Source organism: Papaver somniferum, chromosome 3 (assembly GCF_003573695.1).
Source record: "Papaver somniferum cultivar HN1 chromosome 3, ASM357369v1, whole genome shotgun sequence".
Classification (NCBI taxonomy): domain Eukaryota; kingdom Viridiplantae; phylum Streptophyta; class Magnoliopsida; order Ranunculales; family Papaveraceae; genus Papaver; species Papaver somniferum.
The window spans coordinates 9,638,482-9,710,570 of NC_039360.1; the positions used below are offsets into that span (position 1 = coordinate 9,638,482).

The 72,089-nt window shown below is 36.3% G+C and overlaps 2 protein-coding genes and 1 pseudogene across 2 annotated transcripts; 1 reads left to right on the forward strand and 2 right to left on the reverse strand.

Moving 5' to 3' along the window:
- Positions 1–4,233: 4,233 nt before the first annotated feature.
- LOC113360914 (pentatricopeptide repeat-containing protein At1g12775, mitochondrial-like) lies at positions 4,234–5,673 on the reverse strand. The gene is made up of 2 exons (XM_026604338.1): positions 4,423–5,673; positions 4,234–4,330 (listed from the first exon to the last, which is right to left on the reverse strand). Exons 1-2 carry the CDS (start codon positions 5,635–5,637, stop codon positions 4,313–4,315), a joined length of 1,233 nt encoding a protein of 410 aa, XP_026460123.1. The 5' UTR covers positions 5,638–5,673; the 3' UTR covers positions 4,234–4,312.
- An 18,852-nt stretch (positions 5,674–24,525) lies between these two features.
- On the reverse strand, positions 24,526–25,920 carry LOC113358995 (hexokinase-2-like). The gene is made up of 5 exons (XM_026602695.1): positions 25,866–25,920; positions 25,444–25,514; positions 25,047–25,211; positions 24,792–24,890; positions 24,526–24,723 (listed from the first exon to the last, which is right to left on the reverse strand). Exons 1-5 carry the CDS (start codon positions 25,918–25,920, stop codon positions 24,526–24,528), a joined length of 588 nt encoding a protein of 195 aa, XP_026458480.1.
- Positions 25,921–71,736: 45,816 nt separating this feature from the next.
- Positions 71,737–72,089, forward strand: part of LOC113355283 — an 8,296-nt pseudogene continuing 7,943 nt past the window's right edge.

The following is a 72,089-nucleotide window of genomic DNA, read 5'->3' on the forward strand; positions in this document are numbered from 1 at the left end:
CTATAGCTTTTAGTGGAGAATAATGGGCCAAAGTTACAGTCCTGGCCTTGTGTTAATGTCGATGGATCTCCTATTGATTTGAGACTTCAGTTAACTCCATTTGCTCTGCAGTTGCTGGGTTGCTTCTAAATGATACGTTCCATCTGCCATTTAGGATTACTTCCTTCACCTTACATTTTTTACCCCCTGCAAATTTCTAGGCACCTGGCAATGCAGGCTTCAGAGTTGTATGAACTCTCCATTTGTCCAGCCAGAACCTAGTTGAGTTGCCATCAACAACGGTGACATTAAGACGAGGACATTACTACAATTTCCAGTAATAAAAATACAGATCCAATCATCTAACCAAACAAATGCGAGTCCCTGACTCTCCTAAGTGATTATGAAATCCCAAACGGGCATTAGCAGCAAACTTTGTATAATTCGATCAAGAGATTCAAGACTGCTACTATTTGCTATCTTAGTTACCACTCTGAGCTATCAACAACAAGAATTCTGAATCCTAATTTTTTATGTGAAGAACTAGTCAAATTCTGATTGGGTTTAAGTGAACTCTGTTAACTGAAATGCAGGAGGTCCTGTGAAATATGTGAAGAGCAGACTAGACTCCAAAGACAAAGACAACTTCGAATGTAACTACACAGTGAGGCATTTGGTGACAATTGACAAGGTTAATCATATCAGCAACTAGGTTAAGTTTGACATTGTTCCTGGCATTTGGTGACAAGGTTTGTATCTGTAAATCGAAAAGCTCTTATCACCTGAGGCTGGTGCAGTGTTGAAGGAAGATGAGCTCAAGGTAAGAATCGAACGTTCACAAGGATTGTACAAACTAGTGCAAGATTACCTCGTCAAAAACCCTCATGTCTATGCTTAAATGGTGCATATGTATTCTTGTTTGGCTTCTCTATTAGGCTATGCTTAAAGTGTGTATGTACTAAGTGGAAATATACTTGCTTTTCGTTTGTCAGTTCCTAAATGTGCAGTACTGTTCTAGTTCGTATTCACTTCTCGCACGATAAAGACCGATCATTGATTATCACTGAAGAATCAAATTAACTGTGAAACTAGAAGGTGTAAAACGGCCATTAGAAAGTAAAAAAGAAAACTTCAAAGAGGAAAATGAGTTTCTCCAGTGTACCTCAAAATATTTGCACTATTCTTCTTTGATTTCAAGATTTACCTCGTTCAGGTGTCTATAGGGTGGTGGAAGCATTGTTTGGCCTACGAAAAGCAGCCACCATCACTGCTATCAGTGTCAGACAAGAGAGCTCTCAAATCTTGTGGTTTATTGGACTGAAACCTAAAACCTGGATATGTCCAACTGAATCTAATGTACGTGCTCCAGTCAATGTCGGAGATTCCAATTGTGCTCCAGTTTCTGGAGATTGATCCCTGTGCGACAATTGGCAGTTGTCCTTCTCGAGCACCTCAAGACAAGTTCCCCAACTTCAATAGCTTCTAGGCTTCTAGCAAAATAGATCAAGCCTTCTGACTCCCGAAGAAGCTGATTAACCGACAACTTGTCTTTCCGAGATACCCATCTTTGTAGCAACCATAGCATATAGCACCCATTGCCCAGTGACCCAGTTAACTTTAAAAGAGGTATTTGTAAGAAGACCTAGTTCATCCAACATGACTTAGCTTTTTCCTCAATTTCGAATAACCTGCAACACAATTAAGTAAAAATGAGTGTCATTCCACAGTAACACAGTTCAGCATCCACAACAAAAAATATGCCATTTCCACTAAAAGATGGCTATTTCTACTGGACATAACGAAAGCGTAAGAAAGAATCAAAAGATCCAAGATAGCCAGGAAATGGCTTCTGTTGACTTAAGATAATAGATGTCCTACATCATTATTTTACAGATAATAAGATCTGCCACACAAGAGCATAGCAGAAAACTTCATCACAGGAAAATTATATGCACCATGCTAAAAACTTTTTTGAGTGTTCTACCTTATACCGATATCATCAGTTAACTTTCAAACAAAATAAAGCTTTTATGATAATAACCCATAATAATAGAATCTAACTGGTACAATCTGTCATTAACACAGTATCCTTTATGTAAGATGTCATAATACTACAGTTGTGCAGACATGTTCAAAGATGTTAAAGACACGCAAATCCAGTTTATATAGTGATTCGAGAACCAATTAGTTAAGCTAGGCAAATTGAACAATGGAATTGAATTTATTGAAATATATTGGACTACCCCAAATCTTGGATGCAGAGAGCACGCTGCACGGATCAGATCATCTAACCTGTCAAAATTTGGGTGATAAAGGGCAAATCCATCTCACACTGGTGTGATTTTTACACATGCAGACAGCGGACTACCTCAACAAAGTGCAGCACTAATGAAGAACACAATCCCATCTAGTTGCAGGATGATCTTGACGACCCAAAATAGAAAATTACCTATGCACAACAATCCGACAAAATTCGTCCAAGTAATGGTTTAGAAGGCTTGACCTATGGAACTAAAGATATGTTAAAGTATAGATGATAACCACTTTCAGATATGTTCACCTGGGCAGTGATTCTATGGCAGTCACGAGCTAATGAAGAGTAAAGAACCTAAACCTGCTTGCAATATGATACATCAAGATAAAAGATGTCACACAAGAAAATATCTAAGCCTCCGGCAAATTCCATCTCCCCCCAAACCCGATCATGCAAATATATGGCAGCTGCATTAACTGTAGTGCTTGAGAAGAACAGGTGTCAGTGTAGTACACAAACGTTGCCCTTCCCAACACAGCTTGTGACTGCTGTCGCCCTAATGGCGTAATGCATTGATAGCCTCTTGATACTTCTCAAGCAATTTAGCTCACTGCAACAATTACATAGTTTTAACAAAAAAAAAAGTAAAAAAAAAAGTAAAAAAAAAATCATATAAGAACCTTAAATACATGGGGATCCACAATACCTTTCACTCCATCAGGCAAAAGTGAAGCTGCCAGTGTGTTTCCTGAAACACCAACTGGGTTTTTGAAACGATCAATTTATTATTATCCCTGATTATCTCATTCTCAATCCTACACAACAGTCCGCACACCATAAAATTACTATATGCCAAACAATTCTTATTAGAATTTCTAGGTAAGAACCCACACTAGCAACCATTGCCATATACTAAGTGTACAGTACAGATTACAGAATCTTGCTGCCATTTTAAATTACTTAAACATAAGGATCTATTATCAACATGATTCAGATGCATTAATGGGCTTTTGATAGCAGTATTACTAATGATGAGAACATCACAGGCCCATCAACTGTCTCTAAACACGATAAGTATATAGCCTCTGACAATGGATGCCTACAGAACATAACAAAGAAACCTCAACCAGGCCATTGGTCATATCATGTCGAGAAATGTAAATTTCTTGCAGAACAACGGAACCAGGGAAAATCTAATAATACCCGGTTGTATAAATATCAAAATCACAAAATAGGTATGCTGAATTGAAACATGACAGACTAGTACCTTCTCAACCTCGTTTCTTGCAGCTACTTCCTTCCCAAGCTTCTACTTAACATCATTTTAGACTTCACCTTGGGATGTGTCTGTAGACCAATTTTAAGCAGAAAGAGGAATCAAATTAAATGCTGAAACTGCATCCAATAACTAATATGAGAAGTAAGAACTATTCTTACCTCCATTGCCCTGATTACACTCTCAAGCTCTCTGCCTATTTGGACCATTCCTCGAAACTCTCTTTATGGAGTTCATTATGCTTTGTGTCTACAGAAATTAAAAGGTAAAAGGAAAACAAATTCAGAATATTAGTAATAACACCTGTCAAATGCCTAATTCTGATAATGGTCAAAAAACGCAACCATAATAACAGGATTCAAAGAAATCATAAAGCTTTAGTGACCATAATATCTGTGATATGAACGAGCTATCTAGGCACTGTTTTACTAGGAGTTCACCTTCAAAAGGCAACACTTATCCTATCAAGAAAACCTGTAGATTAGTGAACCAGACCTATCACTATACATGGGTTTATTAATAAATGAAATTTCAAGGATCCAAAGATACTAGACAGTTCACATTACCTCAATCATTAACTGTTTCGGAGAATAAACTACTGTTATCAAGCTGATCCACCGAAAGAAGTTAACTCAAAAACTAGAGGATTGTTCGAAACAAGTTTTCTTTCACGCATTTCACAATAAAATTCCATTGCTTTATCGACCTCTTTTTCGCGAAAAAATCCTAAAATTATGGTGTTATATGTGATAGCATTAGGTAAGCAGCCATTCTCTTCCATTTCCACAAAAATTTTCTCAGCCTCAAAGGACATTCCATTCCTGCATAGACCATCGATCATTATGCTATATGTTCTAACGTTCGGCACTAGTCTTTTACTATGGAGTTCGTTAAGTAGTTTCCTTGCGCTTACCAGTTTCCCAGCCTTGCACAACCCATCAATGAGTATATTGTACATAAGAATTTCAGCTTCGAAGCCATTATCCTCCAGCGAACGAAATAGTTGAATTGCTTTGCCCACTTGTTGGTTCTTGAAAAGCCCATCCAGTAGTGCACCATATGTAACTTTGTTGGGTTCGAAACCCTTTTGTTGCATAGTGTAAAAGAGTTGCAAAGCTTGATCCAATTTGCAATTCTTGCAATACCCATTAATCATCGAAGTATAAGTAACTACATTAGGTTCCTTGCCTAACTTAATCATACATTGAAAGACCCGACAAGCATCTCTCATTCTCCCTTCTTTACAAAAAGAATCTAACAAGACATTGAATGTTACTACGTCGGGTGACATCCCTTGTTCCACCAATCGATCAAAGTATTGTATTGCTTCCATCCGTCGACCACACTGACATAACCCATGAATTAGAAAATTATAAGTAACAATATTAGCAACAATTCCTCGGCTAGACATCTCCTCAAACATCCCAATTACTTCTTCTAATTTACCAACATTGTGGAACCCATGAATCAAAGTATTATAAGTGATCGGATTAGGACTAACATTCCATTTCACCATATTCCGCTGCAACTCAAGAGCACGCCACACTTCCCCAATCCTACAAAGCCCGCATATAAGAGTATTATATACAACAACATTCGGGCAAACCCCTTCCTCAGTCATTTTCTCAAACACTTTAAAAGCATCACCTATCAGTCCTTGCTCACATAAACCTTTAATCAATGTGGCATAAGTAATCACATTAGATTCATACCCCCTTTTAGTAATTTCACCAAACAAACAAAACCCGTAATCAACTTGACTCAATTTACAACAACAATTGATTAGAATGTTGAATGTATAGATATTTGGTTCTATGCCAACTATATTCATCATTTTATATACAAGTATAACAGCTGAATAACAACCAATGTTTGAATTTGAGATTAATAGCTGATTAAAACTATATGTTGATGGTAATGGGTTCATTGAGATCATTTTGTTGAAGTATTTTATTGTATCATCAAGATTTTCAATCTCCATAGACTTGTAATGGGTTGCTGCTGCTGTTGTTGTGGATATTGCTGCTGCTGCTGAACCAGAATAACAATAATTTCTGAGAAATGTTGATGATTTTATAAGTGGGGGATGGTGATACTTGGAGAATATTCTGTTGATGATAAATAACATCAGAAATACAGTAAACCGAAAATCATAAACCCTGAGCAAAACCCTAGACGAGAAGAAACACTTTGGTTAGTTTCTGGGGTATCTGGACAGAGACTTTTGTTTGAAAAGCTTGAACGAAAGTCAAAGATGGTCAATATTTTAAGCCAAGGTAAAATGTGACATTTTTTTATTTTGGAAATATTGCAAAATGGTCATAATATTAGGACCGGATTCACAAAACCATCTTACTGTTACATACTATTAACAAAATGGTCACACTTCCATTAAAAAGAGAGTTAAGTGATGATTCACAGTTAAATATGTTAACCAAATTACATATGTGTCCTTCCCACTAGCCCCTCAATACACAATTTTAAATTTTGCCTTCATTGTAATTGTTTTGACGGGGTGCTATTTGTAGGTGGTGGTGCCGCCACTTACACACCATTACACCGTATTTAGGATCGTTACACCGCATTCACTCAAAGGGTTCACCGCTTCCCCTCCGAGGTTTAGTGAAGATTCTTAAACTTCCGCTACCACCGCTTCATCACCACCCCTTCAACTAATTAGTTAAATGGGAAGGGTATATTGAAGGAGGGTATTTTAGGAAAAGATAACATCGTTTTATTAAAAAGTGTTAAATCGGATGGAAATATGATTGTTTTGTGAACGAATTATAAAAGTGTGACCAATTTGTGACTTAATTAGAAAAAGTATGATCATTCTGTAAATGACCCAGTTCTATATTTTAAATAAGTTAGAATTGCCCGTAGAACATTTCCTCACCAGAGTTAAAGTATGACCATTCTGTAAATGTTAACCAAGTATTTCCGAAATATCTCGTAGAAAAATTATATTATTAGTATTACACATTTACTAATAAATATTCTCTAGAGTATATACTTTAATTGATGGTAATAAAAACATACAAAATTGAAAATCATAATTAAATGCTTTTCGATATTTCGGTTTGGGATCACCTTGAGTATCAAGGAATGTATTTGAACAATTAATGATAAGAGTTATGTACATGTTCAAATGATGTCGACATCTAGAAGTTTCTCTCAGCAAACTCTAATTTCAAGTTCGCACAAAACATAAAGAGATATGTGAAGATTGAAAACTCGATTTTGCTCCTTGGTATCGGTTGTACCAAACTCACAATATAAGTTGTGACCAGTTATACCATGCTTCCCAAACTAGGTTGTGACCGTTTACACCATGCTTCCCAAAGTAGGTTGTGATCGGTTACACCATGCTTCCCGAAGGTAGCTTGTGATCGGTTACACCTTACTTCCCGACAAAGCTTGTGATCGGTTACACCTTGCTTCCCGAGTTATCTTGTGATCGGTTACACCTTGCTTCCAAAGGTATCTTGTGACTGATTACAACTAACTTCCCAATGTAGCCTGTGACCGGTTACACCTTGCTCCACAAAGTAGGTTGTGACCGATTACAACTTGATACATCCTATAGGCCATGACCTGTTATACCACAATTCTCAACATAAGTTAAGATAGGTTCTACCTTGTCATCTTGTATTGGTCATTCAAAAAATATTCAATAAAGAACGTGACCGATCATGCTTTCCTTTCGATTACGAAACAAGTTTGTATATATACTTTCTTTAAACGAATGTTATAAAACATTGTTTCCTAAGATGAAATCAACACCTATAGCTTACACATAATCAAGTAAATAAACACAAAGATTATGTTGATGTCGTACTTACAAAATTCCAAAAGATAAGTGTTTATACTTCGTAATAATAGATTTCTTGACACTTTGATCATAATGATATGACCAAGTCTAATCACTAGAGTATTATATATATATATATATACATCTTCGCATGTTATGTTTCCATATAATACAACTTGAAAGATACGTTAGGAATGGAAACAAGTCAAATCAGTATTCCTATCCTCAAGTGGAAGGATGATGTCTTCGTTGTAGTCGTTACTTATCCACATTTTTCAGGTTTTCAAAGTAATACTTGTACGTCTCAATATTCCTATACTTTCTAGTCTAACCTAAACGAAGTTGACTCTAGTATTTAATCAAGCGACTCTAGATGATTTTTGATACTGAAATATGACAAACAAACTTGACATACCAACGCTTGGTGGATTCAACCGAGCTATGCTATAACAAAAACTATCAATGACTTGTTGGATAATAGGAAATTCAAAAGTGGTCGGTCCAGTGTTGGTAGATATTTCATGGGCAAATATGGTTATATAGTTCCGTATTGATTTGTTAGAGAACGGCACTAATCACTTATCCAGTATTCTAATACTAGTTATGTAGTTCCATTGTGATGGACCCACCAATAAGGCTTAACTTTTATGCCGTGTTGGTAGATATTTCATGGGCAAATATGGTTATATAGTTCCGTATTGATTTGTTAGAGAACGGCACTAATCACTGATCCAGTATTCTAATACTAGTTATATAGTTCCATTGTGATGGACCCACCAATAAGGCTTAACTTTTATGCCTTATGAGCGATGGACCCAAAAATCTAAATGACTTCCGTCACCATAAAGCCACACCATAATGCTTCCTTAATTGGAGTTAAAAAAAAGATAAAAAATAAATAAATATAATTAAGGTTGAAAAAGCGGGGGTCTAACAACCTCACCCAATATTTCCCTTAGCAATCTGTATGGACTAACTCCAATATACTTTCAGGAGAATCAACTAGACAGTCAGACTCAATCTTAATAAAAAAGTATATCAAAGAGTTATATCTCAATCTCTCAATCCAATCCGAAATCAAACAAATAATAATTTGCGAGCCTGATTGAATATAAGAGAGAGAACTTGAACGGTACCAAAGACCAATGTTCGGATCAATCAATTTCAATCAATAACCAAAGTTTGGATTTACCAAGATCGATTTAACGCACAACCTGTGATATTTCAATTATATAACAAAATATAATGCGGAAAAGAAATAACACAGACACCAGAAGTTTTGTTAACGAGGAAACCGCAAATGCAGAAAAACACCGGGACCTAGTCTAGATTTGAACACCACACTGTATTAAGCCGCTACAGACACTAGCCTACTACAAAGCTGTAGTTGAACCCTAATCAATCTCACACTGATTCAAGGTACAGTCGTGCTCCTTACGTCTCTGATCCCAGCAGGATACTGCGCACTTGATTCCCTTAGCTGATCTCACCCACAACTAAGAGTTTCTGCGACCCAAAGTCGAAGACTTGATAAAAAAAATCTGCATCACATAGAAAAGTATATTGAATAGATAAATTTGTCTCCCACAGATATACCTACGAGTTTTTGTTCCGTATTTTGATAAATCAAGGTGAACATGAACCAATTGATAACCCAGACTTATATTCCCGAACAACAGCCTAGAATTATTAATCACCTCATAATAATATTAATCGATTAACGAAACAAGATATTGTGGAATCACAAACGATGAGACGAAGGTGTTTGCGACTACTTTTCTATCTTGCCTATCAGAGATATAAATCTCAATCCAATCTTACGACTGTACTGAAACACGATAGAAACATCAAGATCAGATCACACAACTACATACAAAATAGTTGGGTCTGGCTTCACAATCCCAATGAAGTCTTTAAGTCGTTAACCTACAGGGTTTCGTGAAAAACCTAAGGTTAAAGGAGAATCGACTCTAGCTTATACAACTAGTATCACACAGGAGGTGTGGAGATTAGGTTTCTCAGTTACTATAGTTCTCCTTTATATAGATTTCAAATCAGGGCTTGCTATCTAAGTTACCTTGGTAACAAAGCATTCAATATTCGCCGTTAGATGAAAACCTGATTAGATTCAAGCTAATATCTTTCAACCATTGGATCGAACTTATCTTGTTATACACAAATAAAATGTAACTTCATTTAGGTTTAAGTAACCGTACGTAAACGTGTACACTTAGTCGTTTCAACAATAGTTAACCAATGGTTATCCGTATGAGCACTTTCATATCAACCTTATTCATCTTTACCATAACTAGTTCAAATGAACTAGTTAGAGAGTTGTTCAATTTCTTAGATCTCATAGAAGTATACAATACATAATCGAAGAAAAATCGGTTTTGATTCACTCGAATCGATTCATTAACATTATAGCCACGGTTTGCAAAGATTGCATTCCTTATTGTATAAATGTTTTAGTTCATGAACAACCCGATTTCAGAAAGTAACCTACCTAAGTACGCAAACGGGTACGCGTACTTAAGTAACCGGATTGAGTTTTTTTTCACTTTCAAACTCCAACAGAAATTCACGGACGTGAAACTTCCGCCAGTATGCGTACGAGTACGCATACTTACCCGGATTTCCAACAACCGCCAGTACGTGTATGAGTACGCATACTTTGGGTTCCCGGTTTTGGACTTTTACACAAATGTGAGAAACACTATGTTTATATCCAAATATGGTTACTTGTTCTAAACTCTCATTTCAATCATTGAAACTTTCTTAGAGGATGTTAAAATAGATGTTATTCACAAACTATTTTCATCAAAGGGATTTTCAAGTTATTGAAATAATCAACATGACTGTCGTCACAAGTAAAGATGAACTTGGCTAAAGCGAAAGCTTGCCAACACATATATCGAGAAATAGATAGGCGAGATAAACTCGGCTCGAAATAGCAAATGTATATAATTGAAGTATATATAGCAATACGACTTTTGTCTCAAATAGGAGATAGAATAGATAGACTTTTGAGTGATAGATAAGTTCAAGTCTCCACATACCTTTTGCTGATGAAGTTCCACAAGTTCGCTTGAGTATTTCTTTGTCTTCAATCGATGAACGCCGTGGAGTCTAAGGCTCAACTACATTTACTATCCTAATCCGAGACTTAGCTATAAGTAGACTAGAAATCAAAACTTATAGTTTTGGCAACTAAACTTGACAAACAAGTTTGAGATAGCAACGCTTGCGAGTTCGACGGAGCAATGCTCTAACAAAGGTTGATGCTTGACTTAGCCATTAAAATATTAATATTGGATGATTATATGTACACCAGTGATTAGTAACAAATCAATGAATTAGTCAACAACGAAGGAACATGTACTGTTTTTTGGGTTTCAACAAATCAATATTAGTATTAATTGGAGTTAAGAAAAAAGATAAAGAAATTAAATATAATTAAGGTTGATGTTTGACTTAGACCTTAAAATATTAATATTGGATGATTATATGTAAACCAGTGATTAATCGCGTTCTCTAAAAACCAATGAATTAGTCAACAATGAAGGAACATGTACTGTTTTTTGGGTTTCCACTATTCTAATCCGAGGATTCAGAAAATTGGGAATACTTCATATAACTTCTTTATAAAAAACACAAATCGCTGATAAAACTCCATGTTGGTGTGAAAATACAATGCAAACTACTCTATGTTGAATGCAAGTTTGCCTTTTCCACCACAAAGATCTTCTTCTCTATTAAACACTATGTTAACATATACAAAATACAATGTAATTAGAATTGTATAGTAATTATATACATATATATATATGTTCTTAGAGCATGTAATAAAGTGGCAAATTGCCTAGTTAAATCTATCTATGAATCTTTAATACTCGAGAATGGTGACTAGAACCACAAGCTAATCTCCTTGTAACCGTGACCAATGATGTATTTCTCTCTATCTATCCCTGAGTCTATCCATGCTTCAAAAAAAAATAAAAATAATACTCCATCCATTTTATAAAAGTTGAACTCATTTTAAAATTTTGTTCCACCAAAATTGATATCTCCCCTTTTTTAATGAGAGTAACATAATCCTAAATTTCACTCTTCGTAGCCGCCAGATCTTTCTGATTTGAAATTCAGCCATCAGATCTGAATCAGTTCCGAAAATTGTTCCCGTGTGAACTATTCACGGCAACCACCGGATATCATCCGTATCTATATCTCATCTGTTAATTTGAAAAGGGCTTCTGTTAGATATTCTAAAGGTATTCAATTGAGCATCATCGTTGTTGAAGATCCGTAACTATAACAATGAGAAAATAAGAGCTCTCAATCATTGTTATACAATGTCATAGTATTATTACACAACATCAAAGTTCAATTGTATCACAACTTTGACAACAATACTATGGTGATATGTATCACTCCCCCTTAGTCAATACTTCATCTCACATGAAAACCACTCCCCCTTACATGATGATCCGAAAACCATATGTATTTGTAGTGTGAACTACACATTAATTCTCCCCCTTTTTGTCAATAAAATTGGCAAAGGTACGAAAATTAGTGGGATCCTAATGACATTTCCATAGAGATACTTCATGACCAAAAGAAAAGCACATATCAACTTTTTTAGATGCAATCATATAGCCGAAACTAAATGCATTCATCAAGGAGTTTATAAAGATACAAGATAACCCCTATAATATTCCACAGCCGCACTCCCTACAAATATATGGCAATTAAGCACAAGTTCAATTAAGAACTCTCCCTCATAAAATGTTATTCCTGAAAGAACAACAAGAGCGACCTTACTTTCACAAGAAAAGAAGGATTTCTTTGGACATTTACAAATCACATAAGGATATGAATTTGTATCCAAAAATCTCAATTAAATTAACCACAAGAGAACCCATGATTAATTTAATCGGAAATGCTCACATAAGAAAACTTACGGAGCCGCACAATATTTACATAAAAATATGGATCAGGGTAGATCAATACTGCGGAATAAACAAAGATTCTTCTTTTTTAATTACTATTTGCACAATGACATATAATAGACTTTAATCTTTGTAGACAAAAGTGCATCCTATCTTCCATAAATATTTGCATAATGACATAATATACTTGACTTTTGTTTGTCAAAAGTTCATTCAATCTTTTATCCACACTTACATACCGACATATGAAAGACTTAGCTTTTGACCACGTATGGGACAATCAAAGTTCACGGACGCAAACTCACATATCCCATAACAAGTTGCAATATATAAAACCATAAAGATTAATACTACAAAATCATCTTCCAAATAAACTTTAGAATTTAAATAAATAAATCTAAAAACATTGCAAGATGAAAATCGTTGGAAATAGCTATGTGTACTCACAATAATGGATATTACAAACCCTAGTTATCCTTCTTAAAAACATAAGAATAAATTCTCATAAGAAGTTTCCTAGACATTAAGACCTTTGAAAAATTCTTTATTGTCCCCGAACTCCTTGTCGTCAACATCCATTGGGACATAAGGTTCATGAAGAAAGGAGTTGATATCAACAAACCTTCTTGACTGATGTCGAACCAGGGCCTTCTGAATTTTAAGAGTCTTAAACACAAAAGCCTTTATTTTTTGAATCTCCTTCCTTGTTTCCTTCAACTCTTCAAGTACATCAAAAAACTTCTGAGAATTTGAAGAAACAACTCTTGGCTTCCTCACATTCCTTATTTTTATTTTCAAAGTTGGAGGTAACAGAGATTTATCTTTTTCCTTCATGATTGATGGCTTAACAATCATATTAACATCTTTTCCATCAGTCGACATAATGCTTGGAGTATCCATAAAAGCGGAATTGTGAGAGGAAATCACAAGATAATATCAACAAGCAGTCTTATGATAAAAAGAGTTTCTTAGGGAAGGAAAAAAGAATGTAGGGTTACGGAACCTTTGTACACTTAAAGGATTCACGTACACACAACTCTTACCCTAAGAAAGGCAGAATTGTCAATTTTAACACTCTTATTGATTAAACAAGGAAGTCCTTTCCAATATCAATTAGATATGAAAAGCGACATGAATTCCAGACTTTACAATGCTCACAGAGCAAAAACACGAAAAAAGAAAATCAAAACAATCTAGAAGACTTTTCTTTTCCTAAAGCCTGAGGTGTGCAAAATCTTGTCTCTTTTGATCAGGAACATGAGACAAGATGCACTAACCAACACAATTTAAGTTGTGCTGGGGTGAACAATAATCTGTCCACCATATCCTTTTCGAAAGGAATTCATAGAACCATGTTTCTCATAGTGTTTAGACCATAAATTTCTTTCTTATGATCTAGTCTTTTCTTTGGAAACTAACTTCTTTGAAGAAGAGATGTGGTTACATACCTCTGATTATTTTTAAACAAGTTTTAGCTTGTTTGCTAATAGATTTGCTCTTCGTTGAAGTTTGTTGACATATCTCATTTTGTGTTTGAACTTGAAACACTTTGAAAGTTCATGACCTTTGAGAGAACAATAAGAGCATGTCAACCTTGAAAATGATTCAGACGCCCGAGATGTGTACGCGGCTAGACACATAGTGCAACCTGTCAAATCAGAAAAAAGAGTTTCCAGCAGAATCAGGTAGATCAATTATTTCTTCTAGATCGGTCGAGATTTCTTCTGAAAGAATATCAAGATTGATGTATGTATTGCTACAATTATCAAAACCAATATTTTCACAAAGAAGTGCAACACTTGATTTTTCGTCTTCATTAGAATCATAGTTGTCAGACATTTCATCAAGAGTTGCAGCTAAACCTTTGCTCCCAATGTATTTTTTACGATTTGGACACTCATTTGCAAAATGGCCAAAACCTTTACACTTAAAGAACTGAGGCATATCCTCGTCATCAGTTTCATCATTATCCCTGTTTTTAGGAGGAACACGATTATGAGGTTTAACTGATGACTTGGGTTTATCTCTGGAGAACCGTTTACTTCTCTTCAAAAGAAGATCCCTAAAATGTCTTGTGATCAAGGAGACTGACTTGTCAAGATCTTCATCTGATGAGTCAGCCTCAGAAAGACCATCTTCAGAGATGCAAACACTTTTACTTTGTCAAGTAATTTAGTGTTCTTTTGTTATTTGAAATCAACATCCTTTCCGGATTTGGATGTATGCTCATGATCAAAGATCTTTAACTTCCCAACCAGAGTATTTCTGGAAAGAGTTGCGAGATTATTTCCTTCAACGATGGCATGCTTCTTAGAATCGTATCTATATGGTAGTGATCTGAGAATTTTCATCATAATGTCATTTTCAGGAATAGTCTTACCCAATGCAAAAGAAGCATTAACAATTTCAGACACTTTGTGATTAAACTCATCAAATGACTCTTCATTTGCCGTACGAAGGTTTTCCCAATCGGAACATAGGTTTTGAAGCCTATCTTCCTTTTCAGAGGTATTCCCTTCAAATACAGTTTCTAAGATATCACAGGCTTCTTTAGACTTAGTTCAAGTAGTCACATGATGCTGAAGATCTGGGGTAATGGCATGTATGATAGCATTTTAGCCGTCAGAATTTTGCTTCGCAGCAAGGATTTCTTCTGGACTATATCTACCAATATTCTTAGGTATAGATACATCGCCTTCTGTATTATCCGGAGGATCATAGATATTAACAACACATACCCATGTTTGAAAATCATGAGCTTGAAGAAAAGCACGCATAGCGATTTTCCACCACGAATAGTTTGATCCATCGAAGACTGGTGGTACGTTTGTGGAGATATAATTTCTGTCCATATAGTCAGATCGCTACAAACACAGACTTATGAGGTCTTGAACGTGTTTGCCTGCTCTGATACCAATTGAAAAAGCGGGGGTCTAACAACCTCACCCAATATTTCTCTTAGCAGTCTGTATGGACTAACTCCAATATACTTTCAAGAGAATCAACTAGACAGTCAGACTCAATCTTAATAAAAATTATATCAAAGAGTTAATAATTTGCGAGCCTGATTGAATATAAGAGAGATAATTTGAACGATACCAAAGACCAATGTTCAAGGATCAATCAATTTCAATCAACAACCAAAGTTTGGATTTCCCAATTGATCGATTCAACGCACAACCTGTGATATTTCAATTATATAACAAAATATAATGCAGAAAAGAAATAACAAAGACACCAGAAGTTTTGTTAACGAGGAAACCGAAAATGCATAAAAACCCCGGGACCTAGTCCAGATTTGAACACCACATTGTATTAAGTTGCTACAGACACTAGCCTACTACAAAGCTAACTTCGGTCTGGAATGTAGTTGAACCCTAATCAATCTCACACTGATTCAAGGTACAGTCATGCTCCTTAGGTCTCTGATCCCAGCAGGATACTACGCACTTGATTCCCTTAGCTGATCTCACCCACAACTAAGAGTTGCTACGACCCAAAGTCGAAGACTGGATAAACAAATCTGTATCACATAGAAAACTCTATTGAATAGTGTTGATGGTGGTTTTTAGTTCAGAGCTAAAATTGTAAAACCCTATATTCAATGTACTGTCATTCTGCAAAGAGACGAAGCCATTTGGAGTGATGAGTGCCCAACCTCTTTACTTACACATGTATTGAGCAATTCAATATGTTTACATGAAATTTATCTAGAATGGTGCATGTAGCAACAATCCCAAATATTCTGTAAGTTTCAACACCCTGCCTATATTATTCATTAATGTAAGGCTCATTCAATACTTTCTTATGCTATGTTCCCCGGCTGAACCCTTAATATTGATATGACATGACAATTTATGTTCACTCGCAGCTGAGTAGCATGAATTTTCCGAAGTATCAAGATTATGGTTTGCATAAAAGAACTCAGTCAGAAAGCATGCTGCTCTCTGGCAATAAATTTAAAGAACTCTGTGTCAACACGCAGAATTCATCGAATTCAAACAATTTGTGATAATTCACAAGATTCAAATTTTGGCTTTAACTAATTTGCAAAAATTAGGTCTTTTGCGCCTTGCGCAATATCTCAAACCCTATTGGTCGAGGCCAAACCTAGTTAAGCTAGGAAACTGATCCGCCATGGAGATAGTAGGAGCAAAGTCCTACCAGAAACCAAGAAACAAAAGAGGAACTGTGGAAAATAGGAACAATGACAAAGGAGGCGTGGCCATGCCACATAACCAGCCAAATATGCTCCAATAGGCTCCGCTTGTGGCCGTTTGCCACGCTCCATGTCTCCCTTGTCGGTCATCTTTCCCATCAACCAATCAGGTCGCTCTAAATGCGCTACACGGATTTAGAATGAGGCCGGCCTCACATTGCTTGTCGACCCTCTTTCTCATTGACCAATCAGGTTGCTCTAAATGCGCCACACACATTTGGAATGAGGCCGGCCCCATGTTGCTTACCGCCCCCCCTCTTTTTGATATCGACCAATCAGATCGCTCAAAACCCGCCACACACATTTTTAATAAAGTTTGAAGTTGGTTGGTCAATGCGCCTAATTCCATTAGGAACCTAATCTAGACGGCCCAAGCCAGTCTCCAAAAACAATCATGGCCGCACGATCTGGCCATTTGATTTATTAAACTTAGCCGCTCCCAACGCGCCCAAATAGGCATCACCATGCCACCGCAAGCAACGTGCCAACACCGCTGCTCCAAACTGCGCCTAGTGATTGTCGCAGACGCCATGACAATTGGCTAGCCAACCTGCCAAATCGTTCCAGCGTGCCAGTTGGCAGGCCATGCCATTCCGCGGCAGCAACATGCCGACGTGCCATAACAGCGCAACTGCATGCTAACCCACTTTTCGTTCATGGCCAACACCAAAACAAATTTCAATTAAGGTATTCTGATTAGAATACGACTCTTGTTCTAGTGGCATTAGTCGAAACCTAATGCCTAGTCGTGGCCTAAATTATGTTGCTTCGGCCTTACAACATGCCACAAGCCATGTGGGATCCAGAAAACCCTAAAAATGGCGTCATGCTATGGCCACCCATGGCTATCCTTGCGCCTATGGTCGTTCCCACATTATGGCCCTGCTATAATTCCTTTGACGCGACCATGGAACTATCCGCACAAAAAATGTCATCGTGTCGCGGCCACATGACACACATGCTAATTAGGTTTTTGGCATGCCAAACCCTAATTTGGATAGGGCCGCTACGCTAACCATGCCAAATAATGCCACCCAGGGCATTAAATTCGATGGGCAACTAGAGTTAATATCGTTGAGCCATATTTGGATCTAACACCAATATGCCAAGATATAGCAGGCGCCACTTTGCCGCTACTCCATTGGAAGGTGCCGCCTCGCCACATGCGCCAATATGCCATTATGGCATTATGCAGGCGCCAATACGCCATTGTGCCACTATGCAGGCGCCACTATGACATTGGGCCACTATGAAGGCGCCACTACTCCATTGTGCCACTATGCCATTGTGCCACTATGCATGCGCCACTATACCATTGTGCCACTATGCAGGCACCACTATGCCGTTATGTCGCCTAGCTTGCGTGCAATTGATTAGAATAACTAGGTTTTGTACATTAGACCCACTTAGCAACTTGTTGCACATTTTTCCACGAAACACTTGAGATATCAAACATGTCACAAAACTGGGGGATACTCATTAGGTTATTGGTCTGGCGGTTTACAACGTGCGACGTGCAACGTACTCATTACAAGAAAGTGTCAGGAAAGAGTGGACGGTTAAATAGCAGTAAAAGAATAGTGGGTGTAAGGTTGACCAGTTTCCCCTCACAATGGGAACGTGATGGTAATCGCTTCTACACAACCTCACTTCTCCACTACTTATTAACTATTTCCACTTCCTACGAGATCATGGGTGCTCAATGACTTGTATAAATAGGTTTTCAATCTATTTCGACCAACAACAGAGTTTTGGTTAACATCGACACAAGTATCCAGAAAACACCAAGGACTGATAACTTACATTCCGCAAGCTAGATCCATATTCTGATACAAGTCATAAAACATCCACACCTTTAAAATTCAATATTTTTGATCTCAACACCTTGTTCGCTTCCCTCCCTAAGATCAACCCTTCTCCTTCACTTTGTGACCGAAGCAAGTCTAGAACGGCCATTTCTTGGTTTAGGCCAGAATTGTACAGATTGATCTCTCGAATCTAAAGTACTCCCTTGCAGTGCATTTGTTTAGGGTTTAGATTCGTTTCTCGGCGGCACACCCAAATTTACCATTTCCAGCAGAATCAGTTTTACCCCAAAACAAATAGATAAATCTGTCTCCCACAGATATACCTACGAGTTTTTGTTCCGTCTTTTGATAAATCGGTGATCACATGAACCAATTGATAACCCGGACTTATATTCCCGAAGAACAACCTATAATTATCAATCACCTCACAATAATCTTAATCGATTAATGAAACAAGATATTGTGGAATCACAAACGATGAGACGAAGGTGTTCGTGACTACTTTTCTATCTTTCCTACTCAGAGATATAAATCTCAAGCCAATCTTACGATTGTACCCAAACACAATAGAAACATCAAGATCAGATCACACAACTACAGAGAAAATAGTTGGGTCTGGCTTCACAATGCCAATGAAGTCTTTAAGTCGTTAACCTACATGGTTTCGTGAAAAACCAAGGTTAAAGGAGAATCGACTCTAGCTTATACAACTAGTATCACACAGGAGCTGTGGGGATTAGGTTTCCCAGTTACTAGAGTTCTCCTTTATATAGATTTCAGATCAGGGTTTGCAATCTAAGTTACCGTGGTAACAAAGCATTCAATATTCACAGTTAGATGAAAACCTGATTAGATTCAAGCTAATATCTTTCAACGGTTAGATCGAACTTAACTTGTTATACACAAATGAAATGTAACTTTATTTAGGTTTGAGTAACCGTACCTAAACGTGTACACTTAGTCGGTTCAACAATAGTTAACCAATGGTTAGCCATATGAGCACTTTCATATCAACCTTATGCATCTTTACCATAACTAGTTCAAATGACTCAAATGAACTAGTTAGAGAGTTGTTAAATTGCTCAAATCTCATAGAAGCATACAAGATACAATCGAAGAAAAATCAGTTTTGATTCACTCGAATCGATTCATGAACATTACAGCCACGGTTTGCAAAGATTGCATTCCTTATTATATAAATGTTTTAGTTCATGAACAAATCGATTTTAGAAAGCAACCACTACACCATTTTAAGGTATTAGCAACCCACCATAGATGTTGCTAAACGGGGTCACAACGACTTTTGTCGTTGCTAAACACGGTGTCGCGATTTTTAGCAATGGCATAAGCTCTGTTGCTAATCTCGGTCAACAATGACAATTCGCAACGGCATGGGTCTTTGTGAATTTTTTTATTGGCAACGAGAGCCTGTTGTTGCTAATCTGTTGCTAATTACAGGAATACCCTTACCCGGAACTGGATGTTGTTGGTTCTAGTTCTAATATATTGGTTCTGGTTCTAATTTAGCAACAGAGCACCGAGGTTGCTAATTTTTTGCAACCACAAAAAAATTGTCAAGTCTAAGTTTATTGACCTAGTCAAAATTCATTTCCCCCCACATTTTCCCCCTGCAATTATCCAGTTCCCCATATTCAACATCCACATAGATATACAAACTACAATGGCCATACAACAATGTATTGTTGATATACAAACTACAATGGTCATACAAAACTGTATTGTTGAGAATCACCACTAGATAATATTATAAAAGAAAGGATTCTTCAATTGATACAAATGTACACAAGTAAACTTACTGAAACTAAAATTTTGTGACTGACATACAATATTCGATCTATGTTGATGTTCATAAATGGATGGGTAACCTAGTTTGTGTTAACTGACAGAGGCATTGAAAAACAGGGAAAGAAAAACTAAAATATCACCAGAAGTATCACGAGACTCCGCTTGCTTAACCAATTTCCTCAGCAAATTATACGTAGATTCAGCTGTTGCTATAATATCACACCAGAGTACTGCTTTTTGACTTAAGCCCAAATACCTGCATAATAACCAATTTTATGTTTCAACACCGAGGTCACAAACAAAAGACTAAACCCTAGATTTTGTATAATCTGCAGAGACAAGTCAAAACTAAAGGTGAAATGAAGTCTAGACCAACAAACATTCCACGTAGTTAATCAAACTTACAAAGTACCAGAAAGTACAGGACTATCTAAGCTACATGCTTAGTGGTAGAAGAGAGCCTGCCTAAACCTATATTAAGTTGGCATCAATATTGAGTGTAAACCTATTTGCTACTAATGTATATGTAAAAACACTTACTGCTTCTTGTGCATCTCTAGCAGCTTTTTTCCGATTAATCTTTGCCCTTGGAGCCGCACCATCTACACAATTATTTCCAGTGTGGACATATGAGGCAAATTATTATTGTGTACATATATATATATTCCAATGCGCAAATTGCACAATTCATTTGCTTGGAGATAACAGTTCCAATAAAAAAACATTACCAGTAATTTGTGAGTGCTTTCAGATAAATTTGTCGTTGTCGCAATTCCTTGAACTCCGGAAATGAACCTAAAAGCATAACCAAAAGAAGGAAAAAAGAGAAATAAATTACCATCAAAACTTGGTTTCTTGAGCAAGACTTTAAAATCTCAGAAAAAGAACACACCTTTCAACAACTTTCAGAAGCAATGCTAACCAAAAGAAAGCCGCCTTAGTCTGGAGCAACGAAGCCTAGTCGATGATATGCTGAATAGACTAGGTAATCGGTAACCAATATATATATGTGTCAGAATAAAGAGAGGTTCAGTAGGGAAATGAAAGAGATGAGAATCTACGGTTTGATAACGACATAATAATCAAAGAAATATATATGAATTGTATAAGAATAACAAGGAGAAATTTTTCAGCTGAAATTTGTGCAACTGTAGACCTACGCACCTGGATTCCCTTGTTCATCGTTCTCAGGTCCTGGTAGAAATAAAAGGGTTTAGAAACCTTCATATAAAAGGGCTTAGAAACCTTAATATATCAGTGAGAAATGAACTAGTGTGGTGACATGTGAGCAAAACGAAAAAGCAATTACGAATGAAAATGGGAAGAACTAAAAAGAAGGCTACAAAATTTTACCTTAACTAATGTTAAGGATCGAGCAAGAGTGAGGAGAGCATAAACGCGGAAGCATAAAAGACTACATTGATAATAATCTTGGTATCAACTTTCATGGCTCAACAGCCTATTTATATTGTTCACAAACTTGACGACCACTCAAGGCACTTTCCTAACTAAGATCAAACTCTAAACATAGACACTTTCCTAACATAAACCAAACTCTAAAATAGACCTCTTCTAGAACTCTCTTGAAGTATAACTCCAACTAACCTAAATTATATCTCCTAATTATAGTCTCCTATATTATTTCCTAATACCCTCCCTCAAGATGGAGCATGTAGATCACGAATGCCCATCTTGGACAAAAGAAATTTAACTTCGACAACTCATAGGATGTCAACCTATTATTGTTGTTCTTTTTCTCATAACCTCTTGGTGATTGTTTTCTTCTTCTTTTTTTCAACGCTTTTGAAAAAAAAAAATTCAGACCGTAGTTTAAGGACGTTTCAGTCCCCTTCATAGTTTAAGGACATTACGGTCCCATTTTCGGAAGTTTAAGGACATTGCGGTCCCATTTTCGTAGTTTTAGGACATCTCGGTCCCCTTCGGAAGTTTAAGGACGTTACGGTCCCATCTTTGTAGTTTTAGGACATTACGGTCCCATCTTCGTAGTTTTAGGACATTACGGTCCTATCTTCTGAAGAATACTTCTTGCACTCTTGTTTTCTTGGTTTCTTCGATAGAATACTTTTGTACTCTCTCGGCAACTCATAGGATGTCAACCTATTATTGTTGTTCTTTTTCTCATCACCTCTTGGTGATTGTTTTCTTCTCTTTTTTTTTTTTTTTTACAACATGAATGTTGTTTCCTCTTCTCTCTTGTTCCAGTCACGCACTTCTTGCAAAACCTTCACACTTCTTTGTTCTTCAAGATTCTCTCACAATCCTGTCGTCTTTACAAAGTCTGTCACACTTTGTAGGATCTCCAAGTTTCTGCCACAAACTCTTCAACCGCACTTCACTTCTTCCAACATGTTTAACAGTTTTCTGCAATACCTCTGCCACAAAACTGTCACACTTTTCTTCCGTTACGCTTCTGTAACGACTGTGACCTCCTTCAGTCACACTATTCCTTATCTGTCACAGTTCTTATGTAGTTTTGTAACACACAGACTGTTACTATTCTTCAGTAACATTTCTGTCCAACTGTGACAACACTTTTGTAACGCCTCTGTATCTTCAGCAGAATCAATCAATCAATTCCTTTTTTTTTTTACCGATCATCACAGGTCCATTGACTTCAACAGAAGCTTCTCTTTTCTGGAATCACCATCATGATCATCATTAACATCCGTCAATGGACATCTTCCTCCAACTTCACAGACACATCAAACATGGCATCATAATATCACAACACCTTCCCATCTTCTCTATGCTTGCTTCTCGAGCTCCAATCACCAATCGAACAGCATCAAGCTTGGGTTCTTCTCTGCAGTTTCATCACAGCAATCTTGTGATTTCTTCCAACATCTCCATCAATCGCAGCACCCATTCTCGAGCTGTCCATCTCCAGCTGATCACGATAACTCCCAACAATCACCGATCATCATCAAAACTGCCATTAATGACAGTTACCTACCGATTCCTTCACTGGCATCATCTACAACAGCAGCAAAGCCAAGGTCGAGTTATCCATCTCTGCCATTCGAGTTCCATTCAACTGCATGTTCTCGAGTTCTCATCACTGCTCACAACTCCAGCCAGCCATCAAGTACTCCCATTACAGAAAAACCATCTCTGCCATGCTCGAACTCATCTTCACCATCAATATCTCGAGCATCATGTAACAGAACAACAGGTCGCTGATTTTTCAAACTCTGTATCTTCACCAAACACGAGTACTCATGTTGTTCTCTCGTTCATGGCAACACCCAACTTTTCTTTCTCAGCCTTCTCAACGACAAGAAAATACCTCTAAACTCAAACCCTAACACCACTCGTGTGTTGTTCTTTACTGATCTTTAACTTCTAAACCCTAGGTGAATTAATCTCCAACAAAAAAACTCTGACCTCTTCTCGATTTGTTAATGAGTTCTCTCGAGTCAGCATCACACGAACAATTCGAACCTCATCTTCAAACTCCACAACGTAACTTCTCTTCTGCAAAGATATCCAGCTGACCTCTCGGATTCTAAAACTCGTTCAGAAGTGTAGTTTCTTGTGCATCCAAAAGCAGTCATAACAACTGCACTTTACCACTTTTCTTCTTCTTGTTTGTTTCAAAGACTCCTCGTAACCCTTGGTATGAGCAGAAACAATTTTTAACAGCAACATCACGTCTTCACCTAGCTTGTATCAAGTCCTTATTTTCCTTCACACGAACATGACTTGCTTATGCTCTCTTCGCATCAAAACCAAACGCAACTTCTTCTTTTTTTTTTCTCCAAACCCTAGTGTCTTCTTCGCAGCAATTTTTTTTTTTTTTTTTATAAACCCTAAAACGAAAACTCTCTAACTTTCTCTCGCTCTCCTCTCTCCCTCTCACCTGGCTCTGATACCATGTTAAGGATCGAGCAAGAGAGAGGAGAGCATAAACGCGGAAGCATAAAAGACTACATTGATAATAATCTTGGTATCAACTTTCATGGCTCAACAGCCAATTTATATTGTTCATAAACTTGACGACCACTCAAGGCACTTTCCTAACTAAGATCAAACTCTAAACATAGACACTTTCCTAACATAAACCAAATTCTAAAATAGAACTCTTCTAAAACTCTCTTGAAGTACAACTCCAACTAACCTAAATTATATCTCCTAATTATAGTCTCCTATATTATTTCCTAATAACTAAATTATGGCATATGGGATTTCCATTTTACGGCATAATACTGGAAGCCAGACAACAAGCTCAATGAAATAGACGATTCGACATCGTGTGCAATAATAACCATTTGGTCCTTGTTCTGCACAAATTTATAATAAACTGAAAATCACATCGAAACTTGATTGGGAAGCATTTATATATAGTTGATGAAAAACATGAGGCATATGTACAAATAACATTAGTGTGCTCAACGATAACATTTTATGCAGCTTCATCTCCTAATAATTCCTTTAGTGAGTCCTCTAAACACTGGCTAAATTTCTTGTAGTTTTCAAATAAACCTCCATTCATTGCTATCACAGTCTTATGTTGCTTTTCACCTTCTTTCACCACGTCTCTTCCCAATTTCTTCAAGATAACATAAATCCCTGCAGCGGAGAGACGAGCACCACATGTATACTATGTAAACAGATGCCGAGTGAAAAGAATGTTGGCAGAGTATAAAATTATGGTTGAAATATTATTACCTGATCACCAACATTTAGACTCTCGAGATCCAAAGAATGATCATATTCTGTTAGACGAAAATGTGATGACCGGAAGTTTCCCCACTCCATGTTGATAACCTACCATTACGTAACAGGTCAGTGATTTTCATTCAAAAAGACAAAGTAAATAAAGAAAAATGTGTGTTCCAGTAACCAGAGATAAAAAAAAAATTCATTCAGAAAACAAGTGCAGAATAAATTATGATCGAAAACAAAGATAAGATAACCACCAACTATCTCTCGACTCTCTCTTGATTTGGGTAAAAGTCCATGCCACTTGGGAATCCCATGTGCACACTCCATATATGATGAGTTTGTTCCAGTACCCAATATCACAACAACAATGACGTCATTATTGAAGTATCTACCACGAGTTAATGTGCCAATTGTGTCATTCACCTACAGTGGGAAGTTTTAAAAAATCTCAATAAACACTCGAAAGTTTTGCCAATTCTGCCATCACATCTTGACCAACCCAGTTACAGATATTAAGGGTACTGATGTCAGATACAAATAGTGGTCTAGGGAAGGTAATATTAAAATGAAATAGCATCCAGGTTAATATATTTACTTCATCTTCTATTGAGAAGCCTTTTCTCCAATTAAGAAGAGTTCTAGACGCAATTGATACCTGCTTTACTGGGAAATAGAATGTGAAACCCAATTGTGTCTGCCTACGAGGAGCAAGTTCAAATCCACCACCTTATGTTGCAAAAAATTTTGCTAGTTCAAATAGGTCCTGCAATTTTACAATTATTTCATTTGTATTTTAAATGGTAACCGTAGATATCCAAGGTACAGTGCATAAAATAAGCTGTGCTCGTCACTAGAAAAATGAAATAAAACACATTGGTTAATACCGTTAATTGGATAAAAATCTCTTAACACTATCCGCGCTTTCAATAAAACAAAAATATAGAGACGACTAAGTTATAAACGCTCCAAACCAGTATGCCTGGGACTGAAAATGAAACATTTTAAAGTTTTCCTACTTCATTCATGGTAATAAATTCCATCTTTTTCAAGTTAGGAGTCAAGAAAAGAACCACTTACAAAATTCAAAACCAAGTTCTTTTACAAATCCAGCTGCAGCTACTGTCCCTTCCATCATGCAAGTAATGAGACATAGTGGATAATTCTAGTGGAACAAAGATTGGGTATAAGTTTTTTTTTTTAAAAAATTGAGATGAAGAGAACTGAAGCTTATCATGATCTCTTAGATTTATACTCAGGTGAGAACTATTCGAAATCGAAAAACAATAAAAACCCAAATCTCACATACAACCAAACCTAAAATTGAACCCAAATCATAAAACTAGAACAAAATGATGACGTTATTACCTGATTATCATGTCGATGCTTCCAAATATCACAAATGACTTAAAATCTCAAATTGATGCTTCCAACTGCAATCAAAATCCCAACTGAAATCTGTTGGAACAATTGTCGAATTGTGCCTGCACAACAAATAAAATCAAACATGAAACAAACAACGTTACGGCTGAGTCGCGGACTAGGTCGCTATCTTTAAGACGTTTCGCGGCTCTGCCCCAAGATTGTGCAAGCAGTTCTTCAATGGCGCGTCGTCCCCAGGATAAAACAGCCGAGATTAATCTCTTACACAATCGCTCTTGCACGGTGAGAGGATGTGAAACTTCTACACTTCATTCTTGCTCAGAAACTCATTTAGAAAAATAAGAGACGTTCACACACTTATTTTTCTTTCTCTAAAAATCTTTTCTTTTGTAAACCCGAGTCATAAAAGAAAAACTCTCTCACAACAAAAAGGATTTCAACAACTCTCCAAGTTCTTTTTAACACTAAAACATAAAAGAAAAACTCTCTCACTATAAATGTTTCAACTACTCTCTCAATTCTTTTCATGAAAATATGATTTATAATAGTCAAAGAATTAAATAAGATTAAATGAAATGCATTAATAAGTTGGTAATTAGCATCATTAACCAATTCAACAATAAACGGTTTTTGACATTAAAAACGAAACTAATTTATTCTTTAAAGGAAGAATAAATGTCACAATAAAACCATTTAAATGAGACACTAATTTATTGGAAATTAATAATGTTTTTAAAACATATAATCCCAACAGTCCCCCACTTATATTTATCAAAACATTGAGCAAGAATGTACAGAGTTGTGCATAAGCAAAGGTGTCTTGCGACTTGAACCTTTACGTAGTGTCAATAGGCTCTCTTAAAATCTGACCATAGAGTGAACGTAAGTCTTGAACTTTAGGAGATAAAAAGATTGCTTAACACACACGACTATACTAGTGTAAAGTCTAAAGCCAGCACATTACGACCCTGTGTTTGTATCCCAGTTTAATGAATGATCTAGAGAACTGCCCATATTCTCATAGAAAGCGGCCACACTTTCACATTCACATAGGTGAGTTTATCAAGAGTACTCCTGAAAGTACCCCACTCTAAATAGAGATATAAACATCATTAAGAGTTTAAAAATTAAAATGTAAAAATTAAACTCAACCTCTACTCCCTTCAGTATATCATGTCGTGGGATGAATTCTTCAAAAGCATGACTCTCGCATCTCCATATCACCTATGACTTCGTCTAGTCCCTTTGAACCTATTTCTAGGTTGGGTATCCATCACAGATGACTCAATATCAATGGGCATCAACCTCATCCCTAAGATGTATTCACATCTTCTTATTAATCCTTTTGTCAAAGGAATAATGAAAACTCTTTTCAGACACTATATAATCCATATTCTCATAAAATCAACTCTTGTAGTTGTCGTTACGTTCTCAATTCAAGCAATAGCCGCGGTACTATCACATTGGATTAATATGTTTGTTCCTCTATCTATTAGAGGATCGAATCGTTCCATCCCTTAAGGGATTCAACTGAAAGGATGTCCAATCAGCTTCGCAACATCCTTAAAGGATTGCGGTAACCATTTAGATAGTGTATTTCTAGGCGTATGATGTGTTTGAAACACCTCATAACCTTCTCAATATTTTACCAATTTTCCATACTAGGATTGGTGAATCTGAATATAAAACCCCCACTATGGAAGCAATATATTACACCCCCACTACAAAAAATACTTATATATATATAGTCAATCACGTAGCAAAGAAGCATACTGAGCTACCATACTCATGTCTAGTGCAATCACACACAATCTCAAAAGCATTAGAACTAAACCAAACGAGTGAAAACTTGTTTACAGTCAGACTATATATATTTCTGTATCTTTTAAAAATTCTGTTTTCATTGAAATGAAAATTGATCCAGAGAAAGAAAAAATTCATTTGAAAAATATACACCATCTTCACTCAAGTCTTTCATGTCAAATAGCAAACTAAGCATGTTCTCAATTTCATTTTCATCCTATAAGTTAGAATAAAAATTCAAAAAATCACTAATGCATACAAAACAAATAGTATTGTGCATTTCACTTTCATTAATTCTGAAATCATTCGAATGAATCAAGTATACAATTTTTATTTTATAAATTGTTTTAAAGTTGTTTTTCAGAATATAATGATAACTTATCTAACTTATATAATTTCTTTTATTGTTGAAACTACACAGTTTTCCATGCTTGGTTTACATAGATTCTCATCTTTAACTTACACAGAAGTATATATTTCTACTTATAACTATAACATATCATACATTGTAGAAACAACATCAAAAAAACAAGCATGTAAGTTATTTAGCGACATGAATGCAAGAGTCAACAATTTTCTGTTTACTTGTCTAAAAACAATAGGCTCATAAAAACTTTTTGCCAAAAAATTAATAGTTTGGAGAACAAAGTTACTCTCTCCAGCAACAAAATATTCATGACTAACTTTTAGTCTCACTATAGTTATGCATTTCTAGGTTCATTCTTAGTGAATTACTTGTCACCTTCATTTTTCTAGTTCTTCTGATTTAAATCAAAGTTGGTAAATCATAGGGTATGGACCCCCACTATTTTTTGACTCAAACAAGAATTTCAAAACAATATCCAAAGACTCCAAAAAATGTGAAAAACTAATGAACCAATGATCTAGACCCAAAACGTTTTACACAATATAGAGAATAAAAATTCAACCAATTTTCATGATAATAACATTTTCTAATTCACTACTCAATAGATCATATTTGATATCAAAACAAGTTACTCTAAGCATCTTTATAAAATTCTCTAATATTTTATTTCACCCAAAACCATTGCAAGTTGCGTAATATTTAGAAGTGTACATGCTTTTATGAGTTAGGTAAGATTACATATATGTTACTCACAAATTCACCAAGTTTATAAGAAACTATAACATGCTCTCATTCTTTACTAACTCATTCATTTCTTAAAAGCATGACAAAATCTCATATTTCAAATATTCAAAATTCAATTCATGTTATGATAAAATTGTAATATTATATTCAAATATTTTATCCATAACCTATCATTTGTTGTAGTGCAATGATCAAGTTCAACAAATTTCTAATATGAATCTTGTAAATAACAAGATAGGCGGAAACTAGAATTCTTTCTCATTTCGGAAGTATGAACATTTTTTAATAAAATTGTTCTACCCAAAGTAAACTTTGAGATCGTACCAATACCGTAAATACTAGTGATGTGAGTATATCTCAACACCACTTTCTTTCAAAATGATTATGTTCAACTTTTGAACCATAACCTATCAAAACAAACATAGTGTAAAACACCAATATATACCAACCTATCACCGTATCCACAATTCACATTAACTTGGATTGAAAAGCGTTGTTAATAACATTTGATATCCTTACATTGCCGTGCAAGAATAGCAAATAAATTCATAATCAATATTATGCTCATTTCTTGGTGAGAGTTGGTATTCACATTAGTTTTGACTAGGTTTCTAATTATTTCGGTTTTGGGTTCGTATAAAATTCCACCTCATAAGTTCCAAACTTATATGAGTCACATGTTTATTGTCATATACAATAATTCTCAATATCTTATTTCCCTAGTATTTATTCCAAGATTGAACAATCAGTTTATTCAATTTAGAATGCCATTATTTGATCACTACAATAACTACAAATAGTTCATCAAACATACCTCCATTGCTTTTAAAGCTCAATTGGTTATAAACCATTGTCCATTCTTTGCACACCAACAAAGAAATCAGCAACCCGATTGCTCCACACATCGATTAATCTCCCTCAATTTTATTTCATTGGAAAATAAAATTTTGCTCAAGTAAATGAATTTTCACCTGTCGCTCATTTACATGTGAGCATTTGGAACCAAAAATAAGTAACGTATGCACTTACATAATTACTTAAAAATAAATCAAAATATAGTACTATTTGTTTCTCTTGAGTGTCAAATAAAGATTCAAAATTATATAGTTATAACATCATATATTTATAACTCTCTATCAAGCATTTTATCAAACATATGTGGTGCAATAGTTTGATTGCTAACAATAATCTTCATTTTAATTACCAAAACAAGAGTACGAAATAATAGAATCAAAACATAATTTTTGAAGTAATTTCTTACATCTCTAATCTCTAATCTCAAGTACCATATACGTCTTATATTTTGGAAAAACATACACAACGATTTTAAAATCACTACGTCTCTCAAACTAAAAATCCAAATGGAAAATGTCAAAATGGGTTTTGAAGATAAGTTCCCTATCTACAGGTTTCATATTATACACAAATACAAAATATCAACACAAAAATCATAAAAGGGAGTTCAACAAGGACTAAATTTCTGCTCGTCAGAAATTTTCAGCAACGTTGTGCAGTTTTCTAAAATACTTTAAAAATAGTTTTAGGACTCCAAAAATTCTGAAATTTTGCATGGATGACCCTCATGATGTCTAATATATCAGGCTAAAATTTCAAGACCCAATTCGTTACATATAGGAGATAAAAATACATCTCTACAACATGTTAAAAAACATTCGTTTCACATCAACAATATTTTTCTATGTTAGATATTCATGATAAAAATATTATCCATGTTACAAACCTAGTCCATCAAAATCAGACATAAAATTTAACTCTAGGTATTAGGTTACCTAAAATTTCAAGCATCATTTTCAATTGTCAAACAAAAATTATACAGATTATAATTCTATAAAATGAAAATAAAACATGATACTTATCGCGTTTAAGCAATTGTTTTCTTTTTGATATCCATGGCAGAATAAAACGTCTTAAAATTGTTGGAACAATTGCCGAATTATGCCTGCACAACAAATAAAATCAAACACGAAACAAACAACGTTATGGCTGAGTCGCGGACTAGGTCGCTATCTTTAAGACGTTTCGCGGATCTGCCCAAGATTGTGCAAGCAGTTCTTCAATGGCGCGTCGTCCCCAGGATAAAACAGCAGAGATTAATCTCTTACACAATCGCTCTTGCACGGTGAGAGGATGTGAAACTTCTACACTTCATTCTTGCTCAGAAACTCATTTAGAAAAATAAGAAATGTTCACACACTTATTTTTCTTTCTCGAAAAATCTTTTCTTTTGTAAACCCAAGTCATAAAAGAAAAACTCTCTCACAACAAAAAGGATTTCAACAACTCTCCAAGTTCTTTTTAACACCAAAACATAAAAGACAAACTCTCTCACTAAAAATGTTTCAACTACTTTCTCAATTCTTTTCATCATAATCTGATTTATAATAGTCAAAGAATTAAATAAGATTAAATGAAATGCATTAATAAGTCGGTAATTAGCATCATTAACCAATTCAACAAAAAACGGTTTTTGACATTAAAAACGAAATTAATTTATTCTTTAAAGGAAGAATAAATGCCACAACAAAACCACTTATATGATACACTAATTTATTGGAAATTGATAATGTTTTTAAAACATATAATCCCAACAAAATCCATTAGCAAACTGTTAGGGTTATACACCAAAACAATGATAAAGAACGATAAAAATCCTTTGAATTGGGGATTAGCCACCTAGTTAAGCAAAGCTTAATAATTTCAGATTGATTTTAAATGAACAAGTTAGCTCTACAACATGGGTTTATATAGTGTGGAGTTCTAGCTAAATAAAGAAACGTAACTTAAAAGGAAACAACTAGGAGAATGCTAAATATAGAAGACAGTAGTTTAGGGAAGAGTTGTAATATAGTGTCGGTGTCCCAACATCCCAATCCTCTGCAAAAATTGCTCGTCCTCAAGCCTGAAATTCTGGAAAACGGAGAAGCACGTCGTCTGCATCTTCCCAGGTAGCGTCGTCAGAAGAATGGTCCTTCCATTTGATTAGCCAGCGAGTGACAGCTTTATTGTTTCTCTTGAAAATTCGTCGTTCTAAAATAAACTCAGGCTCCCATTCAAAGTGGTCTACAGTTGTAGGCAAAGTGTCAGCAGCAGTAACATTTGCTCCCAGTTTTAGTTTCAAAGATGAAACATGGAACACTGGATGAATGTGGCAGTGGGGAGGCAAATTCAACTTATAAGCAACATCACTAATCTTCTCTAACACACGGAAAGGGTCGTATAATCGTGGAGAAAGTTTTGAATACGATCGAGTAGAAGCTGTAGACTTTCGGTAAGGTTGTAGACGAAGAAAAAACCGGTCACCAACAACAAAGATCCTTTCTATACGATGGGCATCAGTATAGTGCTTCATTCGATTTTGAGCAGCTTGGATATTGTGTTTTAGATGATATAAAGTGCGATCACGAGCTCGTAAGGCTAAATCAACAACGTTCACAGCAGCGGAATTAGGAAGGTAAGCAAAAATGGTCGGTGGAGGCCTGTTGTACATTGCTTCAAATGGAGTCATCTTAATGGCAGAGTGGTAAGTGGTGTTATACCACCATTCAACCCATGGTAACCAGCGAACCCAGTCATGAGGTTTATCTAGTGAAGCAACGTAAATACCATTCGAGCGTGCGATTAGTAACTTCAGTCTGACCATCCGTTTGAGGGTGATAAGCCGAACTTCGACAAAGTTGAGTATCTTGTGATGAAAAGAGAGCTTCCAAAAAATTACTAAGAAAGATAGGGTCACGATCACTTAATGGTACGAGGCATTCCATGAAGACGTACTATATCACGCACGAAGACATCAGAAACTATAGACGCAGTGTATGGGTGAGAAAGAGCACTAAAGTGCGCATACTTAGAAAGACGATCAACTATGACCAATATAGAATTTCGACGTTGTGAAGAACGCAACCCATCGACAAAGTCCATAGAAATGGCTATCCAAACATCGTCCGTAATAGGCAAAGGTTGGAGGAGACCTGGAGGAGAGACTGATTCCGACTTATTGCGTTGGCATACATCATAATGAGAAATATAAGTCTTAACAGAACTTTTCATGCCCTTCCAATAAAAATTTTGTTGGAGACGTCTGTAGGTACGGAGGAATCCAGAGTGACCAGCAGTAGGGGTGCTATGAAATTCATGTAAAATTTTTCCACACCATAGAGAGGAGGGAACGACAACAATACGACCTTTGTAACGAAGAATACCACCAACATATGAGTAATTCTTTTTGTATCCCGAGTTAGAAACAAGTGCGGTAATAAGATTGCTCATCTTAGTATCCGAATGACATTCTCTAGTAATTTCTTCAATACCCGAAAAAATAGGAGCAGAATGAGCAGCAAAGTGAGAATCTGGAATGCGAGAAAGCGCATCGGCAGCAATATTTTCTTTTCCATGTCGAAATATAATCTCATAGTCATAGCCTAATAATTTAGACACCCATTTATGTTGCTCCATAGAAGACAATTTCTGATCTGAGAAGTACTTGAGACTATGGTGATCCGTATAGATTTTAAAGTGTCTACCTAGCAAATATGGTCTCTATTTATGAACGGCGGAAACAATGGCAAGCATTTCTTTGTCATAATTAAACAGATAAATTCAAATTCTTACCAGAAAGAGGCTTGCTGAAATAAGCAATTGGTTTGTTTGATTGCATTAAAACAGCTCCCAAACCATTTCCGGAAGCATCACACTCCAAAATAAATTCTTTATAAAAATCAGGAAGCGCCAAAACTGGAGTCGTAGTTAAAGCCTGTTGAAGTTTCTTGAAAGCAAGAGTGGCATCATCGGTCCAAACAAATGCATCCTTTTTCAAAAGTTGGGTCAAAGGAGCGCTGATCTTCCCAAAATCCTTAACAAATTTGCGATAGTAACCGGCTAAACCCAAGAATCCGCGAAGATCCTTAATTGAAGTAGGAATAGCCATTGTACTATACTGTGAATCTTATCACTCTCAATAGAGACTCCTTGAGCTTAAATATTATCCCGAGATAACCAATAGAAGATTGAGAAAAATACACTTCGACTCTTTCACAAAGAGCTCATTAGCTTGTAAAATACTAAAAACCAGAGATAAATGTTGTATATGATCCACTAAAGAGTTATTGTATACCAAAATATCATCAAAAAAGACGAGTACAAACTTTCGTAGGTAAGGTCAGAAGATGTCATTAATCAAACTTTAAAAAGTAGCTGGAGCACTGGAAAGATCAAACGGCATAACTAAGAACTCATAATGACCATCATGTGTACGAAACGCGGTTTTTGAAATATCTGGTTCGTAAAGTCTGATCTGGTAATAACCGGAACGTAAATCAATCTTTGAAACAATGATGGAACCATGTAATTCGTCTAGTAGTTCGTCTACCAACGGAATGGGAAAACGGTCTTTTATAGTCAGCTTATTAAGGGCACGATAATCGACGCACATGCGCCAAGAGCTATCTTTTTTACGGACCATGAGAAACGGAGACGAGTATGGACTAGAACTTGGCCGAATGAGTCCTGCTTCTTGTAGTTCAGATACTATCTTTTCTATTTCATCCTTCTGAAAATATGGGTATCGATATGGCCGCACATTAACTGGAGAAGGCCCTGGAGCTAATGGTATATGATGATCATGCAATCATTTTGGAGGTAACGATGTAGGTGTCTTGAAAATATCCGAAAAACTTAAGATTAAATCCTTAATTGCAGGTGGTACAGCTGAAGGACTTACGGATGTTGATGTTATTGATGTAGATAACTGTAAAAGAACACCATGTTGTTCTCGCCATAGCAAATGTTGCATAGGAACACTATCCAAAATCATTACAGTTGGTGAGTTATCCCCAACTAATAAAATATCATGGTCCCTGACTTGAATTTCATAGTTAACTTAGTAAAATCCCAAGAGATTATTCCTAAAGTTCTTAGCCATTGAACACCCAGCACTACATCACAACCACTAATTGGTAAAAGCTAGAAATCTGTAGAAAAACATAACCCTGTAGTGATATCGAAATATTAGAACACGACCCTCGAGTTTCCAATTGTCCCCCGTCACCAACTGTGACACGCACTGTAGTATCCTTGGATCGAACAGAGTAACCGCAACGTTAGCAATTGTAGGATGAAGAAAATTATGCGTCGAACCAGAATCAATGAGTATAGTAAGTGGTTGACCTTTGGTATAACTAGTAATACGATTCTCCCTCTCTATAATTTTTTTTTTTGAAAAAAATCAAATTATTAATTTAATCCCACTCATCATTAATTAACTTACTAATCATTACACTAATTTAATTATCAAGGGCAAGTTTGGTATTAGAAGAAAAGTTAGATAAGGGGTGACTTATTATTACTTCTAATATCCACCCAAAAAATGGAGAGTAGTCCCCACCCTTTTTGAGTAGTCCCCAAAAAACCGTTCTTGTCTTGAGTCGAGATCCTACTGTACCCTGCCACCCATAAGAAAAAGCCCACTCTGGTAGGCCACAAATGCGACCATAATTTTTTAGAGTGACAAAACTTGTGAGAGTAAGGAGCTGATGAGAACAACCACAAATAACAAGATTTAACAGAGAACGATCCCTTTGACATTTTTAGTACTTCATCAATTGAAGAATCCACGGAAGTGATTTAAAACCCTTAATTGTCTGTTAGTACTTAATCGATTCATATAAATTTATATGCGAGCGATAAAAGACAATGAGAATCCACTCCTTGAGATGATGATAAAATACTCCAATTCAGGAGGAAAGACTCTAATCCAAGAGTGTTAGAGCAGTGCCTGGTCGAACTCGCAAGCGTATCTATCTCAAGCTTATTTGTCAAGTTTAGGTGATCAAAAACTGTATGTCTTGGTTTCTAGTCTACTTATAACTATGTCTCAGATTAAGATAGAATGTAAAGTTGATCTTTAGACTTCACGGCGTTCATCAGTTGAAGACGAATATCTATTGAGGAGAACTTGGAGGAACTTCATCATCAAAAGGTACGTGGAGACTAAAACTTATCTATCACTCAGAAGTTTATTCTATTTTATCTCCTATTGAGACTAAGTTGTATAGCTATATAGACTTTTACATTATACACATTTGATATTTTGAGCTGAATTTAACTCGCCTATATCTTTCTCGAAATATGTATTGGAAAGCTTTTTACTTTAGCTATGTTCATCATTATTCTTGACGAGTTTAGTTAGAAACAATTTATTTTTTGGAAACTAAATAATGAGTCAAAAGATGATCATGTGAAAATTGCCTTGAAACATCTTACATGATTTGTGTGAGACGGTCATTTAATGTCGACTCAGAATGTTTCATACTGATCATTCGATCACTTGAAAATTACTTATAAGCTAATGGTATGTGTGAGACAGCCATTGTCATCTTCTAAGGATGTTTCAATGATTGAAACGGGAGTTTGGAACAATTAACCATTGTCTGGATATATCACAGTATGCCTACCAGTATGCAAACTGTTGTAGTATGATTCAGGTCCGGGAAACAAGTTTGCATACCAGTATGCGAACGGTTTTAATTGTTAAAGTCCGAGAACCAATTTTGCACACCCGTTTGCAAACCGTTTCACCTGAGTTAGGTCCGGGACGACAATATGCGTACCTGTTCGCCAACTGCCGGACAAGACCAAAGTCCGGAACTTAAGTTGGCGTACCGGTTTGAAAACTTAGTTGGTTAAGTTCTAAAATCGGTTAAGTATGATTTCATACTCATGATCAAATACAATTATATATTAAGGAATGCAATATTTGAAAACTGTGGCTAAATGTTCATTTGATTCTCTTGAATCAAATCCTATTTTGCTTCAATTGTGTCTTGTATACATCTATGAGAATATAAACAATTAAACAACTCTATGAGTAACATAATTAGATTCATTTGATTATCATTTGATCTAGAAGTGTTAGATGAATGTGGTTAATACAAAAATGTTCATTTGGCAAACTTCGGTTAACTATTGTTGAGCCAACTCAATATACACGTTTAGGTACGGTTACCCATATCTAAATGAAGGTATATTTCATTTGTGTGTAACAAGCTAAGACCATCTAACGGTGGAGAGATATTTCTTTGGTTTTAAGCAAACTTAGCTTGAATCTTAAATCAGGTTTGCATCTAACCGTGAATATTGATTGCTTTGTTAGTAAGCTAACTTAAACTGCAAACCTTGATTTGAAAGATTGTATAAGGGAGAACTCTAGAAACTGGAAAACCTAATCCCCACACTTCTTTTTGATACTAGTTGCGTACTCGATTCTCCTTTAACCTAGGTTTTCCTAAAATCATTATAGGTTAACGACTTGAAGACTTCATTGGGATTCTGAAGCCAGACCCAACTATTTTATCTGTAGTTGCGTGTTCTGATCGTACTTGTTCTATCGTATTGAGTACTATCTTCTCTAAGATTGGCTCGAGATTTATCTCCGATAGGTAAAATATAAAAATTAATCACAAAGCTCTTCGTCTCATTCTTTGGGATTCCATAATAACTTATTCTACTACCATATAGTTAAGTTATTGCGAGGTGATTGATATTTCTAGGCTGTTCTTCGGGAATATAAGACATGATTATCGATTGTTCCTGTTCACCTTGATTTATCAAAAGATGGAACAAAAACTTCATAGGTATTTCTGTGGGAGATAAGTTTATCTATCAGAATAGACTTTTCTGTAGGAGACAGATTTGTTTATAAAGTCTTCGAATTTGAGTCGCAGGAACTCTTAGTTGTGGCCGGATGAGATCAGCTAAGGGAATCAAGTGCGTAGAGTCCTACTGGGATTCAGAGGCGTAAGGAACGCCACTGTACCTTAATCGGTGTGAGACTTGGTTAACGGTCAACTACATTCCAGTTCGAAGTTAACTTGTAGTATGCTAGTGTCTGTAGCAGCTTAATACAGTGTGGTGTTCAAATTTGGACTAGGTCCCGGGGTTTTTCTGTATTTGCGGTTTCCTCGTTAACAAAATTTCTGGCTTCTGTGTTATTTCTTTTCCGCATTATATTTGTTTATATAATTGAAATATCACAGGTTGTTCGTAGGTCAATCAATTGGTAAATCCAACCTTTGGTTGTTGATTGAAATTGATTGACACTTGAAAATTAGTCTTTGGTACCGTTCAAGTTATTTCTCATATCAATCAGGCTCACAGATTTCTATCTGTTGGATTGCAGATTGTATTGAGAAGATATAACTCTTGGATGTATTTCCTTGATTGAGTCTGACTGTCTAGTTGATTCTCGTGGAATTATATTGGAGTTAGTCCATACATATTGCCGAATGAAATATTGGGTGTGGTTGTTAGACCCCCGCTTTTTCAATTGGTATCAGAGCAGGCAAGCACGCTAAGACCTCATAAGTCTGTGTTTGTAGTAATCTGATTTCTGTGGATAGAAATTTATCTCACTTTTTGCACACATAGATGTCCTCCAAAGTTTTTGACTATGCCAAATGTCTTGGTCTTACCTCAAAGGATAACTCCTTAGTTGATTCTTCTGAATCCCGAGGTAGAAAACTTTCGTTATCAGATCCTGATTACGTTCCCTCTAAAGTGACAGTTGACACTATGTCAGAATCTGAAATGGAGCTCACCAGAACTTTAGAAAAATCTACTGAGATTATTGATGTTCAAGTTTCTAAAATTATATCCCTTGAAGAAAAATATGCTCAGCTCACTGATGAACTTGAGAAGTCTCTTGATAGAGAACGAGAACTCTATAGTATTGTTGAGTCTTTTTCTAAAAATATCGAAAACCTTGTTCAAGAAACTACTCTATAGCGTGAAAATATTAGTATGCTTGAAGATGTTGTTAAAGAAGATTCAATTAGAGAAAAACATTTGATCGAGACTCATTCATCAGAATTGAACAGTTATTGAGAGAAACTGGCTGGCTGAATCTCTTCTTCAAGCCCAGGAACAATGCAAATCCTTGAAAAGGGAAAACTCTGTTTTAATGAGTATGTCTTCCTCTGTGCCTATCTCTAATAGTCATGTGGTATTATCTAGCATGGCGAAAACTACTCCAAAGGAAATGTCTGCTAAGAAATGCTTGCATGACTTGCAGTTTTCCGAAAAGACTACGAGTATAAAACAGGTTCCATCCAATGTATCTTTTCCACAAATTTGTTCTTTTTGCAGAAAAATAAATCATAATGTTCGACATTGTTTTACCAGGAAGAAACAGATTTCTGAACTTCAAAATCAGCTTCTTTCAACTGTCGACAGAGTAAATCGTCTGACGACATCTACAATGGATTTCATTCCTGCAGAAAACCAGAACTCTCATAAACAATTTTTCCAAGGTCATTAATCTAGAAATCTCTACAGGAAACGTGTCCCTCTTAATGGTGAAAATTTATGGGAATAAGTATGGTAAATCTAAGTCTAGAAGATGGAATCGTCATAATTCTTATCCTCTAGAACCAATTTCAAGAGGTCCCAGACTTAATCCTCGGGGAAATCCTTCTGATGGATATTCAAAAGGGTTTATGCCTAATTTTCCTGGAATAAGATATAACCGAAGGAAGGTAAGGAATACACCGCACAAACGCTCAAAAGGAATTTACAACCATTCCCTGAATATTCGTAGTGGGACTACTTCTCACTCTAGTACCTAAGTCTAGGTAATCCCATCCTTGTATCTAACTTGAGAGTTGGAAGGATGATCTTTGTGGGATGCTCAAGTTCGTTGTATTTTATCGCCTGGTCGAATGTTTTGTGTCAATATAGTTTTCTCCTTTTACAAAAGTTGATGTATCTTTGGTTGTGTGCTCTAATTTAAAGTATCTTCTAAGTTATTGAGCCATGAAAAGATATGAGAAAACAAAGTATATTTCCTTGGATCTTGTCTAATCCATTAACTTTCTGTAACTGGTCCGCGAACGTCCGTTTCTTCTTATTGGAGTTTTTAGGGTTTACATAACAAGGGTTCATTCTCTTGTTCTCGAACATATATATATATATTATATTGGTTTTATCCATCCCTAATAAAAAAATGGAGAACTCTTCAAGACGTCAGGAAGTCGTGAATCTTGATGTGGAAGAAGACATTAAAGGATACACTTCGATTCAAAAACTTGTCTTGAAACAGATGATTGCAAGGAAAGAGTACAAATCCTGGATTTATGAATCTGTCAAGGATTTAATTCATTCTCAGAACGACTTTAAGGTCGAATTTGCAAACCTTGAACTGCAAATAAATCATCTTTTTGATGGTCAGACCAAAATCCTTGAAAATCAAAAGGTCTTGATTCGGAACCAGAAGAAGCTCATCTCTGATTGCATCAAATCCAGGTAACTTGCTCGCATTGTTGATTGAAAGGTGAATGTTCTAATCCATGAACATGGAGTTTCTACGGTCAAAATGATCAAGGATATCGATAATACCTTTTATGATGGTGTCATAGAGAGTATGCAGTTATGAAAGAAGCTTGAATTTATTGTTTTCTAGGAAACTTCTTATGAGAATTTATTCTTGTGTTTTAAGAAGGATAACTAGGGTTTGAAATAGCAAATATTGTGATTACACATAGTTATTGCCAACGATTTTCATCTTCCAATGTTTTAGATTTATTTATTTAAATTCTAAGTTATTTGGAAGATGATTTTGCAGTATTATTCTTTATTGGTTTTATATTGCAAAAATATTATGGGATATGTGTGTTTACGTCCGTGAACTATGATTATCTCATATGTTAAAAGTTAAGTCTATTATGTCTTTATGCAAATATTGATAAAAGATAGATTGAACTTTTGAATATTCCGCAGTATTGACCTTTCCCTGATCCACTTCTATGTGAAAGTACTGTATGGCTCCATAAGTTTTCTTATGTTGAGCATTTCCGATTAAATTAATCATTAAGGTTTTCTTGTGGTTAATTTATTCGAGTTTTATGGATACAAATTCATGTTTCATATAATTTTTAATGTCCAAAGAAATCCTTATTTTCTCGTAAAAGTAAAGTCGCTCTTGTTGTTCTTTTGAGAGTGACATTTTATGGGGGAGAGTTCTTAATTGAACTTGTGCTTAATAGCCAAATCTTTGTGGGAATTTCGGCTGTGGAATACTATAGGAGTTATCTTGTATCTTTATTAACTCCTTGATGAATACACTAAGTTTCGACTATGTGAAATCATCGAAACAAAATTGATATGTTCTCTTTTAGTCATGAATAATCTCTTTGATAATTTCATTATGATCCCGTTAGTTTTCGTACCTTTGCCAATTTATATTGACAAAAAAAGGGGAGAATTATTTTGTAGTTCACACTTCACATTACATACATATGGTTTACGGATCATTATGTAAGGGGGAGTGATACATATCACCGTAGTATTATTGTCAAAGCTGTGATACAATTGAACTTTGATGCTGTGTAATAATACTATGACATTGTATAACAATGATTGAGAACATCTGTTTTCTTATTGTTATGTTTACGGATCTTCAACAACTATGATGCTGAGTTGAACACATTCAGAATCACTGGAGTGACGAAGAATTCAAGGAATGTTGAAGAACCAAGGAAATCAAGCATGTTGGATGATAATCTACAAAATTTATTTATTTTGTAATCCATATGTATTGATGGTTTTGTCACTAAAATTGACAAAGGGTGAGATTGTTAGAGCACTGCTCGGTCGAACTCGCAAGCGTTGCTATCTCAAGCTTGTTTGTCAAGTTTAGGTGATCAAAACTATAAGTCCTGATTTCTAGTCTACTTATAGCTATGTCTCGGATTAGGATAGAATGTGTAGTTGAGATTTAGACTTCACGATGTTCATCGATTGAAGACGAAGATCTATTGAGGAGAGCTTGGAGGAACTTCATTAACAAAAGGTATGTGGAGACTAAAACTTATCTATCACTCAAAAGTCTATTCTCTTTTATCTCCTATTGAGACTAAGTCGTATAGCTAGCTATATAGACTTTTGGGTTATTTTGTTTTTGGTACTCGGGTTTTGTCCAACTTTTGAGTTTGGTCTAACAGTTGTTCAGGTTGGTGTTTGGTACTTGTAAAAAACGTTAACCCGCGTTGACTCGTTAATTGGTAGCGTGTGTAACTCTTTAAAACAATTAACCATTTTCTGGATATAGCACAGTATGCAGACCAGTATGCAAACTGTTGTAGTATGATTCAGGTCCGGGAACCAAGTTTGTTTACCAGTATGCGAAAGGTTTTAACTGTTAAAGTCTGGGAACCAAGTTTGCATACCCGTTTGAAAACGGTTTCACCTGAGTAAGGTCCGAGACGATTTATGCGTACCCGTTCGCAAACTGTCGGACAAGACCAAAGTCCGGAACTTAAGTTTGCGTACCCGTTTGCAAACTTAGTTGGTTAAGTTCTAAAATCGGTTAAGTATATTTTCATACTCATGATCAAATACATTTATATTAAAGAATGCAATCTTTGCAAACTGTGGCTAAATGTTCATGAATTTATTCTCTTGAATCAAATCCGATTTTGGTTCAATTATGTCTTGTATACTTTTATGAGAATATATATAAACAATTGAACAACACTATGAGTAACACAATTAGATTCATTTGATTATCATTTGATTTAGAAGTGTTAGATGAATGTGGTCAATACAAAAGTGTTCATATGGCTAACTTCGGTTAACTATTGTTGAGCCAACTCAATATACACGTTTAGGTACGGTTACCCATATCTGAATGAAGGTATATTTCATTTGTGAGTAATAAGCTATGACCATCTAACGGTGGAGAGATATTAAATCTTTAGTTTTAAGCAAACTTAGATTAAATCTTAAATCAAGTTTTCATCTAACGGTGAATATTGATTGTTTTGTTAGTAAGCTAACTTAAAATGCAAACCCTGATTTGAAAGACTATATAAGGGAGAACTCTAAAAACTGGAAAACCTAATCCCCCACACTTCTGTGTGATACTAGTTGCGTACTAAAGTCAATTCTCATTTAACCTAGGTTTTTCCTAAAACCATTATAGGTTAACGACTTGAAGACTTCATTAGGATTCTGAAGCCAGACCCAACAATTTTCTCTGTAGTTGTGTGTTCCGATCTTACTTATTCTATCGTATTGAGTACTATCTTCTCTAAGATTGGATCGAGATTTATCTCCGATAGGTAAGACATAAAAATTAATCACAAAGCTCTTCGTCTCATTCTTTGTGATTCCACAATAACTACTTTTACTACTTGTAGATGGGGAAAAACGATTTGGTGGTTTTTAGGGAAGTGAAGAGCCGAGTGCGCGGACGAGACTCCTCAATCGAGTAAACTGTTGAACCTCACACATATGCACTGCAAAGGGAGTGCTTAGATTCGAGAGATCAATCTGTAAGACTCCGGCCTAAACCAATCCAATGGTCGTTCCAGAGTCAATTCGGTCACAAAGAGGGAGATGGGTTAATCTGTAGGAGGGAAGATGAGAATTGTGTGGGATCAATGATGATCAAGGATTGTGGATGTGTTGAAGGTTTCTGCAAAATTGATGAACTGCTGAATGTTGAGTTCTGTGAATAAGTTCTGGTCGATTGATGGAATTTCTGAGAGTGATTGCTCGAAAAATTGTTTTTTTTTCAATCGTGGATCCAAAGACTTATTTATATTGTCAGAGTAGTAAACACGTTGATCCATGTAAGTGTGACGGTTTCACGAGTGGAAGAGTGGGAAAGAGGGAGATCGTGGTAAAACCAATTCCGTGTCATGTGGAGACTTGGTTGATCGTCCACCCATTACTTTGCTAACTCCTTCAACTGTTGCACGACTTACTCACATTTCTCATCGTAGATTAATCCACGTCTGTAGGCCGCCAGACCAAAACCTTAATTGGTATTCCCCATGTGACGTGATTGATGTCTCACGAATCGTGGTGTATGCATGACAGACGTGTGTTTAATTAGTCAGTTGTTGACTGTTTAGACAATGAATCTAGGTTTTGTTGAATTGAGCATGAGTGACGAATGATCAGGGATTCATGGACCGAACATGTCTGTTGAGACGTATAGTTCTTTGAATGATGTTGACATTGCGCGTATTAGCAAAGATGGCAAATTCGACAACTGAGCATCGATTCGATGAATTACTGAATATTGATAGTTGGATCAATATTCAAGGAACTGAGAAGTATTGCTCAATTCGACGATAAATTACTGAATATTGATAATTGGATCAATATCCGAGCAACTGAGCAAGTATTGCTCAATTCGACGAATTATTTATTGGTGACGTAACCCAATAAAATATTAATTAAAATATTGGTAGACTACCGAATATTATATAATTAATCCAGATGTTGATTGATGGATCAACATGAATTTATTAGTGTTCGAACTCGCTCAGAATGATGATTTGTGGAGCGTTTGTTCGAAACCCTAATTTTTTTGATCAATTGTTCGTCAATTGATGAATTGCTGAAAATAGGTCATGAGTGAGGGAGGGACCGACCACATGGAATAATGGACGACCATGTGGTGCCCGAGTGCTCGAGAGAGCGTGCACCTGAGTCCTTAGTTGACTGGTTGGTGAAATAATAATGATTAAATGTCGTTTTCATCATTATTAAAATAGTGCTCGTCTGAGCATTGGGTAATAAACCTAATTTATGGAAAAGTGAGGGACCGGCCAAGAAGGCATGAAACCGGCCCTTGGGGTGTGGGACCAGCTGATGGTCGATTGAGTAAATTCCAAGTTGGTTAGAAAGAGTTTGGACCCAATATGAGCAATTGAGAAAATTAGGTCAAAATTATAAGAATGTGTGGGACCGGCTCCTTGCAAGCGTTATGGAAGGCCTTGGTCGGTCAAGTAAGAATGCCCGTGTCACCATAATGTCTGTGTCTCAGTCCTGAGATCTTCGGTATTTTCTGATGTGCGTTTGAGCAATATCTTGAATTTTCAGAAGAGTTCGGTCTTTGACCGAAATTCTCGATTTTGCTCGAACGAGCAAGTAGAACTTTGCTCGTTTGATCAAAAATTTGGAAAATATTAAAGTAGTGATATTTTAATATTTGGCGTGAGTAGCCTAGTCGGTCATATGATTATCTGGGTTTTTGGCTTTATCATGGTTTAAGCAATATTTGAGAAAGTATGAAGAAATCATGATTTTTGCTCAAACTGAGGAGTTTCATGAGATGAGGAAACTAATAATTATGAAAGACTAGGGATTTTAAGGTGTGGGACCGGACACGTCTAGGGCATGGCCGGCCAGCCAAGCCTGATCCCGCAACACCTTTTCCTATTTTTTATTGTTTTTCATGAAACCGTGAAAATATGGAGAAACCATGAGTTTTGCTCAAACAAGGAAAGTCGCTAGAATGAAGGAGTTTTCATGAGTTCATGAAAATAATAAAATAATTAAAATAAAGGAAAAAGGGCGTGGGGGACCGGCCACGGCGGCATGACCGACTGACCGGTGGACCCGACCCCACAGGCGCCACTTTATTATTTTAATAATATTTTCTCTCTCTTATTCCGTGTAGGATTCCTCATTTGTCCATATTTTTGAATGCTCGTTCATGCATTTGGGTGCTCGTTCGTGCATCATTGTTGAGTATACTTGCACAATTTTATGAGGCTTACTCAGTGATAGTCCAGATGCCCGGTTGTTGGGTATTTATTACTAATTCATGAAACTGAGTAATAAAAGTGAGTAGTTATTTATTATCAATCCATAGAATCAGTTGTGGATTCGACCATGAATTCGGAATAATAAAACGAGTATTACCATTCCATGGGATCGTGGATTCGACCATAGAATCGGAGTAATGAAATTATCTATTACCTTTCCATGAGATCAGTCGTGGATTCGATCATGAAATCGGAGTAATGAGATAAAATAGATTATCCTCTAGGAATTCAGTGGTGAATATCACGGTAGAATTAATCTATTGCAGAAGGGATATTATCCAGTTAAAGCGTCATACCCGTTCTGAAAGGTGCATAGTCAGGAAACAGCGAGTGTTCCCGAAGTCCTGAAGGCGTTAATGCTCTCAATCTTACGGAGAACCGCCTGGATCTATACACGGTCTCTCTACATAGTCAGGGAACAGTGAGTGTCACCGATGTCCTGAAGGCGTTATTGCTCTCAATCTTACGGAGAACCGCCCAATCGTTCTTCTATGTAGAGGAGGGTCTCTCTATGTAGTTAGGGAACAACGAGTCATCGACGTTCTAAAGGCGTTATTGCTCTCAATCTTACGGAGAACTGCCCAATTATGTTATTCTACATAGAGGCATGATGAAATGCGAGGTATCGAACGCTCAGCTAGTGGAGGCCTTTCGAGAAACATATTCATCATGTCTCGTAAAATATGAATCGCCACACGCTGGAAGTCGTGCCAGAAACATGCAGTATCACGATTTTACGATTTTGACCTTTGTCGAAAATCCACCATCAACATTAAGTCCACTGCTTAGTGAGGGACATCCATGTTCTGCAGTAAACATTAAATGGTGATTTTCAGTTGACGAGATCAGTGGTTGAGATCGGTCGTACAAAGGTATTCTCAGAATCCTCGATTTGCTCCAATGGTGTCATGTACGAGCAAATGTTCGGGTGAGGACCCTGATAGTATGACAGAATGTCACCCATGAGCACAGAGAGATGTGGCACTGCTGGTTTGGACGCCCGGAGGCTCAGTTCTAGTCGTTTTAGGATTGATGGTCCCGAGCCCAAAAAGGAAATCCACGTTTTATTAGGTTTTGGAAATAAAATTTATATAAAAGGGAAGATACCCTAATTTATTTATTTTTTAATTTCTCCTAAGCTGACCTACCAACCTCCCTTCACCTTCCTCATATCCGCGAGAAACAGAGAAGCTGCCGAAGCTCTCGTCACCGGCGACTGTTGACCTACCGCCGACCGAATTCCGGCGATTGCACCGACCAGGTAATTTATTTTTATTTTTTGTGTTTACCATATGTTCAGCGTGTTCATGAGTTGTTCAAAACAAAATCCATAACTATGCATGAAGATGTAGGTTTCATGGAAGTTGTTTTAGAAAACATATGCCCGTTCGTTCGTTAGTTTAAGAGACTAGCAATAATCCCTAATATGAAAGAGATACATGAATATTTGAATAGACATGATTTAGTTGCAGTAGATAAAATTTGTTTATGAGGTTTCATAAGAATCAAAATTTTACTTACAAAGCATGAATTCTTCACACAAATACTTTTAGGTTCGTAGTTAAAGTAATAAGCAGTAATCCTAAGATATTTTGAAATAGACCTGCACTTCATGATAAAATTTTGCATGTGAACTTTCAAAATTTTATTTGGAATAAGTGGACCTTTGTAAAAATGGAAAAGACCTTCGTTTCATAAATAATTGCTCGTTTGAGCAAAATAAGTTTTTTTTTTACAATTTACGTGAGTTATCAGCTCACGGAAAAAAAATTAAAAAAACTTACGTGACTTGTTCACGTTTTACTTCAAAAAATAAATTTTTGGTTTATGAATAATGGTTGGAAGCAAACAATATTTTCATGAATTCGTGAATTTGTAATCTATGTACACAAAAAATCAGTGCATGTTCACATGAAGGGTTATGTGAATTATTCATAGTATCGTGAAAAGTTAGTGATGGGTTTTGCTCGCTTTTGCAGATTTGAAGAAGCAAGCAAGTTTTCAGAGTTCTACGTTGTTATCACTAAGTTCGTGAAACGTAAATAATAGGTAAGAGTTGAGGATTACTATTTTGTAGACGCTGATGTGAGCATCATAAGTATTCTGTTGCTTTAATTCCATTGTGTTGATGAAATTAGTGTATGGATATCACAACAACTTTGCAAAGATGATACAGTCCCGTGGTAGCGCTTTTGAAGATGACGTTTCTAGAGAGGACACTTCTAGATAGGATGTTTCTACAGACGCATCTTCCAGAGTGATGATTCCTCCAGAAATGATGATTCTGGGACTTCTCAGGAGAAAGAGGAAACTCCCAAAACTAAGAACATTCCAAATACTGAGGACAAATTCTTTGTGTATCTGTATAGGCCTGAAAAACGTCCCTTAGGCTCCTCGTTTCGGCTACTTATAAATCCCAGGAGCACTACTCAGAACAAGTTGGTATCTCCTTCAGCAATAACTCGGCTTTGTTTGCAAGGGAGACATTATTTAGCTTCACATGTGGAGCTCAAACTTTCCCGGAAGCCTCTGACATATTTCTCTGGATGGGCGAGACATATGCTGGGTCATAGTCGTGTAAGGACCATGCTGGATCGTGCACAGGTGACACGAGCTCTTCAATCCGCCGGGGATTTAATCATTAATCATGATATACCAGGTATCGTGGATTTACTTGCTCGTTGGTGCATTCCTACTCATACTTTCATATGCATATGGGGAGAATTCACCATTACTTTAGAAGACGTAGTCGCTTTATTGCATCTTCCAATCACTGACAATTTTCCCGAAGAGCTCTCAGCAGAGGAGAATGCGATATCTAACGTATTGGAAGCTAAAATGCACAAATTCAACGAGTCTCCCAAAATTTGCTATGCTCAATGGTTGAGATACTGGTGGCCAAGAGATGGAGTTCCTGAAGAACCTGTTGATGGTACCTTAACCGTTGCTGCTTTCTTATGCTTGCGGCTCTCCAGAGACATTCTTGAAGATAGTGGATATTTTTTGAAGCCATTTGTGATTCCTTTCGCCATAAAGATGGCAAAAGGTAAAAAACTTCCCATTGGTAGTCTATTTTTGGGTTCACTATTTGCCAATTTAGACTCCTTAGTTATAGACTCCAATATCTCCAACGGCTTCATGAAAGTCGAAACATATGCTAATACTATGTTTCTCCAAGCTTTGATGTGGGAGCATCTTGAGAGTTATGCCCCAATTCCTCGTAGCGTCTTACAAGGACCCAATGTTGATACTCGTCATGCTTTCCTCGAGACAAATAATGTCAGGATCATGCGTTGGTCTACAAAGCATCCACAATATAAGATATGCCTCACTGACATTTTAGATATCGAATCCGAGTTCAACTTCCGCCCCTGGGTATCGGTTCCTCCTCTCTTCTCACAATTGATCACTTTCAATACTGCTGAAGAAAATGTCATATTGAAAACTGGTGTCGGTTTGAGTTATGGGGAGAAATCCTTTATATTGAGTTGCACCCCCGGGTACTTAGTATCAGTAATGCACGGAGAATTCCAGGTAGAAGAATATAACATTGATAGAGCAGCTCGACAAATGGGTGTCGATCAGTGTATTCCAGGTCATCGAATGAACAAGCCATCAGTTGAGCATCTGAAGGCTCACTTAGATTGCACCCATGTGGAAGGAAATAATTATTTATTCCCCTGCTTTGACCGAGCTACCTACGTAACTCCGGGTTACATAGACTTCTAGCGTCAACAACTTGAGCGTTTGTGTAAGTTTGCAATGGATGTTAAGTCTCCGACACGAGAATTTCCTTCCCCTAACATGATTTCTAATCGACCAAGGTTGAGATATCTTTCCCGTGGTGACAAAAGGAAAACGCCTCCAGAATGTGTACATGTAAGTATTTCCCTCATGATTTTGACAAAAGCATAATAATTGCGCCTTAATCATTTATTGATTTTGTGGCAGGGTGGTCGTGCTGTGAGATCTCGAATCCATGTAGACTTCTCAGACCTTCAAGAAAGTCCCCAGGGAGGATAAGGCATGAGCAAGACATCTTATAGGATGATACCGAATAATGTGCAATGCCTGGCCGTTTCTTTGGTGAGTTGTTAGCACTTCCTTTATTGTTGCAACTTTCTTGTCCATGTAATTAGGGTCCCAAAAGAATATTGTTAATTTGTTTCAGAATTTTGTTCCATCGGTTATTGACGGTTTTCATCTTTCTTCTATACGAACAATCCAGGAATCCATCATCGATGGAGAGGTTGATGTGAGTATCCTTTTGTGTAAGTGATTATGGAATTTCCTTGAATGAAGTAATGATAATTGTTGTTGATGTATCCAGGAGGAGATTTTTATGGAAAGCCGACATGGCCAGGTTACTCATTCGTCTTTGAATAGTGGTGAGATAGAGAATCTTCAAGAATTTGTACTGAATGGAGGTAATGGTGTTCCCAATGCTGATGCCGACCATATTAACCCTTCGAATGACTTGGAAATCCCTCAAGTAAGTATCCACCTCATATTCTCTTCATAGAAGTATAATATTGCTGATTTGAGATTTGAATGAATGAGAATCCTCATGAATGAATGAAGAAACTTTAGTGAAATACGTCACCAAAAAATTCAGAACTCAGCTTTTTAGAAAAAACGCCGTAAAATCTTCATACGATGTCAGATTTTCGCAATCTACCCATGTATCCTTATGCCCAGAAAATTTCCAAGCTTTATCAAAGAAGCTTTTTAAGTTTTGAGCACGTTTAGGGGCCGAAATCAGCAAAACAATAAACTTCCAGGATCTTTTCAGCTGGCACCTTAACCAGCACTACTCAGGAATTTTAACAAAGAAACTTTAACGATACTTTCAGGAACTTTTTAGCAGGCATGTAGTCCAATGGTTTGGCCACACCTCGTTACTCTTTTATCCGATTGCTATGAAATTTTGATATGTTATAAAAAATATCCATACAAAGAGAACGGTATATGACTCAACCTTAAATTATTTACCAATTGCTCCCAGTTCGTCGTCTTACACAGGGCAGCATAAAATCTCTTCAGTCGGGCTTATTGAAAAACGTGTTTCATGACTTCCACACCATTTGCTCATGTCTTGGATGAATAATGAAGTACTTAGATAGTATTAGTTCACTTACATGCTGGATTTTATGATCGCCTTTGGTTTCCATGCTCGAATTGCTCTAATCTCATGTAATCTTCGTATTAGGTACCAAATACCGAAGTTGAGAATAATGGAGCAAATGATGATTCAAACCGTATGGTGAATCAAGTGGATGATGTTATGATCTCTGCATCTCAATACCATGAGAATATTTCTACTGAAATTGTCGAGGAAACTGAGACTCCAGTTGTTATTGCTCCGACGGAAGAAACCGAGCCAAGAGCAAAAGAGACTGTGCCAGAAGATGTCGTTACCATGACTATGGAAGCTTCTCCGGTAATTGAGAATCGTATAGTGATACATGAATATCTTAATGCGGGGACTGTTTGTGAGCCTCCATTTGGCGTTTTACTCCCATATTTGGTGGATTCAGCATTCCCACTAGGTATGCCAATATGTATGAGAAGTTGTGGAAAATGAATGGCCATATTGTCGTTACAAGAGATCCTGAACGTAGATACTTCTTGACAATGCAATTAGGAAACATTTGCGTGTCATAGATGATATTCGTACCAGGTCTAGAAGTACTGTCACTCGAGATGTACTCTTTGATTGGGAGTACAACTTGGAGAAATCTGAAGAACTTGGTTTTAACTTGAAGTGGCTTCGTCAGAAGATCAACACCATCAAGGATGCAGTAGTGAAAAATATACCCTTTACCAGTGATGTCGTGGTGGATAAAATGGCCAAGATTGCTGAGTTGACTGTAAAGTTGGAGTTGGAGAAAGCGTCTTTGCAAGTCTTGGAGAATGCTGAGAAGCAGAAATCGTACTTTGATGGCTTCCTTTAGTTTTCTTTTCATAATCTCTTGAACCTTGAACTTCTGAGATATGTGAGGTTTTATTTTGGTTTTGAATTAGTGAGTGACTAAGGATTTTCTTTTGGATTTTGGATTTGATAGAGATTTTTTCTTAAATAAAAGAACTTTTGATAAATTGCTGAATTCAAATACTGGATGCAAGTACTGCAAACGTCTTTGAGGAATTGAAAATACAGGTAAAAGAAAACCCTAAGATGCAAACGTCAAATGTGTTGAGCGTTTGTCTTGGACATAAAACGCCCAATGTTGAATGCTTCAGGCGTCGAAAATATTGAGCCAATTCTCATGAATCACTGGTATACTTGTCTTTCCCTTCATGTCAGCCAATTTGTAATATCCTTCAACTACTGAATTAGCAATCATAAAAGGTCCTTCCCAGCTAGAACTCTTTGTGGAATGCAAATTACGTTTAGCTGCCTTAAGAACCAAATCTCCTTCATGAAATTTGTTAGGCTTGGTTGCTAGTGCCCTGAATATCTTATGCTGGTTCGGAATTCCTCGTATAATATGATTCCATGTTGGTTGCTAGAGAAGAAAACCAAAGGTTAAAGGATAATCGACTCTAGCGAGCACACTAGTATCACACAGACGTGTGGGGATTAGTTTTGCACAATGCTAGATGTCTCCTTTATATAGTCTTCAAATCAGGGTTTTCCCTTAGTTACAAAACAATCCATATTCACCGTTAGATGAAATCCTGATTTAGATTCAAGATAATATTTCTCAACCGTTAGATCGAAAACTTAGCTTGTCACACACACTTGGGTAGACGTTTATTGGGTTTGTGAAAACCATGCCCCAACGTGTACGTGTATGTTGGTTCAACATAGTAACCCAAAAGGTTAACCATATGAGCATTTCATATTAACCTTGTTCTTTTTTCACCATAACTAGTTCAATTGACTCAAATGAACTAGCTAAAGAGTTGTTCAATTGCTATGAGATCTTATGTAACTACACAAGACATAATTGAAACAAAGATGATTCGATTCTATTGAATCGGCTCATGCACTTTATAGCCACGGTTTTCATAAAGCATTCCTTAGTAATTTGAGTTTCATGTTCAGAGCACATCTTTAGATCATAACTACTTAAGCTCACAAACAAGTTCGCGGACTTAAGACAACCGGTGGAGTTTTCCAAACTCAGCAGAAAATCTCGGCAAAGAAACTTTCGCCAGTTCGCGGACTGAGTTCGCAGACTTACACGCAAACGAGTTTTTGGAAAATCCCAGCAGAAATTCTAGGTAGAAGAACTTCCGTCAGTTCGCGGATTGGGTTCGCGGACTTGGCAAAGCCAATTCCTCCGATTTATCTCAATCATCAAAGTTCGAAAACTTCGGATTAAGGAATACATGGTTATGTAATCTAAACTCTCATAACAATCATTGAGACATTCTCAGAGGACGTTATATAGCCGTTATTCATAGACCGTTTCGCGTCAGAGCAATTCTGAAAGTAATTGAAACTTTTCATGACTTTCGTCACTAGGTGAAGATAAACTTGATCAAAGCGAAACGCTTTACCAACACATGATTTCGAGATATAGATAGGCGAGATATACTCGGCTCTAAATATCAAATGTGTATGATCCAGTCTATATAGCATACGACTTTTGTCTCATAAGAAGTAGGAGATAGAAGAGATAGACTTTTGAGTGATGGATAAGTTCAAGTCTCCACATACCTTTTTGTTGATGAAGTTACACGGTTCCTTGAGTAGATATTCGTCGTTGTATGATGAATCGCCATGAAGTCCTTGAGCTCAACTACACTTTTCTATCCTAGTCCGAGACTTAGCTATGTAGGCTAGAAATCAAGACTCATAGTTTTTATCACTAACATTGACAAACATGCTTGAGATAGCAACGCATGCGAGGTCGTCCGAGCTATGCTCTAACAATTTCGATATGCAAAGCCATTGATAGAGATTACTTAATCAAAATGACTATTGATGAGAGTAATAGAGAAAACGTTGGCGAGAAGAATGGCGTCAAAGTACCGATGTTATTGATGATCATAGCGTAAAAAAATGTCATTGCTGGTATAAGGGAAACATTGTTGTATCACATAAAATTATCAAAATATCTGCAAGATTCAATGGGGATTTGAGGCTGGCTAATTCTGACCAAGCTGAGAATAATCGTAAAGGAGATGGGAGAATTTATGGTCGTTTTCAGAATATGAATCAACAAATATTCAACTCTAAAGGCTTTGAGAGTTGTGATCGTTATGGAACCATAAATTGTTGGACTTCGAGAGTGGGTCCAAAAATTCGAACAAATATGTATAAAGTTATAGATGAACCTGGGTATCAAAAGGGTGGTACTGTTTTAAGAGTTCCTTGTCAGGAACAAAACAATAATGGTTGGCGAAGAAAAAACATTGGGATTTTCATGGGTTTCAGAATTTATCTCCTGATACGGCACAAGCAGTATCAATAAAATGCAAAGAAAATCCACTCCATAAGGTGATGATAGAATACTCCAATCCAGGTTCAAAGACTCTAATCCAAGAGTTAATTGAAAGATAATGGTGTTAGAACAACAATTTAACCAATAATTCATTAATCAGATAAATGAGCTAAAACAAGATTATAACAATGATAAAGGAACTAGGTAGTTATAGTTCTAAATAACCCTAGCAAACCCTTGACTGACCATAACCCCACATACGTGTGAAGTTTATCCTAACAACTTTACCCCTAAGATACTAATGATATCTGTTAGAGCACTGCTCGGTCGAAATCACATATTTTGCTATCTCAAGCATGTTTGTCAATGTTAGTGATCAAAACTATAAGTCTTGATTTCTAGCCTATTTATAGATGTCTCAGACTAGGATATAGTTTGTATAGTTGAGCTTAAACTTCACGACGCTTATCACTTGAAGACGAAGAACTACTAAGGGGATCTTGTGGAACTTCATCGACAAAAGGTATGTGGAGACTTAAACTCATCTATCACTTATTTCTACTCGATCTCCTATATTGAGACATAAGTCGTGTTACAATATAGTTTTCTCTATACACATTTGAGATTTCGAGCTGAGTATATCTCGCTTACATATTTCTCGAAATATGTGTTGGTAAGCTTTCGCTTCGACCAAGTTCATCTTATATCATGAGAAAATTACCGAGTAACATCCTACATGGTTTGTGTGATACAATCATTTGGTATAAGACTTGGAATGTTTCGATAATGATTATTTCAATATCTTGAAAATTGCTTTGATGCTAATAGTGTGTGAAAACGGCTATTGTCATTATAGAAGAATATTTCAATGACTGAAATAAAGGGTTTAGAATCTTGTAACCATCTTTGGATATAAGCATAGTGTGTTCGCACATTAGTGTATAAGTCCAAAACCGGGAGCCTAAAGTATGCATACTTGTGTGTATAAAAAAAGGTTGTAGGAGACTGGGTAAGTATGTGTACCCATACACATACTGGCGGAAGTACACGTCCGTGAATTTCTGCTGAGTTTAAAAACCAAAAACAAACTCACCCGGTTACCTAAAGTACGCGTACCCGAACGCATACTGGAGGAAAGTTCACGTCCGTGAATTTCTGTTGAGTTTGAAAACTAAAACAAACTCAAATCCGGTTACTTAAGTGCATACCCGTACGCATATTTAAGTGATTACTTTCTAAAATCGGTTGTACATGAACCTAAAACATTTATCAATAAGGAACGTAATCTTTGCAAACCGTGGCTATAATGTTCATATATTGATTCGAGTGAATCAAACCGATTTTTCTTCAATTGTGTTCTTGTATAAATACATGAGAATATAAAAATTGAACAACTCTTTAACTAGTTTCATTTGAGTCATTTGAACAAGTTATGGTTAAGATGAATAAGGTTGATATGAGAGTAATCATATGGCTAATCTCGGTTAAGTATTTGTGAACCAACATGGTGTACACGTTTGGGTACGGTTACATAAACCTAAATGAGGGTACATTTCATTTGTGTGTAACAATCTAAGTTCGATCTAACGGTTGAAAGATATTAGCTTGGTTGAATCAGGTTTTTCATCTAAAGGTGAATATTGAATGCTTTGTTATCAAGGTAACTTGGATTGCAAACCCTGATTTGAAAACTGTATAAATGAGAAATCTAGCAACTGGGATACCTAATCCCCACACCTCCTGTATGCTACTAGTTGCATAACTAGAGTCGATTCTCCTTTAACCTTAGGTTTTTTCTCGAGACCCTGTAGGTTAACGACTTGAAGACTTCATTAGGATTGTGAAGCCAGACCCAATTATTCTCTTTGTAGTTGTGTGATCTGATCTTGCTGTTTCTATCGTGATTGAGTGCAATTGTAAAGTTGGCTTGAGATTTATATCTCCAATAGGCAAGATAGAAAAGTATCACATACACCTTCGTCTCATCGTTTGTGATTCCAAAATAACTTGTTTCGCTAGTCGATTAAGTTTATTGTAAGGTGATTGATAATATTAGGTTGTTCTTCGGGAATATAAGTCCGGTTTATCAATTGGTTCATGTTCACCTTGATTTATCGAAAGACGGAACAAAAACTCTTGGGGAAATCTGTGGGAGACAGATTTATTCAATCCTATAGACTTTCCTGTGTGAGACATATTTGCTCACAAGTATTCGACTTTGAGTCGTAGCAACTCTTAGTTGTGGGTGAGATCAGCTAAGGGTATCAAGTGTGTAGTATCTTGCTGGGATCAAAGACGTAAGGGGTGCAACTGTACCTTGAATCAGTGTGAGATTGATTAGGGTTCAAATACAGTCCAGTCCGAAGTTAATTGGTAGTAGGCTAGTGTTTGTAGCGGCTTAATACAGTGTGGTGTTCAATCTGGACTAGGTCCCGAGGTTTTTCTGCATTTGCGGTTTCCTCGTTAACAAAATTTTGGTGTCTGTGTTATTTCTTTTCCACATAATATTTTGTTATATAATTGAAGTATCACTGTGTTAAGATCAATCAATTAGAATATCCAACCTTTAGTTGTTGATTCACATTGATTGACACTTGAACATTGGTCTTTGGCACCATTCAAGCAATTCCTCTTATATTCAGTCGGGATCGCAGATTTCTATTTGCTGATTGCGGATTGAATTAAGAGTTAGAGATATTAAACTCTTTGATATACTTTATTCTATATTGAGTCTGACTGTCTAGTTGATTCTCTAAAATGTGTGTTGGAGTAAAACCTCTCAGATTGCCAAACGAATTATTGGGTGTGGTTGTTAGACCCCGGCATTTTCAATTGGTATCGGAGCAGGCAAACACGTTAAAGACCTTATAAGTATGTGTTTCTAGCGATCTGAGGATGGACAATATTGTCTTTGATAAACGCATCGCCAAAAATAAAAATTCTGTTTCTATGAAGTCTATTAAATAGAAAGATTTTTCATCTCGAATATAGATGGACCTTGTGTTCCAATGAAATAGACATACGTTGAAAAGTGTTTCCCTGACTACCTTATTGACGAGTCTGACTCAGAAGTTGAAAGGGATGCAGCCAAAGAGAGTGAAGTGATTCTAAAACTTGCTAGAATCAAGGCTGATAATGTCAACCTGTTGAAACACAAAGTCAATGTCCTTGTTGGTATGATATGTGAGTGTGACTCTCGTTTAAAGATTCTTCAAGAGGAAAATCTCAAAAAGGATGATTTGAAAATTGAACATCTCTCAAGTAAACTCTCATTTCAAGAGTGTTCAAAAGAGTTTTCCATACCAACTGCTTCTGATTTAACTGAAAAAATTACTGGTTCAGAAGCAAAACTGAGAACCCTTTCTGTTGAAAAAGATGTGCATGTATCTTCTTCTAATCAAGGGAAGCCCACATCACACATAAGGAAGAATTCTCCCGACAATAGTATTAAGTTTGTTCCTTCTAATCACTCAAGTGATCAGAAAGTATGTCTCTTTTGTGATTCAAAAGGTCATGGTGAACAAAAGAATAAATCTAGGTTGAATGACAATTCTTTCAGTCGTCTTCAACACACCTTAGACTTAATTATCAAAGGTGTAACTAACATTCGTATGTTTAAACCAATTGGCTTTAGTACTTACCATGTGTATTCTACCAGGAAAGTCAGTTCGAGGTGTTCTTCGTTTAAGAATTTAATAGACTTCCCAATGTTGTTCGATCAAGAAGTACTCATGGTTTTTCTTCTTTCAAAAGGTGAGATAATGTTGTACATGATGTGAAAAAGGTACCAGAAGAAGGAATCAAAAATGGAGGTATGGAAGACAACTTAAAAGGGATAATTGAAGGATATAAAGAAATTACCAACATGCTGTCTATTCCCTCTGGCAAAATTCTTCAGGTAAGAATCAAAAATATGCGTCATATTTTTTGATGATAGAAAATTTTATGATAACTTTTCACATCATAATGGTTTTTCCTCAGAGATCAGGAGAAAGAGATTTAACCGTAAACAACGGTTATTTGATGAGCTTAAGGCTCATACTTGTGCTAATTAATCACAAAGTTGAAATCTCACTCACAAAAATCCTGGTTGAGTGAGATATAGTCAGGTATACTTGATGGCAAAGTGTTTTGTGAGTATTTAGCTATTTTCTTATCGCTCTTAGCTGGATTATCAATCACAAACATTTTTGCATAAGTATTTGTGTTTGTCTTGCCAAGCTTTTAATTTTTTAATTTCTTTTTAAAATTTTGTATATCAAAAATTGCTACTCTTATGCTCTAAATTTTCTCTCATATGAGTATACAAAATTTATTGAGCTAAGATCTGTGAAACTTCTCACATAGGCAAACATTCTTTGTTAAAAAGTTTTTTTAATTGAGCCTTTTCTCTTCTTGAGATATTTATGGATAACGGGCCAAGTTTGTATTCGTACGGGTATCCTTTACATACTATGGACCGACTTTAGAAACCCTAATATCCTGGTTCCTGTGAAACCGTTTAAATACCAAACCCTGTTTTAAAAAGTACGCATACTCATGCTGCGTTTTCATCAAGAATGGCTTCTCCGTCGGGAACTTGTAATTTTCCAAGAGGATTTCTTGATAAGGGTTTTTGTCTCTAAGAGAAGGAGGAAAATCCTCTAGTGGAAGTTGATGACACATCTTCTCAATCTCCTGATAACTTCTCAGATATTGAGGATGATGAAGAGATTTCTTATGAAGTTGTTCGGAACTTTATTGATCAGTTTAATGATGCAAAGAAGTTACTAGTTAACACTCTCAAATATCTTGATGTGTTAAGAACCGAGTTGATAAATGTCAACTCTGAAATTGCTCTTATGAGGACACGAATTAAGGATCGCCTCAATGCCGTGTCTGAAGATGCTGTCAACTCTGTCAGTCAAAAACTTGAAAGTCTAGGTACCAGTGAAGCCTCCGTACCTGAACTCTGATCTCTGCCTGAGAAGTGTTTTTGATTTTTAGAGTTGCTCTTTGTGTCTAGTAAATCTTGTTTTTTATGTTTTTATAAGAATAACTATGGTTTGGAATAGCCATTATTGTGAGTACACATAGCTATTCCAACGATTTTCATCTTCAATGTTTTTAGATTTATTTATTTAAATTCTAAGTTATTTGGAAGATGATTTTTGAAATTTTAATCTTTATGATTTTATATATTGCAAATTGTTATGGGATATTTGCTTACGTCCGTGAACCTGTGACTGTCCCATACTTGTTCAAAAGTTATCTCTATTATGTTGGTATGAAAGTATTGATAGAAGATAAAATGGACTTTTGACATTTCAAAAGTTAAAGCCTTTTATGTCATTGTTTTGATGGAAGAAAGGACAAAACTGTTGTTTACAAGGATTAAGTCTATTGTATGTCATTGTGTAAATAGTGATGGAAAATAGAATGAATCATTGTATATTCCGCAGTATTGGTCAATCTCTGATCCAAATTTTTGTGCATATACTGTGTTGCTCCATAAGTTTTCTTATGTTTGAGTATGACCAATTGAATTGATCATTCACTTGTGGTCAGTTTAGTTGTTGCTTCGTAAGTTCTCTTATGACGAGCATGACCAATTGAATTGATCACTTTCTTGTGGTTAATTTAGTTGTGTAATTCCGATTGAATTAATCATGGGTTTTCTTGTGGTTAATTTAATTGTGCATTTTGATTGGATTAATCATGAATTCTTTTGTGCATAATTCAATTGAATACTTTGGACTCAAATTCATGTTTTCATGTGATTTGGTTGTGTCCAAAGAAATCCTTCTTTTCTTGTGAAAATAAGGTCGCCTTTGTTGTTCTTTCGGGAATTACATTTTATGGGGGAGAGTTCTTTTTGAACTTGCGCTTAATTGCCAAATCTTTGTGGGGAGTGCGTCTGTGGAATATTATAGGGGTTATCTTGTATCTTTATAACCTCGTTGATGAATGCAGTGAATGCATTTAGTTTCAGCTTTATGATGGCATTTAAACAAGTTGATATGGTATTCTCTTTTGGTCATGAAGTATCTCTATGAAATTTTCATGAGGATCCCACTAGTTTTCGTACCTTTGCCAATTTATATTGACAAAAAGGGGGAGAATTAATGTGTAGTGTGATACTACAAATACATATGGTTTACAGATCATTATGTAAGGGGGAGTGGTTTTCATGTCGAGATGAAGTATTGACTAAGGGGGAGTGATACATATTACCGTAGTATAGTTGTCAAAGTTGTGATACAATTGAACTTTGATGATGTGTAATAATACTATGACACTGTATAACAATGATTGAGAGAATTTGTTTTCTCATTGTTATCGCTACGGATCTTCAAAAAATATGATGCTGAACTTACAACCTTTAGGATCACGGAGTACTTGGAAGTGACGAAGATTTCGAGTCGCGTTGAAGATGCCAAGGAGATCAAACATTTGGATGAGAAGCTACAATTTTTATTTATTTTGTAATCCATATGTATTGATAGTTTTGTCACTAAAATTGACAAAGGGGGAGATTGTTAGAGCACTTCTCGGTCGAACTCGCATGCGTTGCTATCTCAAGCATGTTTGTCAATGTTAGTGATCAAAACTATAAGTCTTGATTTCTAGCCTATTTATAGATGTCTCGGAATATGACATAGTTTGTGTAGTTGAGCTTAGACTTCATGACGCTTATCACTTGAAGAAGAAGAAATACTAAGGAGAGCTTGTGGAACTTCATCGACAAAAGGTATGTGGAGACTTAAACTCATCTATCACTTGGAAAGTCTATTTCTACTTTATCTCCTATATTGAGACATAATTCGTGTTACGATATAGTTTTCTCTATAACATTTGAGATTTCGAGCTGAGTATATCTCGCTTACATATTTCTCGAAATATGTGTTGGTGAGATTTCGCTTCGACCAAGTTCATCTTATATCATGAGAAAATTTTCGAGTAACATCTTACATGGTTTGTATGATACAATCATTTGGTGTAAGACTTGGAATGTTCGATAATGATTATTTCAATATCTTGAAAATTGCTTTGATGCTAATAGTGTGTGAAAATGGCTATTGTCATTATAGAAGAATGTTTCAATGATTGAAATAAAGAGTTTAGAATCTTGTAACCATCTTTGGATATAAGCATAGTGTGTTCGCACATTAGTGTATAAGTAAAAAACTGGGAGCCTAAAGTATGCATACTTGTGTGTATACAAAAAGGTTGTAGAAGACTGGGTAAGTATGCGTACCCGTACGCATACTGGCGGAAGTTCACGTCCGTGAATTTCTGCTGAGTTTGAAAACCAAAGCCAAACTCATCCGATTACCTAAAGTACGCGTATCGAATGCATATTGGCTGAAAGTTCACGTCCGTGAATTTCTGCTGAGTTTGAAAACTAAAACAAACTCAAATCCGGTTACTTAAGTACGCATACCCGTACGCATACTTAAGTGGTTACTTTCTAAAATCGGTTGTACATGAACCTAAAACATTTATCAATAAGGAATGTATTCTTTACAAACCGTGGTTATAATGTTCATGTATTGATTCGAGTGAATCAAACCGATTTTGCTTCAATTGTGTTCTTGTATAAATCCATGAGAATATAACAATTGAACAACTCTTTAACTAGTTTCATTTGAGTCATTTGAACTAGTTATGGTTAAGATGAATAAGGTTGATATGAGAGTAATCATATGGCTAACCTCGGTTAACTATTTATGAACCAACATGGTGTACACCTTTGGATACGGTTACATAAACCTAAATGAGGGTACATTTCATTTGTGTGTAACAAGCTAAGTTTTATCTAATGGTTGAAAGATATTAGCTTGGTTGAATCAGGTTTTTCATCGAACATCGAATATTGAATGCTTTGTTACCAAGGTAACTTGGATTACAAACCCTGATTTGAAAACTGTATAAAGGGGAACTCTAGAAACTGGGAACCTAATCCCCACACCTCCTGTGTGCTACTAGTTGCATAACTAGAGTGGATTCTCCTTTAACCTTAGGTTTCTTCTCGAGACCCTGTAGGTTAACAACTTGAAGTCTTCATTAGGATTGTGAAGTCAGACCCAATTATTCTCTTTATATTTATGTGATATGATCTTACTGTTTCTATCGTGATTGAGTGCAATTGTAAAATTGGCTTGAGATTTTTATATCTCCAATAGGAAAGATAAAAAAGTAATCATAAACACCTTCGTCTCATCGTTTGTGATTCCACAATAACTTGTTTCGCTAGTCGATTAAGTTTATTGTGAGGTGATTGATAATATTAGGTTGTTCTTCAGGAATATAAGTCCGGTTTATCAATTAGTTCATGTTCACCTTGATTTATCAAAAGACGGAACAAAAACTCTTGGGTATTTCTGTGAGAGACATATTTATTCAATCCTATAGACTTTTCTGTGTGAGACAAATTTGTTTATTAAGTCTTCGACTTTGGGTCATAGCAACTCTTAGTTGTGGGTGAGATCAGCTAAGGGAATCAAGTGCGTAGTATCTTGCTGGGATCAGAGACGTAAGGAGTTCAACTATACCTTGAATCAATGTGAGATTGATTAGGGTTCAACTACAGTCCAGTCCGAAGTTAATTGGTAGTAGGCTAGTGTCTGTGGCGGCTTAATACATTGTGGTGTTCAATCTGGACTAGGTCCCGGGGTTTTCTTATCATACTTGCAGACTAACCAATTAACAAAACTAAAACGAATCCTAACAAATGAAATATTAAAATTTAATATATATATCTTGGATTGTACGTGAATTCAAAAGATACGTCCCGCATCAGGTTATCCTACTGAGGTAAAACTCATCGCAAGTTTATATTGGAAATGACAAGTGGAAGGTAAAATATTATTACTCCTACTTGAAATTCAACCTGACCTTGAATTGTGCATCAGAATTATTATTTGCTCGTTATGGTTACCTAAAATTGGTGAGAGGCTAAAAGTGAGATTCTAGGGTTTCTGAAAGTGAGATACGGGAGGTTGAGCATGAAAAATCTTCGCCTAAACTATGCACATTCCCGTTCAAAGGATGCTTCAGTGAGAGGTTTAGGGCCAGTCTTTGAGAAAGTTAAAGAAGAATTGCTCAGAGAGTGATCGAGAAAGTTGTGCGTGTTAGCTTGGAGAAATATATGGCCTATTTATGGCTTGTGAGTGGAGCTGGGAATAGGTTCTATCTCTTTGTGGACGGTCACATATTCCATGTGGAGGACAAATTCATTACTTTGAGTCCCTTTGTTGAGCATGAGGATCTTAAGGGAGTTTATCCACATTTTTGGATGAACACGTATATTTCAGGCCCAATTTACCAGCCGTGAGTATGTTTAAGATGCTGAGAAAGAGGCTTGTTCCATAGGTGAGGCTTGTGCGTGAGTCTTATGCTTATATAAGACTCTTTAGACGAGCCGCTGGTTTAGCTCGGATTAGCTTGAGGCCGATTGAGGCTTGGATTATTTGGCTGAGTGTCTTTGTAGTCAGCTGAGATACGTTTGAGAGAAAAAAAGGTATGCATACATGCCTAATAACGTCTCCACGAGACCCTGGTTCACTTGTCTTTGATCAGCGTTTCTTGCGGATATGTTCTATGATTCAATTGTATCCGTACATTGAGGCCGACATGACAGTGTATCTCGAAAGGATTTTCTAGAAATCTTTCGAAAAGTCTCGGAGGAAGAATAACCACTGTATATACTATAAATTATTCCGAAGCCTCGGTAAGTCGAGTCGGGGCCTAGAGTAGATGTGACCAACGTATGCCGCGATTATGTATTATAAATCAATTCATACTCAAAGTTATGAACTAGGGTATTTTCATCAAAATCCCTTAAGAGCTCGTCTTTGTTGCTGAGTGAAACTTATAGGCATGTACGTGAGGCCGACCAAGTAAGTGGATAGAGGCTTGGATCATTTCCTTTTGGGAGAAATCCCTTTCTTTAGCAAATACTTTAAATTAGGGTCATGTGTTAGAGCATAGCTCGGTTGAACCCACCAAGTGTTGGTATGTCAAGTTTGGTTGTCATATTTTAGTGAACCAAAACTCATTTAAAGAGTCACTTGATTATATACTAGAGTCAACTTCGTATAGGTTGGATTGAAAGTATTAGGATATGAGACATTACAAGTATTACGAGAAGACTTGAAGAATGTGAAGAAGTAAGGAGCTACAACGACGACATCATCCTTCCACTTGAGGTTAGTAATATTTGACTTGAACTGTTTCATTCCCTAACGAATCTTTCAAGTCGTGCATATTGAAAACAAAACTGCGAAGCTATGAATGATTATACTCTAGTTAGACGTAGTATGAAGGAATACCATACGAAGTATAACGCTTATCTTTTGAATTTCGTATATAATACATTGAAATAATCGTTTGAATACTGTTGTGATTATGTATGGGTATGAGATGAAGATTTCATCCTAGGAAATAATGTTTTACATTCGTTTAAAGGAAGTAAATTCATGAACTTGTTTTGTGAATCGAAAGGGAAATCGTTAGGATTATTGGTATTGTTATTCATTGCATATCTTTTGAACTACCAATATGTGTGATTAGTATAACCTCTCATGAATTGCTTATGTTCTTGGTAAAACTATTCACAAGGCATGACTTTTGTATTGGTATGATTTTTATTAGTGAAACCGATCTTAAGTAATCACCTGAGATGGTATGATCGATTTGTTGTAATTGGTATGACCAACTCTAGGCAAAGGGGAACCGATCCTACTAAGAGGTGCAACCGATCACAAGAGGGGAATCGATCCTTGTAAGAGGTGCATCAAGTTTCTAGTTATTGGGAACCGATCCTATGAACATGTGCAACACGTTTTTAGACACTGGGAACCGATCCTATGGACATGTGCAACAAATACAAGTTAGATACCATATATATGTGGGAAAAAATCCTAGTACCTAGTCAACCAAGTTATGGTAACTAGCGTGACTAATTTTAGTACCCACATGGAGGTAGAACCGAAACTTGTTTTGACAGAACCGTGAAAACCATGTTTGGTGATTGAGAGTTCTTGATCAATCACACAGTTCTTGGAAGTCAGATGAACTAATTCTGAACTTGTTTGGAAGTGTGGCAAATCGATTCCAAGAGTGTAAGTATGTAAGAGGACTTACAAAGTAAAGATGTCGATATACTTTGAACATGTGCAGTAACGCTTATCTTTTATTGTTCAAAGATATTCCTTAATAGCTAAAGGAAGAATCCCGAATCGAAAATAAATTGAGAATCTTTTAATTAAGGTTTTTAATTTTATATTTGGAAAATAAAAATTAGTAATGTGTATTTAATAGTTGGATTGGTAACCTCTCTCCTCTCTAGAATAGGCGATTTCAGGCAGGGAAAAAAATCCGGCATCCTTAACTGCTCAGATCCGCTTGGATCTGGGTCGTACCAGTCTTAAACATCATATATTAGCTTAGATTTATTAGTCTAGAAAAGAAATCAGGAAAATAAAAGCCTAAACCTAACATCAATCTTCACCTTAAAACCCAAAATCGCCGCCATGGATTTAGCAGACCTCATAGGCTAAATCCACGATTTATCGACCCTTCAAATTCATTTAGGTTGATTGCTTGCTAGTTTATTGTGATACCCCGTATTTACAGAAGATTTTAGAGGTTCCAACTTGTGCTGCTTGATGGGATTGAATTCAATCGAAGTTTCATCGATTATTATCTTCATCAATAAAATATTCAACTTTGGTTCCAGATGTTATAATCACTCCATTTTTGCGTTATGAGGTAATATTTTAGGTTGGTTCCTCACAATCCCCTCACTGAAGAAGTAGTAATACGTGATTTGGAGTTAGACTTTAAGCTTCAATCGTTAATTTTTATGCCCAAAGATTACTGTTTTTTCACTTTATGATGTCGTCAGTTCATATTTAACCTTTTGTTTGCCTGCCTATCTCTCAGATTCAGTCAATTTTCTTGATAGTTTTTAAACCTTGATTCGCAAATCCCTAGTTTTTTTTCTTTGTGTAGGTTGTTGGTTGTTCTTGCTTTTGCGTCTGATTCCTTTCCTTCAAAGCTGTCTTGGGCTAGTGAAGCCCCATCTCCCTTGTTTTTTTTCCGGTTGTTTACCTCTTGAATGTGTTGTTTGAACGATGTAAGGTAATTCTCTAAAACCACCAGTTAATTTCAGTGTTAAGTTTTGGTTTAGGTGTGTACTGGTGTTGGTGGTTATCCTATCTTGTTTTTCCTCTCATTGCCTTGTCTATTTCAGCTTTGTGTTACTTTGTTCATTGTGTTTTTGAACTCAATTCTGTTTGCTAAGGTTTAATTGGCTCCTTTTGTTTGTCAGTCTTCTTCCTAGGACGTGGAGCTTTCTTATAGTTGATTTCTGATCCAGATATGACCTTTTGATGGCTAATTTTGAATTGGATTTACCTTTTTTAGTCTCTGGGATAACATTACAAATTGATCTTTAACCTTGACATCCACTGAGAACAACATTATTGTTTTCATGCTCATCATAATACCTCTTCTGCACCAATATCACTCAGCCAAAGGATTTCAATTCCCAACCCCATCTATATTGGCAGTGCTTAACCGCATCTTCACAATTATGCTCATAACTCCCTGGTTGGATAATTGTTAATCTTGGTTAATCTCTTGCGGAACAGTAAAAATCCTGCTCGGTGACTCTATCACCTAGTTCTCTACTATAATTTTTTCATCTAAGTCTTGACCAAGTTGGAATTTTTGTCACTTTAAGCGACACAATCAGCATGCTGCAAATCTGAGTTATAATCCCGGGAGTCTATCGCAGCTTCAACATTTCTTTGTATCTCAATAACAAGCAAAAAACTTATTTGGTATGCGAATGGGTCGATGAATCCGACACCTTTAATTAAGTCTTTGTCAGTTTCTTTGTTTTTTAGTTTTTCAGCAAAATTTAGTATAGGTGAAGTTTGTATTTCCTTTTCGTACCTTTTCAGTTTAGTATCTTTTAGTTCTTTAGCAGTAGTAGGTTTAATAGTTGTAAGTGTGCTTGTATTTTGATATTAGTTTTAGTAATCTCTGTAATAGCATTACTAGCTTTAAGATCTAAATCCTTCAAGGGAAAAGACAAGATTCTACTTCATGTCACCTTCAAATCCAAAGATTCAGATTGAAGTTATGGGTAACGCCAGTAAACAAGAATGGAGACAGATATCGATGGAGCAGTACTCAACAACACATGGATACATCTCGGACCAATTGCATCGAAAACCACCAACAACATCCAAGTTCTTATGGACTCGGCTATGTCCATCAAAAGTACAATTTTTCTTGTGGAAAGCATTCGTCAAAGGCTTGTGTACCATCGAAAGCCTCATCCAGATCCACCCCATCATGTAGTTTTCTGGCGTTCTTTTACGTGTATTACATACCTTCTTGTAACAGCCCTTTAATTGATTAATGAATATCATGCTTCAAAAAAAAATTAATAGTTGGAAATTTTCTAAAAGATTTCGGTAATTAATTGGACAAAGCATTTCCCAGGAATTATGGAAACCGAATTTGGAAATATATTACATATCTTGAGAATATTTTCGGTTTTGGAAATTCCTTGGTGTCCAAACTTCCTTGGTCTATAAATATCAAAGTTTGCATTTCGAGCAAACTAATCCTTAGAGCCAGCAAAATTACCTAGTTGTGTTGTTACTGGTGGAGCCGCCTATTCAGAGAGGAAAGTAACCTAATTAGGCGAAATATTTTACGATCGCTCGGTTTAAAGACTTCTTTGGGATTGAGAAGCTCTATTAGTACCGTTGGTGGGAAACTAGATAATTGCGGTTTATTATTAGTTTTCGATTGATTTGGTTGACTAACGGTTGTTGAACTTTGATTGCACCTAGTTTGTTTATGCTTGAGAATCTTCTCTTCTGATATAAGATTCACTCAAACTAGATCGAAGTTTCGACGAGGATCTTTAGACTGTTTGTAGATCTAAAGACGTCTTGTGATAATCCATTGTTAACAGACTCCGTTCTGTGTGTGATTGATCACAAGAGATTCAAGTTGAATGTGTGCAGGTGTTTATTGAAGATCTAAGAAGATTTGAAGACGAAAAAGATTTCTGATTTGGGTTCATAATCTTTGGTGTGCACAATACTTGTTTCAGGTAAAGAGGATCCAACTATAATTGGTTTATCCTTGCGGTAGATTGGATTGATTAGTTGAGTAAATCGACATCAATACAATTCTTTGTGATTAAAAGTATTGATTGCAAAATCTTGGAAATTACTTTGGTAGTTGTTATTAGATAGATCTAAGGACCCGACGAAGGAGTTTATTGGGATAAATGGAAAAGCCTTTTGTCGAACTCATATCACTTGGTTGAAAAGAGTTGTTACCGAATAGATTTGTTGTTCCTTTACTGTTTGGAATACGAACCAAAGGAATTGTTCCAAGTACGTGACTTACTACAAGTCGGAGGCGTGGGAATACATACGGAACTAGGTGAACTATAGGTTTAGTTGCTTGGTCTCAACTATAAGAAGTTGGTTTGATTTTGTATAACAGCTTAATCCTGAGAGTATTCAATTGTGGACAAGGTCTCGAGGTTTTTCTGCATTTGCGGTTTCCTCGTTAACAAAATCTTGCTGTGTCATTTACTTTTACTTTCCGCAATTATAATTGTTGTTATTGTAATTTAAAGTAAATTACACAAACGTTAATTCCTATTTACTTGATAATAATCCTATTGTGTTTGGTTAAGTCCGAACCATTTATCAAGTAAATATACTTCGTTGTTGTATTGTCTCGATCTTGTATCCATAGTCAATCACGCAAGTTATCTTGTTGTCGTATTGTCTCGATCTCGAATATATAGACGATCACACGAAGTGTGAACCTATTAGTTGTATTGTCTCGACTCAGTCCATAGACAATCACTTTCGGAGAAATGACTTATATGTGGAAATTTTTTAGATTGAGGTATTTGGGTACCCTCGTCTTTTCATCATGAGAGAAGGTATGAGTTGTAAGGGTAATGCATGAAGGGATTAGGAGAGGACTATTGAGTGCAATAAGCAAAACCAAGGAAAAATCAAACAAACAAAAGTTATTGATACTTAGCTCCTTTATAGTTGAAGTGATCAATTTGACGAAACAGACGAGTTCCCCAGGTCTCTGCAACAACAACATGTTAAAACTTTGGAAAAAACAGAGTGAGTCACATGTTCAACATGCTGTCCTTAAGACATTAGCGCCCGACTACACCCAAAAGTGATGCTATATCTCTCACAGGGGGATGCTTCCAGGATAAAATACCCTACTACACCTACTACTAGCATATGTAATAGATAATCAACTTGAGCTTGGAAAGTCCGAAAAAAACCTCGAGGAAAAGCGCAAACGCTTAAGAAAAATAATAATAAAAATTATTTTTCCCTTGAGGTCTCTCTATATTTTAGAGAAACCTTTTTTTTTCGGATTTTACAAAAGTAGAAAAATTTGTTTATGTAATGGAATAATACAACTTAAGTAGAGAAACTCCCCGATGTCGAATTAAAAAGTTTATATAGTCTTTTAAAACAATTAAAGAGTGGAAACTCCCCATGTGGGACTAATAAGTTTCATTCACAAAAGAAAAAGGTAAGTTATTATTTTTTTTAAAAACTTTAAAAATCATTTTTTTATTAATTGTTTTCCAACAATGACAAGGCATGAGGGAATTGGATGAGACAAGGATTGAAGTGTTGGATATTTTCCAATAATATTAATAAGTTATCCAGCCGTATATTTTCTTTTATAAAACGGTTGGACCTTCTTACCCGACGGTTTCTTTTATAAAACGGGCAGACTTGATTTGAATTCAAAACAATTTGAATTTCGACATAAGGTTCTTTCTAAAAAGCCACCGTTGATATTGATCGGAGATATCTGTTAGTGATGAACATGCATCTTGAACAAATGCAAATACCCTGTCAATAATGGTGATTGTTTTCATTGGAATCATCTGAATCAACATCAGAACTTCTGATTTCTTTTCTCTCTAAGCATTATTAGATTCTAATTATTTTGTGTTCTTGGTTGTGTCAAGGGAGTACAACTCTTGAATCCAACAACGTTGTTAGTGCTTCAATATATCCCGAAACAATTATACTCACCAAATATTTGGGAAGAGACAAAATATTTGTTAAAAACAATTACATAGCCTTGAAATTCAACACTACAATATTCTTTTCTGTGTTCTCTGATTTTTATCCTCTAATACCCATTTTCGAACGCAAAGGATCCTAATATTTTAAGAGTCAAAAGAGACGTTGAAGCCACTTTCGAGATTGGATATGATAAAGTGGAAATTCGAACTTCTGCTGCCTGCCCTCACTTAGAGCAAGGACAATGGAATGAGTGTGTTTTGCACTCATTCGCTACCAAATCCAGTGAGAGACTAGGTGAAAGAGTGTTTGTTGCACTATGGAAAGAACAAAAAATAGACTAAGAGGCTGATCATTAGTCGCTTTTAAAAAAAAAAAATCACATGAGCGACTTATTTTTAGCCGTTTTAGATGTATTCAAGTTTTTTTATTAATAAAACTAGCGTGGGACCCGTTTTTTAGAGTTTAAATAAATAAAAAAGCTAAAAAATGCTTGAGAGGCAGATCTTTAGCCGCTCAAGGTGTTTCTTTTCCAAAAGGATGATTTTCAGCCGCTTAGTCTCCACTTTCGCTCACTCATTCGTTCCAATGAGTGTATGCATGATTTTTGATGAATGAGTGGGTGTTCTCATTCCATAGTAACACCTAATTAGATCAAATCCAGTGAGACTCATTCGTACTGAATGAGAACCCTCACTCCATAGCCCTTTCTTTTAGGGATGCCATAAACCCCAACCGTGGGTGGTACCTGTGAGACTCAATGTTGGGTAAGGAAATGATTTTAGCATTTTGGTCCACCATCCCTCTCACACGAAAAAAGAGTGGCGAGAATCGGACCCACTCTGTACTCTTTAAGGCTAACCCCTTATGGGCAGATTGAGCTGCTAGATTGGGCAAAAAGTGTTGCAAATCAAAAAATAAGTGTGAGAAAAATGTTAACACCTGCACCTGCTACTTCTCTCTCCTAGCATTTGCTCGTAGTTCAACTAGCAGCTAGTTTCAAAAGATGAACCGTTCAACGCTCAAAAAGTAACCAACACGCTGAACCATTCAGCGCTGGGAGCAAATTTTCTGATCTAACGGCTGAGATTTAAAGCGCTGAACCAAACAGCGCTCAGCGCTGAACCGTTCAACGCTAGATGGTGGTCCCGCTGACGTAGTCTTCTAATCTAGCTGCTAGATTAGCCATTCCATAAGACTTAGAAGGTTGCCCTAGCTGACGTGGATGGCCAAACTAGCTGCTAGATTAGAAGACCATAGTGCTGCTAGTCCTTCTAGGCCTCATGTGGATGCTGTTGGAACCCACTCCACACCTTTATGTACTTGGTCACATCACCACGTCATTAGCCGACTGCCACAACGTCCCATTCAACCAACAGAGTAACCAAAACAGTCCAGCAGAGAGGTCCCGGGTTCAAGTCTTGCAAAGGCACAAAATTACCCCGAGAAAAAATCTAGCAAAGAGAGAAAAATATATAAAGGCAAAAAATAGAATAAAAATAAAATAAATAAATTTCTCTGATTCATCCTCAATTCCTCATTCTCATTTCCTTCATTTTCTTCGACCAAGGAACCTAATTATTACCATCAACAAAACAATAATAATATGTGTTCAATAATCAATGAATCCCCATCATATTTCTTACTTACTGGTTGTGGTGGTTTCATCTCGTTGTCATGGCTGCTGCTGCTGCTTCTTTTATTTGTACTCATCAGAGTGAAGTTGAAATCCCCCCAATTCTCTTTGTCTCAAAATTGAATTATTTGGGCAGAATGTTGCAGAAGTTTTCTGACAACCATTGTACACGCAAATCTCATGATACCCACCTTTTCTTCTCTCCACCTCCTGTCATGGCTGCTACTCGTCAGAGTGAAAT

Bases quoted from the DNA above. Each gene is read 5' to 3' on its own strand.
- LOC113358995 (XM_026602695.1), bottom strand. From the start codon at position 25,920: ATGGAAGGGACAGTAGCTGCAGCTGGATTTGTAAAAGAACTTGGTTTT. The intron at 25,515-25,865 runs GTAAGTGGTTCT...TTGCAACATAAG, and splicing joins AGAACTTGGTTTTGAATTTT to GTGGTGGATTTGAACTTGCT. The intron at 25,212-25,443 runs GTATCAATTGCG...TTCCCACTGTAG, and splicing joins TCTATTTCCCAGTAAAGCAG to GTGAATGACACAATTGGCAC.
- LOC113360914 (XM_026604338.1), bottom strand. From the start codon at position 5,637: ATGTTATTTATCATCAACAGAATATTCTCCAAGTATCACCATCCCCCA.